This window comes from Pollicipes pollicipes, unplaced genomic scaffold (genome assembly GCF_011947565.3).
Source record: "Pollicipes pollicipes isolate AB1234 unplaced genomic scaffold, Ppol_2.1 Scaffold_4881;HRSCAF=5763_pilon_pilon_pilon, whole genome shotgun sequence".
Classification (NCBI taxonomy): Eukaryota; Metazoa; Arthropoda; class Thecostraca; order Pollicipedomorpha; family Pollicipedidae; genus Pollicipes; species Pollicipes pollicipes.
In genome coordinates this window covers 47,873,473-47,940,546 of record NW_023596576.1, presented here as the reverse complement: position 1 = coordinate 47,940,546, position 67,074 = coordinate 47,873,473, and the positions used below count along the sequence as shown (strand labels likewise).

The 67,074-nt window shown below is 50.5% G+C and overlaps 3 protein-coding genes across 3 annotated transcripts in view; 2 read left to right on the top strand and 1 right to left on the bottom strand.

Moving 5' to 3' along the window:
* Nucleotides 1-3,872, top strand: part of LOC119100499 (TBC1 domain family member 17-like) — a 14,422-nt gene extending 10,550 nt beyond the window's left edge. The window contains 1 exon segment of the mRNA XM_037223589.1: nucleotides 3,867-3,872. Coding sequence (XP_037079484.1) covers nucleotides 3,867-3,872 — 6 coding nt within the window.
* A 5,336-nt stretch (nucleotides 3,873-9,208) lies between these two features.
* On the bottom strand, nucleotides 9,209-35,236 carry LOC119100498 (protein AF-9-like). Its single transcript, XM_037223587.1, has 5 exons — nucleotides 35,186-35,236; nucleotides 27,445-27,491; nucleotides 26,539-26,716; nucleotides 23,907-24,118; nucleotides 9,209-9,268 (listed from the first exon to the last, which is right to left on the bottom strand). The coding sequence occupies exons 2-5, from the start codon at nucleotides 27,475-27,477 to the stop codon at nucleotides 9,209-9,211; spliced, it is 483 nt and encodes a 160-aa protein (XP_037079482.1). The 5' UTR covers nucleotides 27,478-27,491; nucleotides 35,186-35,236.
* A 1,370-nt stretch (nucleotides 35,237-36,606) lies between these two features.
* Nucleotides 36,607-50,081, top strand: LOC119100715 (TBC1 domain family member 17). Its single transcript, XM_037223805.1, has 14 exons — nucleotides 36,607-36,697; nucleotides 39,555-39,700; nucleotides 40,127-40,222; nucleotides 40,586-40,730; nucleotides 41,787-42,003; nucleotides 42,999-43,192; nucleotides 43,545-43,652; nucleotides 44,175-44,323; nucleotides 44,616-44,814; nucleotides 46,484-46,605; nucleotides 46,981-47,070; nucleotides 47,613-47,749; nucleotides 48,153-48,330; nucleotides 48,889-50,081. The coding sequence occupies exons 2-14, from the start codon at nucleotides 39,596-39,598 to the stop codon at nucleotides 49,120-49,122; spliced, it is 1,974 nt and encodes a 657-aa protein (XP_037079700.1). The 5' UTR covers nucleotides 36,607-36,697; nucleotides 39,555-39,595; the 3' UTR covers nucleotides 49,123-50,081.
* The last annotated feature ends 16,993 nt before the right edge of the window (nucleotides 50,082-67,074 follow it).

The window sequence follows — 67,074 nt, the reverse complement described above, 5'->3', positions numbered from 1 at the left end:
GCGATGACAGCGTTCGCGTCAGCGGCACGCAACCGCCATGCTCCTAGTGGCGACCAGCTCGACCAGCTGAAACCCACCCCAGCCATATGGCGGAGTCTATGTGTCCCACATCACCATCGTCAGACACGTTACAACGCTGGCGGCCGGGGACCGGGCCTCCAGTGCAATGCCACATGCTAGCGTTCAGCGGCCTGTCGCGAGCACGTGATGTCGGCGAGGGCCCCTGACGAGCCCTGCAAGCTCTGACTGCACCACACAAGACGGATTCCGTTCGCAAGGGGATAAGCCGACCCACCGACGCATATTGCGTCGGCAAGACGATTTATTTCGGTTTGAATCCAGGAAGAAGAGAGGATAGCACAAAAAGATAGATATTCTGGCACAGTGTAGGTCAAAACGCAAATTTCAGAAAGCAGCCTGCGTTTCGGGGCATGTCATACATCTTAAGCACCGAGCGAAGAGCCACGCATTCAGCACAGCCGTATGATCCTACGAAAGAGCTGGTCGGCCGTCAGCATGACCAGAGTACTTCGATGGGCGATGGCAGACGCCGCGACGACAGGCCGCCAAACTGTGGCTTCAATGTTTACAGGCCGCCACACGGAGACTGTAGTGGCTACAGGTCGCCGTACAGTGGCTGCAGTGGTTACAGGCCGCCGTACAGTGGCTCCAGTGGCTACAGGCCGCCGTACAGTGGCTGCGGTGGCTACGGGCCGTACATTGGTTGCAGTGGCTACAAGCCGCCGTACAGTGGCTGTAGTGGCTACAGGCCGCGGTACAGTGGCTGCAGTGGTTACGGGCCACCGTACAGTGGTTACATGCCGCCGTACAAAGGCTGCTCAGCTGTTGTATCGAGCCGAAAAGGAATATACGCACGCGATTAGACTTAAATTCAGCGATTCGGCAGCTGGAACTCCTGAGCGCAAGTCGGGTGTCACTGATACCCAAACCCAGAACATAACATTTGAAGACGGCAGGAGCCATTCCGCTTTGTTTATGTGGTACCCTGATGTCAAAGACAACTCTAAATGTGAACCACTACCAATGGCACGCACAAAACAACCATTAACATACGGCGGGGGCTTCCGTTCCCTGTCCAAGGATCATACGTAACTGTTCGGTCTACTATTCTGTCCCACGCCCAAAGGCAACTTCTTTTGATTTGATCCTGTCAACTCGCCCAATGGCCTGTGTACGGTTGTGTCAACGATACACGTACGCCGCATCGCTATGACAACACACCATGCGAGTGGCGCCGAAGTGTGGCGCGTACGTGACCGCACAAGGGCACCGGACCGGCCTCCGCTCCGCTGGGACCACAAAGCGTGGCCGGGCGCCGCTGGCCGGGCGGCGCTGGGCTGGCGGCGCTGACTACGCGCCGCTGGCCGGGCGGCGCTGCGGCGCGCTGGGCTGGCGTGACTAGCCGGCCGGCGGCGCTGGCCGGGCGGCGTTGACTAGGCGCCGCTGGCCGGGTGGCGCTGGCCAGGCGGCGTTGACTAGGCGGCTGGCCGGGCGGCGCTGGCCGGGCGGCGCCACACCACATGCGGGACGGCCGCTGACGCCGTGAGCGGAGAGCCGTCTGTTTCCAACGCCCCGGCACACAGACACCCACCCACACACACACACACATAACACCCCATGCTTGCATTAGCACGAAACGTGCACGTCTCTGACGTCAAGCCCCTCCAGATAAAGCCGGAGCTACCCAGATCAGAGCCGAACCACCATGCTGCTCGCTCACTGGCGTCGCCACGACTTACACCATGGCAGGACACCCGGCGACAGGCCGCACCGCCGCCCGCGCCCCGAGCAGGTCACATACCGTCCCCAGCGCACGACACCAGCCCACCTCCCGGCTGTAGCCGCGGGAGCAGGGACGCGGTGGTCAGACCGGCCATCGCCGCCCGGCCGGCCACACCACCGCCGGCGACCGCCGGCCAGCCACGGCAAACCCCGCTCGCCGAACCTCTCTGCGACGCGCGATGCGGACCCGGGACAGCATGGCGACGACGACGGCAACGGCACTGGCGGCAGCGCCCGACAGTCGGCCCCACAGGTGCAGCCGACAGCCGAGCACAGCTGGGATGGCGGCCGCGGCCACTGGCGGCATCTGGGCCGCATTCACGGCCCGACACTTGGGCTTTTCTATTGCTTTCAACGTGCCCTGAATGTGGGGTTAGGTTTAGGTTAAGGCTGAGTATCGTTAGGTCCATGTGATGCCAGGCGTTTAGCTCGCTTCTATCTGGACGAGACGTGAGCCAATGTATCAACTGAATGTTAACCGTTATAACATAGCAAAGCTTTTGTCTGTTTGTCATTCCAACACAACACTCCCCCACATTCTTTATAAATGACAATTTCAGGCCATCATAGGCTGCTGACCCACTTTGATCTTTATTGGTGGCATGCTATCATATTTTTAGACAATTAATGGATTTCTGCAACGCGACCCAAATGCGTTTAGGTCCCACTGACCCCTCTGGTGTGAAGTTTGAGAAGACATGGGCGAATGTTATTTATGAGCACATAAACAATATCGTTTGTCGTGGTCTGGAGGCCCGCAGAAACCCGCCAGTTTGCCAGAAGTATCCGCAAAAACCTACGGTTTTTCTAACTTTGCTTTGCGGGTCTGCGGGCACAAAAAAGACGGCTCAAGCCGAAACCAAGGGAGACTGACCCTGAAGTCATCTGGAAATTAATAACGTCGTAACGGTTGAAACGTTAAAAGCCAAGGATACTAAAATATCAGAGCGCATACTTAACATACCTGGATCGGTCCAGATCATAACCGCAATTTGGTAGCGTGATTGCTTTCGTGAAATGAAAGTTATGGTGAACGGTCTTCAGGCTATTTTACGAAGTCCCCATATCAACGCGCTTCGCTGATATAACTCGCTGGTTTATTCCCGCTTCGGGGATACAATACCTTCAACGCTGCCCGAATCGGATGTCGCAGAACATGCAGCTGCCGTGACGAGGAAACGCCATCGATGAATCTTTGGGCGCCTTTAGCGGCCTCAAAGTGCTACCTCAGCGCTGGATCTCCGTGCGGGAGTAGCCATGAAATTCCCGTCGTAACCCGAACCACAAATTGTTACATTCAAACCCGACGGCGCAGGTAAGGGTGTATGAAACCGGCTGACATCTACCCGGGAGCCACTTGAGTATTTGCTGAGTGACTTTGGGCAGCTGTGACCCGCCCGCGGATCGCCAGCAGCTCCACAGCTTGAGGGCCTGAGACTGGATATCCGCATCGGGCCGCGTCTGTTCCAATCCGTGGTCAGTGGCCGACGATTTTTTTTAGCTCTGAAAACATCCTTTGCATTCCGTCGCCACCGCTGCTCGACTGCGTCGGCGCAACCGCTGGATCGCGACAACCCCGGCAAAATGGCGTCCAGTCCGCTGCTGACGGGCTGTGGCTAGTGGCGGCAAGACGTCTCACCTTCCGCGTCTCCCAGTATCCTTGGAACAAGGCCACAAACAGCCCAGCCCAGGCGAGTAAAACCGGTCTGCCCAAGGGCTCCCGGACACCGAGCCAGGGGGCGGCTGAAACAGAGCATCGCGCAGCTAACTGGACTTCGACACCGAGCGAAGCACCTGGCAACGGCCGAGCCCCAGCGCGGTGACCCTGCCGACCAGCCGTCTCCCACGACCGGGAGAGGCAGACCATGGGCCGAGGCTCGAGCGAACCATACAATGCCGACAAAGCATCTGTGCTTTGTGTAACCAGGTGGCTGACGCCATTTGAAACCCGCCTCTGTAAGCCTTCGCCCACCCTCGTTCACTGGCGTTTTCTTTACGACTAACTGGACGACTGTGCATGTTCTCGGTTGCAGCACGACCTGAGCCTGTGGTCGCCTCCTCAGCCGTGAAATACGAGGCGCCACCGGCACCGCAAGTGTTGCTACCTCCACTGCCGCAGGTTCGTACGTTCCGAGTGTAAAACCTGCTCCGGAGACGGGAGCGGCCCTGCTCACCGGCACACACACACAGACCGGACATGAATAAATAACTGACTCGGCTGACAGCTACCGCAGTCACGTAACGGCGACGTGCGTAGTGGATCATGCAGGACGCAACCATGCAATCGGACGGGGCAGCCAGAATCGGCACAGTTGTACCCAAGAGAGAAGGGATACGGTGCCTGAATCCCAGCTCGTAGTGCCATTGACTTATACACCGTGCAGCAGCTACCCATCGATCGCCCCCTGCCGACGCCCGGCACACGGCGGGCCCTTCTAGAACAGGGTAAGCAGTATGATCCAGACGTCACCGCTGGCCGGCCCAATATACTCAGCCGCCACTCAAGGCGTCGCCAATCTAAGCATGCTGAAATCCGCCAACATTTGGAGCAAACGCAACATCCATCACACGTACCGAAACAGCAGCATACCACCCCTGGTCGTGTTGCTAACGACAAAATGACTCAAATCTACAGCCATGCTGCGCTCACGAAATAAGAAGTCTGAGACTGGCCCCCGATCGACGAACTGTAACCAGTTTCATAAAGAAAATGTCGTAAGTTTTGGTTGTGTAACGAGCGACTTATCCAGCTTTCACTTTGAATCCGGTCGCATAAAGCACGGAGCAACTACGTACTCTTACGCACATAAATTTGACTATTGGCAGGAAAATCTGAAGTAAAGAGTCACTCCGTACTTCACCGAACATCCATCGGGTTTCATAAACGTAGATGACTTGGCCGTGGCGAAGACATTAAATCCGAAACTGAAGTAAATTTTAAGATGCGCTGGTCGTAAAATAAACCGTGATGATCATACAAGACTCGGCGCATGACGACAAGCAGGAGCGGAGGAGCAGGCCGTTTAGACCGACAGATAACGTGCAGTGAGAAATTGTTGAGCAATGAAGTAGTGTCCCCATACTGGGTGAACTTTAAAGAAAGGGTGGACGTGTACGTATGTGAGAGAAATCAATTCAACTGCAGTTCGTACTGTAACGTTGTAGGCGCCACAAACATATGCTAAGAAGTGTGGTGAATAAAGCTGGCAGGCTGGGATGAAAACCTACGTCTTTTCCACAAGTCGCGAGGTTCACGAGGTGTTTTTCTGTCTTGCTATGACGCGAACACACATGATATAAGTGCACAAAACGCGCAACCTTGGGTAAGCGTAAAGTCAGCTATTTCAGGGGGTCTTTGTTGTTGAGGCGCGTATTGCCTCCACGCGAAGTACAGGGAAGCTCACAGTATGAACACAAGAACCAAACAGCTTTGTTTACTTCTGCAAGTAGCGGAACAGCATCGGAAATTATGGCACGTCTGCATTTTAGCTGAAAGTACTTTAGCCGGTCAAAAATGTGCAGTTACTTCTCTTTACAAAACTGGTTACAGGTCGGTCATTCCCCTGATACAAGCTCGGGTCGACAGACGGATCCGGCATGTCGCCGAGGCGGATGTCCGGTGGGTACGCTGGTCGGGCATCTCGCTGAGACGGGGCTCCAGTCGACAGACTGGCTGGACATCCCGTTGAGACGGCGCTCCAAGTGACAGATTCATCGGGCATTCCACGGCAGCGTGGCCGTCCTGACTTCAGGGCATGACAGCCACCTCGACACACACACAGCCTGATCGACCCGCCAGTGCTCCTAGGCGGCTCCCGGGAACCCAGGGGCTGTGCGCGGAGAGATCTCTCTCCTCTCCTTCCCCTCCTCGGGGTCTCGGGAAGTGTCGACTCATTGTCGAATAAGGGCTCTCAAAGGAACTATAGTGCATTCTGTCTGCAAATCACTTCAAAATCCAGCGGCAGCGGCAGCAAGCAAAGCCAATAAAGTGGGCAAGCTGCCGTAAATGCAAACAATAATCACCACACCTCGGCCAAGAACCTAGTGCGCTGATTTTCCTTGCAAGCGGCCAAGATATGATCACTATACTTTCAAGTGGTTTTTAAAGACAGGTTTTGAACGAAAGGAGTTTCATTTTCTTCTTTGCGAGGAAGGACTGCAATACAGAATTTTGCTATTAATTTACTTGAAAGTAGTTGTCTGCTTACTAAACATAACGTTTCATCTTAAGAAACGCATCTGAGGGGTGAAAACGTGCAACTCAATACAATTTCACCGATCTCATATCACAAAACCAAAAGTTTATGACTCCCACTAGACCAGTTCAGAAAGACAGAAAAAGAGGAGCCAGCCGGACCAGACTGACCACACGGAGCCAGACGATTGATTGATTGACCAGACAGAGCCAGACAAAGTCGGACGAAGCCAGGCGGACCAGACTGACCAAACGAAGTCGGGGAGACGGACCGGGAACGAGGCCTCCACATTACCTCCCTCCACATATCCACGGCCGGCCACGCGTCGACCGGCACCAGTTTTTGCTGTACCCACACGACAAAATGGTGTCCAGCATGCGTTCCGCCAGCCTGGACGTGCCGATCAGAGGCTGTTGTCGACTGGGCAGCCCGGCATAACGGCGGCCTCGGCTGTAACATTCCTCCTGCCACGTCACTGGAACGCCACGGGTCTGCAAAACCCAAGCGACCAGGAGCAACCGCAGGCGAAGCGCCCGCCGAGGAGCCCTCGACTGATCGAAGCCATACCAGTGCGGTAGGAGACGCGCAGGACCCAGTGCCGAAGCGCATCGCGCGAGGCTTCACTGGTTCGGCCATGGCTTACACTACTGTTGCCTCAGCCATGAGAGAAAGGCCGGCGCCAATGTTTGTAGTGGCATTATAGCTGCTGCTGTTGCCTTGGTCATGAGAGTAAGGCCGGCACCAACGTTTGTAGTGCCATCACAGCTGCTGCTGTTGCCTCAGTCATGAGAGTAAGGCCGGCACCAACGTTTGTAGTGCCTTTACAGCTGCTGCTGTTGCCTTAGTCATGGGGGCAAGGCCGCCACCAGCGTTTGTAGCGCTATCACAGCCGCTGATGTCTTCGTCATGAGAGTTACGCCAGCACCAGCATTTGTAGAGCCATCACAGCTGCCGTCCATCAGCGAGCGAAGTTGTCGCAAACGCTATAGTAAGTACGGGTTTGTAAAAATCCGCACGCCACACGTCAAATTTTCTTCTCTTTTTTTTGTCGACAGAAGTGGAAGATACATCCACGCTATTTGGGCAAAACGTGACGTACTTCCGGTCGGGCGGCTATCAGGTCGCTGGGGCTCTATGACCGAAATCCAAGTTGCGGCTAAACCACACAGAGCGCCGTGGTATAATCATCAATTGGTGCGGGCATTTTTGTTTTTTTCACACTTCATTTTCACCGCGAAAACACAACAGGACCCTTGACATTATTCAAATCTCAGCTTGATAAATGACGTCAACAGCCTCCAACAGTGGCTTGGTATTCTGTCGATTTGGTATTTGGCAGCACGCTCCACCCGAGGGAGATAGGACGGAAGAGTTTCTTTTGTTGAACCAAGTTCCGAATTTGCTACCACTTCAGTCCAACCTCCACAACGAATCTTCCCCATTCGTCAGCTGGGGATCGACATTATAGCTCCCAGCGAGACAAAACTGCAGCGGCGATAAAGCTCAGCGCATCAGACGTCTAAATGGCCAAGTACGCGGTGCTCTCTAGTCACGACAATGCAAAGACATTGCCAATCACCGACGAATGTCTCAGCAGGAAGGCCCGCAACCGCAACCCAGGAAGGCCAGCAACGGCAGCCGCAACCCACGACAGGTCGGACGTTGGATGAACAACATTGGAAGCCTTGTACTCACCACCGAACGGGAAGTATCGATTTGAGGCAGAGCATGCCGAAATGGTCGGCACCCACGCGGCTGAACCAGGCGTTCGCCGACCCCGTTCGAGGCAGGCATGCCCCCGCCTGGCTGGCGACAGAGGCCCACAGCCGGATACAGGCGGCGGGAGCGTACGAGGAAGGGAACTCACGAGGCGACACAACCCTTCGATGCATTATATGTTTCCTCCAATTGGTTCGCCACGATCCTGCCCAGTCTGCAGATCACCCCACAGACGTGAGACGACGCGCTGCGCTCCCAGTTCAGACTACACAGTCTGTCTGTACCAATGAGCAGGGCCAGCCGCCCGACTGCAGGTCTGTGGCCACGGCGCCACAGCTGAGATGACAGCCGCCGGCGCCATTCGACCCGACCAACCGGCTACCCGGCTACCAGCCCAGTCATGACCGGCAGCTGAAGCGCCTCCCCCCCCCCCCGCCCCTCCTCGCGCACACACACGCACACCCCAGCAGCCCCGCCCGGCGGCTGGCGGGCGGCCATAGTCGCAGTAACTATCACGAGCCGTCAGCCGGTGCACTGGCCGGGGCGAAAGCCGGCGCTTTCGTCACTCCGCGGCCGTGCATCGCGGACAACGGTGGCGGCGGAGCAGGCCACCGTGCACCGTTCGGTTCGACAGCTGAGAAGCTGCGAGCCAGGAGGTGTTCGCCCGGTCCTGGCGCCTCCCGACCTTTCCAACAGCGGCGGAATCGGCCAGCGGGCACCCGTTCGGTCCGGCAACTGAGCAGCTGCGAGCCGGGCGGAGTTCCCCGACCCCGACGCCTTCCGGCCTTCCCACCGCCGGCGCCTGCAGCCGGTGACCCAGTCCTCGCAGAACCGCCCCGGGAGGGCCGTCCCCCACCGGGCGTGACACAGCAGGCCGACCCGCCCGGCGCCGCGGCGGGGCGCGGCCCGGCACCATATGGCGGGACGTGCAGCCCGGCGCGGCGGATACCCGGACAACGCGGCCCGTATCAGCGCTCGGCGCGTCTATCGGTCGCCGCAGCTGCTGGTGCCGCCGCCGCCGCCGCCGGGACGCGGCCGAGAGTGAGAGTGGTCCACTACGCTGCGCTCGGTCATGCGGCTGTGAGTCGGCAACCGGCGGCGGGCATGGACAGTCACTGGTCACAGTGACAGGCCACGCCCCTGTTCACAGGTGACGTCAAATTTCCATAAAAAATTAACCTCAAGTCCCGAGCGATTATCGGCAAACTATAAATAATACAGTAAACGTGGACCACATAGCAACACATACACAGCCACCAACACGTGTACATGGCCCGCCCTCGCCGTAACACACTCACGTTAACAGTGATTACAAACGCAAATTGCAAGAGTCTTAGTCAATCAGTAAGCTCCGCGCTTAACTGGATTTGCTAATCATATCGCTGCGTGACCGGGCGCCCGGCGTTGTAGTTACCCGAGTAGGCAGCAGAAACTGGACAGGTCGGATAATGGAGGCATGGCGCGGGCGCGGCGGCACCTTGGTCATCATATCAGGCAGCCATGGCCGGGCTCCGAGCCAGGACGGGGTCGGCGCCGGCAGCGGCGCGGCCCTGGCGACCGGAGCGTTTCACAGCGGTCGGCGCGGAGCGTGACCAGTCGCGGTCCACGCGCTGCGCTCGGCCCCGGGCCGCGGCCGCCCGGCGCGGCAGGCCGCGCACAGCTGACGGCCGGGCGGCGCCGGCAGCAGTCGGCACAAGGTCGCGCAACACGTGAAAGTGGCCGCGATCTGGCGGCGCGGCCGGTCGTGCGGCGGCGCTCTCACTTTCGCCGGGATCACTCAGCGGGCGCTGACTGGCGGTGCGCGCGCGGCGGCGGCCCCGGCCCAACTGGCGACGCCGGCCGGCCGTCTGACCCGCTGCCGCCTGACCCCGCGGCGCCGCCGCCGCCGCCGCTACGTGCGTGCGACCGGCACGGCCGGCCGCGCGGCGCGTCACGACCCCGTTCGGACGTCACGCCTAGCCGCCGGAAAATGCCAGGCGCGACCGCGTCACTGTCGCGACAGGCAGACAGGCGGCCCTGCAAAGGGCGCGGTGCAGGCCCGTGAGCGGTCCCCTCCCCGCCTTCATCCGCTCCGCCCTATGACCAGGCCAAACACAGGTAGACAGCGTCACCGCAGTAGCGGAGTACTGATCGCAAATATACATCCGAAATAATTGTCATTGCTGTTGCGGGAAACTGCACGGGAGTGTAATCGGTGGCTGCAGAGCCTTCTAGAGAGCGCGGTACTGGGTCCGACCGTTCCAAGTGCAATATTTCACCGCTGTTTAAGTGTGAATCACACAACCGACAGCCAGCATGCTTAAGGGATTACGCTAGTCAAGAAAGTCCTGGAGTTCTATTTCCTATGGTCCAAGCGGTGAATTACGATTCCAAACCGTAAGTTTTGCGATCAAAATAAATGCCAAGCACATGCAGATCAGCCTATGACTGTAACGTTTTGAATTGTACAGCTGCCGTGTAGAACTACCACGAATTGGCAATAGCCTCCCATCGGGCACGCATTAAAGTCAAAGCTTTGCAGAATTATTACGTGAGAAAGGAAGACAACTTTGAGGAAAAGGGGATCACAAATGAATTATGAAGGCATGCCGCAGCTTTCTGCATGTGTCACTTAAAAACTATTTTTTAGTAAGCTTTATTGCTCGATCCTTGGAAGCATCAATCCTTACAGCACTACACACACAACAGAGCTTCAAACACAGCAACAATCACAGAAGCTCCGAGCACCACTTGCACCTTAGCGCCTAGGATCTGCCGCTAAGCACTGTCATCCTATGCAAGTCCACGACAGTGGCTTCTCCAAAAAGTGTCCAATCATCAATGTTTTTTTCTCTCAAAAACTGTCATGCTTGAAGAACAGCCCATCGGCGCGATGTCTTACGAACACATATACGTTCCAATAAAGGCGTGTAGCCGAAATATACATACATGAGTCTGTCCATTCTCTTGGTTATCTTTCGAGGAATGAGGTTATTAATGCCGTCTCATTCAAAACCATGAGTTACTCGTTGACACGCGCCCAGGTGGCCGGTTGAATACACTTCGCTCGGGTAGGAAGCAAAGTGCATTCAACATTTGACCCCCACCCCCCCTGATATCTCGAACACTTAGATAACTAGATGCATCAAATTCAACGGACAGGAATTGAACGTGAATGCTTTTGTGAAAATTTGAGATTCCTTAGTCATGAGCTTAGATCCAATAAAATAAAACAAGGCCAAACACCAGATCAGTGTCCAAAGTGCCCCACGCCTCCTCATGCAACCGCCGTGAACCTAAATACCTATTCTAAGCAAAATGTCAATGGTTTTATTTTAAATCAGTGACCTTGTTTGACCTTTAGAAGGCCGCGGTAACCAAAAAGTTACGAAACTGCTGTCATTTTGCCACTCAAATGCGTGTCATGAATGACGCTAGACGATATATTCCCAAAAGCTAAATGTAAGCCTGGGTCATTTTTTGAGTCGGTGAGCTAATCTGATGTTTAAAAAAGCACATGGCACCTGTCTGTTGCGGTCCCTGTCGTTCACAAATTGGAAATGAGCACCAGAAACTGCCCTCGCAACAGGCAAAAAGGCAAGCTCTCGAGTAAAAAAGCTAGTTTTGATCTCCGACGGTCTGACCTCCATACCTGCCCCAAGGCCACCGGAGCTTGTTGTAATTTTACATTGAGTGAGTGCAATGCCTAAGAACCAGCACACATGTACGGTTTCGTCAAACACCCAGTTTTCGCATCAGACTGGACAATTCCCTAGAAATGGCCCTCGATAAAAGCAACAGTTTCACTTAGACCAGCCAAAGGTCACCGACCCTACAAGATAGATCCAATTTTTTTGGCCAAAAGATCCGCCATTCACTTGACTACAGCTATACAGTGTGGCCGCGGCTACGCCGCGCCGTTCGGAAGTTATTTTGGAAGAAGCTTTTGGAGGGTCCAATTGATTCCATCCGAGCGCGTGTTAAACTCCCCATTATTGAAGATTTCCTGGACAGCTTTGCATGCATTCAATAATGTGAGATTTCACTAAAAACTAAGTTGTTAATTCAATACTCTTGACAAAACTAAGCTCGCGGAACTACAGCGCACACTGGCTGATCATTGGAACTAGTGAATGCAGGCTAGGAATGTCTCGGTGAAAATAATGTCACTCGATATGCAGACTCTATGATCAGCACAACATACGCAATTCACAGAGGTTGCACATTATTTAGCGTAGCAAAAAAAGGAGAGAAAAAATACCTAAGATGCCTACTGCATTTACAGCAAGCGCTCATGCCTCAGCGGGGCATAACTCTTCCCCGATCAACCACTGTACCAAGCACAATACAAAATAGCGCGCATACATTGGGTAGATATGAGAAGAAAACCAAACCAACAAGGTTTTGATTTATCACTGGTTGCCCGACTAGTTCATTTCCCTTGCCTTCGGAAATTCCTGTTAGTGAATCTTCTTGCGTTAGAATCCCTCCTTTGATACCAGGATAACCATGCAAAAGTCCACGACCACATACGCCGCAGCATTTGGAGGCCATGCTCACGAGCTGTATACTCTTATATGCAGCTCTTGAGAATAATGGTAAGATACTCAACCTACGCCGCAACATTTGGAGGCCATGCTCACGAGCTGTGTACTCTTACATATGCAGCTCGTGAGAATGATGGTAAGATACTCAGCCGATGTAAATGCCATTAACTCATCCGGTAACAAACGTTGCCAGAAATACTGGCTGGTCTGCATTCCGGCCACTTTATAACATAAATGCTACGGTGGTCAACGGCGACGTCATAAACACCTGTTTACCTGTAACACCTGTAACAGCGTACGAGATGCTTTCGGGCGAGGTTGTACATGACGTCATGGGATTGTGGATTAACGTGTCAAGAGCATCTGGTGGAGGAAGACGAGATCTACTCACGATGCGGTCCACATGCTTAGCATTCTGGTTTGAGGTGACTCAATGAATAGCTCCACGCTGCTGTAATGGTTCGCGTACTTGAGATACGACCTGTTTCGAAAGTGCTGCACTAGCAGACACTGCTTAAGCAATGTTTGTCCTCGAGAGCTTAGATGACACAGGGGGTTCTCGCTTGCTTTCGTCGCGCGAAGAGGCGGTGCCTTTGGAGCTCGTAGAGACGCCAACAACGACGTGACGTTGACGTGTGTCTTAATTATGCGATGCGGTTCTCGGAACACTTTGCCAATGCAACGCAGTTCCGCGTACTCAGGACATCCGAACATCATTGAATAGATGTCAGTTAACTGTTAACGCTTGCTTCGCAGCGAGAGCAGCCGGCGCCGTTGGCGCCTGTGAAACACCACTCCAGCCACAAACACTGATTTGCACCGTAATGATGAACAACGCTTCTTAATTAGTTTTTTTTCTAAGCTCAAGTGGCTTGCGTCGAATGAGAACTGCGTGTGGGGACGCAATATCCGTCGTTGTTCGAGCCCTGCGGCACATTTTGACAGCTTGGCCTTTGCACAACTTTCGTCTCTTGCACATACTTAAAGTGTCTCCCTTGTTTTTGGCAAATGCCAAAACGTGCCCCTTGCTCGCGCGCTCGCGCCCGCTGTGACCGACACTGGTATCAGGCAAACGTGGGGTCATGTCGTGGATCACAACGAATATTAAACCGGACGCATGAGCAAATTGACAGTACCCCCCCCCCCCCCCCGCGGCTGTCACTGCTGTCCGTCTGGCTACAAAATGCGCGCACACAGACCAAAAGACAGACGGACGGACAGAGCATCATACGATCGTACGTTCAATGCATCGTACGTTCAATGCATCATACAAAATGTTGCAAAACGTGGAGTCAGGTTTTATATAACGAGGCTTGCAACGTGTTGTGCATAGCCTAGTGTGTTTTATATAGTTGCCATTTTATCACTCCACGTAGTCTATAGAATTTCCAAATTCGCCTGCGCACTTCAACTCAAAGCGTGGAATGCAGGTTTCAAAAGGCAATGAAGGCTCCCATATTTTGTTCTGAGTTAGAAGTGCACATCAATACAAATTTGTCTCAGGCTAACGATTAAATGGCATTTTGTAGTGTCTTTCGCCTCACTCACCATCGATTTTGGTGCTAGGTAAGTCCAAACGTGGTTCTGCTCACAATGCTCAGATTGTTGTTTATGAGCGTGACATTTGCTGAGCTCTGCCTACTCTTTGTTGGGATGTGCCAAACCCTACTGCTTTATCTCTCCGCATCTTGTGCGCCATCGGCCACTTGTTTTTAACTTGCACCTGAGTAATAGGATCCCTTGGATGCAGCCCAAAACTTCTATCAAACTTTTATTACTCATGCATTCCCATAACCAGAATAACGTGTAAAAATCTAACAAATGCAGTACAGCAGTGGAAAAGCAATACCTGCGGCAACATACACCACATGAAATTATCACAATTCGAATCACAAAAAGCTGACACTGAAAAATCACTTCGCGTCAAACTCTTCACAATTTCTAGATGGAGAATGCATCGCATAACACAACAAACGTGCCACGCAAACATGGCTAAGGTGCCTCACATGGCGCAGTCACGCAGAGGTACTCCTCAGACATATCCTGGCTCATGTGGGCGCACCTACAACAGCGACCGTCAGCTAGGGGTGAGCTAACGGAGAAACAGCTGCAATGTGAACACCAGCAAGACCAAAACATCGCAACACTCAGCGAGCAGCACACACATGCCATGCCAGGGGGCAAAGACCCACATGGCCGAGGCAAAGCAAGCAGAGCAAACGTCTAAAACGCGGTCGGTGAAGCTGCTTGCCTGTTCACCTCGCCGTCAGGTAAGCCATTCTTAAGCATGTTTTCCGGCCGCCAGCGTCAACATGCCTGCATTGCCGGGAACGGCATATATCGCCAGCTGTCAGCCGCGTTTGCGCCGCCGGCTGTCGCCGCGCGCTGCGCCGAATGCCGCACCACGAGCCTTTTTGGTGAGAGCGCACGACATCTGAGTAGCTGCGTGGACATGTGTGCTTGCTCCCCCTAATCACCACTCTCATCTACGGTAAACAGCCGTATTTGAATAGCAGGGGTCGACAGTATGTTCACCGTGGCATAAAACCTCGCAATCGGTGTTTCTTTCCTGGAAGCCAGATGTAATTCGGTGATAACTAATATTGACAAAAGAGATCCCAGATATTTATACCAGGATGAAAACCACACACTTCATCTACGAATTGTTCTATTTGTTGCCTATCTCACACATATGGCTGACCTCAACTAACCGTTAACACCGCAAACAGGCGCCGCCCGGCGACGCGGCGCGCCGCTTCCAGTCGTTACGCCACGCCTTGGGTGAAAACTGCTTTTGCGAAATAAAGCGTTCGTGACGTTGAAGCATGCTGCAATTTGTTGAAGCAGGCGTAAGACTGCTTGCCGGGTCTGTCAGCACTGAGCCTTGGCCTCGGCACAGGGAGCCCTCATCCGTTACGGCTTGCCATACAATCTGACACCGCCTTTGACCGCACATATACCCACTCCTGCTGTGTATTTGTTTGCCGTTGATATCTGCTGGCGACGTTCTGTGTCCAGACCTTTGCCCTGGGGGTACGCGCTGGTCCGACACCAGCCGCCACCGGCTTTTCGCACGCCTTTGACGTAGTACACACAAAGGTGTCGGGAGGGCGACAGGACAGCAGCGCCCCAGGCGTGGGGCCTGCAGGGCATGCATACTTTACACACACAATCCTTTTAAAATGCGCTGCATTCATGAGCGCTGACAGGATATCACGCTGCCATCCATATCATCAAGCGTGACTGTCCCGCTGGTGGATGAGCACCTCCATTCGAGCGTCACTCCGCCACAGACTCTCCATCCCCAGGTGCCGCCTCAACGGCGCGGCCATCCAGCGTGGCCGTTGACCTTATGTCACCGCCCGCTCGTTCCGAGAAACAAGCCAGCACCCAGTCCTTGGTCGCTTACACACTCGCACAGATTCAAAGTCACATCTAAAAAGAGCGACCACGGAACCAGCGTTCACGCTAAATCACTAACTGATATTTGCCGGGGGGGGGGGGGGGGGGAGCACCACGCCGGGAAATGTTGCAATGACGGCCGTTTTCAGTGTTTTTAGCTTTAAGGCAGTAACAAAACTGGGTGCTCGTCAGACAAATAGACAATACTAAGCATAGGTAGTAGCAGCCACAGCTTTTAATATTCTCGCACATATCGTTCGTGTATCAAAATTCGTTTGCGAGAATGTCTTTTCGTATCACTGCTGAGACCGATACCCCCGACAGGCGACAGCCCGTTGCGTGGACACTTTCACTGCCGCCGAAGGGGTCCTGACTCCGATAACCATGTCCGGTCAGGACCTGATATCATGTCACCGCCCACCGCGCTACGGCCGCCCACGACGAACTGTTTCCAGCCCCGCCAGGAAAAAATTTGGCGGTTCAGGCGCGAAACAAAAAGCACATGGCAACGGATCGTGAGCCCAATTTGCCACTGCTGGTCGCCATGAATGGAGACGGGCGTGCCAACCATTTAAGAGGATGATTGAGACTTTATGGTGCACCGACTACTGCGGTCATTTTACGCCCAGCGCGGCAGCCATTGAAGCACCACCACTGTGAAGAGCGTTGCAAAGGCGTCTTCTACAAATGACGCTAAAAACCTAGGCGGCCATGAGCTAAAAGCCTAGGTGTTGACATTGCCGCTCTTCACGGGTGCCGTGTGACCGGCAGGGAACTGACCTATTTGGAATGGACAGTACACATAGCACGTAGCGATATGGATGTCGAACGAAACCGTTAAAATCCACTGAAAGGGGTTAGCGACTTACTAGCCCAACTATCATACCAAATTCGGCTGAAACTAATATGTAATGTTGGTCTATCGCATTCCATTTCATCCATTTTCTAACACTTACGTCCGCTTACATAAACCAGCTGATGCCGCCGGAAAATTGGGCGACGAATGGGGCAAGTGGCCGCGAGACACAGGTACGTGGCTCCCGTCCTGCCAAACTTGGTGACGACACTCGCGCTCTCCGACGCCGTCAGGTCGGCGTGCACCAGTGCACTCCCCCGCCCCCCCCCCCCCCCCCCGCCCCCTCCCTCCCCACAGTCGCCAGTCACGACCCCCAACAGTCCGGCTCGCTTGTGAGGCCACCTATGTCCGGGCCAGATATGCGCCACGCGACAGGCGGGGCGTGGGACACGACAGATGAGATACACAGAGCGCAGTGAGGCGCTACGAACACGAACGACCCGCATTAGCAGCGTGCGGCAAAAATCAGCTCGGAAGCCGGCCCGTCCTACATTACCGACCGTCAGCAGCAGCGTGTAGAAGGCACAGGCCGCAGCGCTGCCCTGAGCCCGCGGCAGGCATATGCCCCCAGCGTCGAGCGTTGCAGTACTCGTGCTGGGCTCCGTGCGGGAGTGAGCGCTCTGAACTCTGGCTGGTGCCGGGCCGGAGATGCCGCAGATGACGACAGCACTCACTCACATTCGGGGCGGCAAGGAGCGCCACATGACGACTGTCTTTCAGAGTGGCTCGCCAACAAACTGGGATACCCATCCCAAGGTTCAAGCGGGAATATATATATATATATATATATATATGTATATATATATATATATATATACACATATATATATATATATGTATATATATATGTATATATATACACACATATATATATATATGTATATATACATATATATATATATATATATATATATATATGTATATATACACACATATATATATATATATATATATATATATATATATATATATACCTGTACCGACCTGTACGATATATACCGACCTGTACCCGGGATCACCAAAGTTTTGGACTAGATAAGAAGTAGTTAGTTACAATCATGACATGATGCTAAATATATACACAAAACTGCAAGTCGATTGCGGAGGGTCGGGAAGCAGCAAATCAAGTGGAACTGAAAACTACATCAGCATTGCTGTCTGCATTTTAATTTGTCAGCCCACTTCAGTCCGGGCGGCTTTGTCCAATTCATCTTTACAACGACTATATTCTTGGACTCGTCACAATGCCAGTGTACGCCAGCCGTGGCCAGCCGGCCACGCCACGCTTCGCCAACTTTGTTCCCCCTGTTCCGCTCAGTGAACGGGACGATTGTACCCGCAGCCACCGCCTTTGTCTAACCACGTCGTCTTCGTGCCATACGCCTCCTCAGCTCATCAGAAACGCACTGGCGACAGCCCGGCCACGGCCATGAGCTGACCAGGCGCAAGGACTCTGGCTGAGCAACAGCCCCCAGATGTGGAGATAATTGCCCCACTACGACAACACCAAACACCGGGCCATCTAGAGGACGTGACGAAGCCAACAGACAGTACAGTAACCGTGGGACAGACTCTCGCGGGGTCATTTCACTGGCCCAGGCACACGTATCGGTGCCACTCGGCATTGTAAGCGCACCCACCAATGAAGGCTGCCGCGCTCCATACACGCCCGTGACGAGGCCACGTGACGAGGCCACGTGACTGGGCACACACTGCCGAACGCGGCAGCGTGTGCCTAGGGAGCAGCAGTCAGCACACCCGGCCGGCAGCGGCACTGGCCCGCAGCACTGCCGCTACTTTACCGCAGATCGGACAGAATCAAACATTTTTGGTCGACATTGAGCGCGGTGTCATGCGTACAACTGAACGAATAATTTTACAGTCGTTTTGCTTTGTTTCGTTCTGCACAGTTTTCGCAGAAAACGATGCCGTTTAAAAATAATCCATGAAGCCACATGTTCGGCTTCTATTCAAAGTAGCTGTACAGCTGTGCACAGCCGCGACCGGCCTCATGGCCTCATCGCGTTCCCCCGTATCATTGCATAGGACTCACTAGCCGAGCAGAGGGAACGCTGAATGCCGCCGGGCTGCGACGTTTCCACCGAACAGGATTAACCTTGATCGGGTGCACACTCGTCCACGATTCCCTCGACATGACTTAAATGGGTTCCGGCTGTCCCATTTTGGGAGTCAAAAACAATTAGAGGCTCTTTCCAAAAGGTGAGCCCGATCAATCTCTGATTAAAACAATTTTGTACTCTACCAACTCTGAACCATGAAACGAGTCGCAACATGCATCACTTAAACTTGATTGGAACCAAAACACGCCGTTAAAAACAAAGCATGGCTTGCGAAGGTCTACAAAATAACTCTGTCAGTTAGCACTCGTAGATCCTCCAGCCACTAAGGGTTACGTCCAGGACTATCTCAAGTTGTATGGAAGGAACTAATATGCGTGCCCACCAAAGCAGGTACAATAGCTTCGGGCGCCAGGTATTTTAACATTCCCTGGGTGCACCATCCAGTGCAAAGTGCAACCCTCCGAGCTGTACGCAGAAGTTGAGCCATCGCGCAGGCCATGTGACACGCACGGCAGGTATGACGTCACAGTGGCATCCACCTATTCTTTGCCCACCATTTAACTGCCGTCCTGGGTGTATCGACGTACCCACGCCGCCTGGTGTATCTTAAGCTTTTCTGCCAATCATGACCGCACGGTGCTTGTTGGGGCGCCCAGTGACTGCGGTGTGGTAAAAATGAACGATGGGCGAACGAACGCCTCTAAGTGAATAATTCAAACCACTGCAGTAAAACCACCAGAGAAGGCTTCGCTTTTACCTCAACCCACTGTTTCATACAGGCTGAACACTGAATGCCTTGGGTGACATTAATTACTGTTAATGCTATGAATTGGTTGTTGCAGCTGGTACAGAGAACGGTGGTACGTCACATCAATGCCTCAGCATATCCCAAGAGAGACGAAAAGACAACCGTGCATTTCTGCCTTATTTCAACAGCTTCTATTAGTTCTTTCAAATTGCTTCGTCACGCGGCCGGGCTGACTCCTTGAAACGAGACTTTTTGTGGAGCTATGGGGTTCAGAACTTAAAAAATATTGGCCGTCAGTGCAAACAAATGGGAGGTAAACTATTGCAAACGTCACATCACTGGTTGCATAGAAAATTACCAAGAAAAGTCTCTGGTTGCTGGCTTGAATCACTAGGCAGCCTTTTTGTTTGCGTATGGTGCAAACTCAGACTTAAACATTACGTGCGTTTCGTGCCGTTCTCAATTCTTTGTTGCTTCCACCATGATGCTACGACAAGTTTCTGAGGAAAGGGAGGACCTCCCACCTATACCCGTACTCGCACTAGCCCGCTGCATCTTCGAGGGAGTCAGCTCCCGCCAACTGGTAGGGTGCTCACAGTCGTGTCACAGGATTGGTGAAAGGCGCTGTCGTGGCTGCATTGCGCGGCAGCTCGCCTTTCAAAAACTATCAACACGTACACTTTAAATGGCCGGCGACTAATACACTGGCCCCAACATTCGCGTTGGAAAAAGTGGAAATGATATTGCGGTGATAATGACAATTGTAGCATTGAACTGCACTCTCGACCTCGCTTGTTATGCAGCTTGCATCGCACCCTGCACCTGCAGCGATTGCAATACCAATCGGTGCCCCCATCTGAAGACGAGACACAATTAAAACATCGCGCGGAAACAAAAAGAAGGCAATTGGGCGGCCCCACTTCCAGCGCCAGTTTATCTATCGCCTGAAGAAAGGCGCACATCGCGTAAGTATTCCACGCCGGTTCTCCGCCTGTTGCCCAATCCCCGGCCCGTGCCGCCACATCAGCCAGCAGATGGATGTTAAGTGGGGCCACACCGATCCGGCAAATCCCCTCCGCTCGCTGCAGCAATCGGACGGCCTCGTCAGTTCGGCCCATCTGGCGGCTCTGGAATGCAGTCCACCCAGGTTGTTTGGGGCTATTGATGTACAAGGAGTTCCTTCGGCCCATTCGAGGTTATTCGCGAGGTCTCCGAAACTGATACAATTGACTTCAATTCCTTCGTGACGGTCATCGTCCATACGAGTGCTGGAGTGATGTGTCGATCTCCGGCTGCGGAACGAGCCGCGCCGCCACAGCTGGCCCGGGAACGCACCGCGGCCGCTGGCTCTTTCGGCGTCGCCTTGCCCGGCAGACGACGGGCCAGGCAGGAGAAAGGCAGCGCCGGCGCTCGCCCGGCCCGGGCGTCCTTGGCAGCACCGGTGTTGCGCGTAAGCGGCCCGAATGCCGCAGGCGCGGACGGCCAGCACCGACCACAAAGATGGCGCTTCCAGCCACGCATAGGCGGCAGCACCGGTGTAACATTGCGATCGCATCGTATGGGAGAACGATCATCCGTCCAATGACCTTTAGATCATATGTCGGCTGTATTCTGGAGCGCAATCTGCCGCCGCTCACAGTACGAGGTCACCACTGTTCATCGCATGCGACCAGAGATCAATGAACCACGGTCCTGACTCGAACCATGGCCACGGGCAAGCCACGGCTGACGCCAACACCGGTGACGTCGGACACACCCGCCGGAGATCTCCCCGTTCGCCAAGCATCATGTCCGACGCGGGAATCTTGCGTGTTCACGATGCTGCAATATCACACATTGTACCTTGCGTAACAGTCGGAGTGGCTGCCTTCTATTGACCGGTTTCAACAGGAATATTGCGTCAATTACCTTAGCTTTTCTTCCTGCACCTTGCGCCTTTTCGGTTCGTCACCTCAATAGCAGGTGTATCATCAGAAAATCGCGCGACGTGTAAAACAAAACCGAGGTTTCTGGAATTGGGATCAAAGAATCTTGCTCGCCGCAATGTAAGTCATCCCTTAGATCAAGATGTCTTTTGAAATCATATTGAATAGTTGGATAAACCAGACGGCTGCAGTCCATATGCCACCGCTAGTTGTCTACAAGCATGACATACACAAATGATATGTTTGCGCGCTGGGCATTTAAACAAAAAAAAGGAAATTTACCTCCGTTCCTCTTTTATCAAAGCATGCCCAATGAGGCCAGAAGGGAGATGGGAGGAAAAACTGCCAAGGACGCATTCGACAAAGCAAGGCGGAGAAGATGCTCCGTTTATAGCCTGATAACATCTACGCGCGTTCGACACGTGAAAATAAAACACCTGTGTGGTCAGACTATTACAAAAAATGTTCCATATTGGTATGGAATTTCGAAAAAGGAAAGCCATTTTCAAGATATTTTCCTGCAATCTACAGTTATGCCCTTAGTTCTTTCATTTCTGGCCTATGCGCCTACGAATCTGTTCGGTTTTCACACAGCCTAATCTGACATTAACCGGAGAAGTATGACGCCATAGAAACGTTATACCAATTCATACCTCTCAATATCTATACCGTGTCCAATGTCACGCAAACACGACCATTGACATTGTGTCTGACGTACCTTAGCACGAATTGTCGCACCAGCGGCACCGCAACCGAGAATAAAAATGCAAGCAACATGTCATCGCGAAAAATGAAAAAAGAACACCACGAGAAAGGGCCAAAACACGCGCGCATAGCGATGACTGGTTTTTAACCGTGTACATTACCAGATCACCTTGCGGCGAATTGTGGTATTACAAGTGAGTCAGCACGTTCGCTACGGCGGCAGTTCCAACACAACCAGTCTGGCAGCGACTCTGGCGTCATGAAGACGTTACGGGACGCAATCAAACGACGACGCATTGATGAGCATATCATGTCTATATCTAAGACACAATTATGTTATCTAAAGCAGTCTTTTGCACTTAAAGGCATGTTAACAATTAGAAAAAAGTTATTTTCATCATGTCTGAATGCCTGCCTCAGTATCTAACAATGTGAAACAGCCAAGTTAAAGGGATTGTTCTACATTTGTATGGGTTTTAAACTGCAATAGCCACTTTGAAGATCATTCGTTAAAGTGCGAAGCCTGCCTTTCATAAACCTAAAGCCCTCTTGTTTCTGAACCACACACCCACGAAGATGAGCAGGCTACCTTTTTGCCGACTACTTTAAGGCCATTAAGGCATGCATGACATCATAGAAACGCTATTTAAGTCCTGCCACCCCACAGGGGGTGAGGCGTTCAAGACCAGGAAGAAGATTATCGTCGAGCCGTTCACAACTGGCGTCCGTGAGCACGACTTTCAAATAAGGCGGACGTCGAACGGCTCTCAATTAACGTTAAGTAAGCTTCAATCATGGCCACGTTTTGTGCCACGTAATATAAGAAGTTGGGCATGTCTGTTTCACTTGCTAGCTATTACGGAAATCGTTCTTGTAACATCATTATTTCAGACCACCAGAAAGGGCCAAAGCACGAGTACATCACGATATTTGGCTTAGCGAGCACATACGGCACCGAAACTGCCACCTTTCTGCGAATTTGAAGTACCACAAGTGAAGCCATTAAGAAGCCCATCAACGTGGGCTCATTTCATCAACTTGATGCTTGCTAGAATGTCCTCAAATGTGGAACATTCTCTTTTAACAATGCCAGATCAATTTGTTCGGTGTAAGGCTAAGCAGCAGCGTCTACGGCACGACATGGCCATAAAGACGGCTCATCTCCACGTTTGTGGCAGCGGGTGGCAACACTGGCCTCCAATGCCCCACAAACCTCACTTTGATTGGGTTAGCACACCGGCAGCTCCAGCCAGGATACCAACGCACCAAGACACGTGACGCGAAGGGTAATGTGAGTGTCGCGTGTGACGCTCGAATTACAGCTGAGAAACACATGCCATCTGGTATTCCGCACAATTTGAGAACCCGAAAACAATGCGCACCAACTTCCGCACTTCCTCCATAATGTGCGTTTGAATCCCTCACTGTCGTCTGTTAAACGAATAGGCACCCGAATTACAGTTCTCGAGCCCCTCTCGGGAGTGTCGGTGCTCACGCCGCCCAGTGTCAACGGCTGGGGTGACCTCATCAGCGGAGTGTCGGCACTCACCCCGCCACCGCGGATAAATATCTAAAATGTCCCGTGTCGGTAGGATGGCGATACGCAGCCCGCTGCCGCGGATCAACAGTTAGAGTGTTCGTGTTGGCGAAGTTTCGGTACTCACCCCGCCGCCGCGGATCAACAGCTAGAGTGTCCGTGTTGGCGGAGTGTCGGTACTCACCCCGCCGCCGCGGATCAACAGCTAGTGTCCGTGTTGGCGGAGTGTCGGTACCCACCCCGCCGCCGCGAATCAACAGCTAGAGTGTCCGTGTTGGCGGAGTTTCGGCACTCACCCCGCCGCCGCGGATCAACAGCTAGTGTCCGTGTTGGCGGAGTTTCGGTACTCACCCCGCCGGCGCGGATCAACAGCTAGAGTGTCCGTGTTGGCGGAGTGTCGGTACTCACCCCACCGCCGCGGATCAGCAGACGTCGGAAGTCGTCGGACGTGTTCTGGAAGGTGAGTTTCTCCTTGCGCACATTGGTCGTGGGCTGGTCGTTTTGCAGCACCAAGTCGTGATTAAATGTGACGTTCTCCTTGTTCTTGAAATGCACGGTGATCGGCAGCAGGAAGCCAGCGTAGCCTGACTCGCACACCTCGTAAGGCGGCTCGTGCTTCACTGCGGGAAGGAGACGATGGCATCAGCGGTACCCAGACACGCAGGCACGACACACAGACTGGATGAAATCGACGCACTGAAGGGTGACCCGGGGCGACGGCATCAGAAACAGCAGGATGATCCACGTCGAGGCCAACGGAAAGAGCCAAGCGTTAATCACGGTTTGGTAAGAAATAAACGTCACCAGTACAGCTTCTCTTGGAAAAATCAATGAGCAACAAAATCCTCTTAAAATTAATTTATTAAGTGATAGTCGTGTAGGCTCTGACATCAGCCGGCTCTTGACAACACCAGATCAAGAATTTCCCGCACAACGCAAAATTGAAAAAAACTGCCTGAAACTTTGTTCTTGCTCAAACTTAATCGGTTGGACCTGGCAGTGAAATCTGATTCAACAAGGGCGAATGGCAAAACTGATTCGAACTAAACCCATATGCTATATTTGTGTGCAGAATCTGAGAAACTTCCATGTCGCGCAATCCCTGCTCGCTATGCAAGGAAAGGGCCAAAACAATCCAATGAGCAACCATATGGCGATGAAATGCAACACGTGCGTGACATGAAAATAAAAAGTGAACTATTTGTTCGGATTGTTAGCACGTTAATGGCCAGAAAAGGCATTTCATTCAGCTGTACGTCCACAGCTACACCATGCTAAAATATCAACTATGGCGTTTAACGTGAGCAATTGATTACCACGTTGTCGCGCATCCATGTAATGTTGCAAAGACTATCGAAAACGTATGAAAGACAGTATTTGAAACATCCGACAGGATATTGTGATCTGGTAAAGACTGAGCTATCAAGAGCATTGCAAGAATACTACATTCATAACGTTCAAACGCCTTCCAAAACAAAAGAAGTCGCAGCACTCCACATTTTGTACTGAGATACATGGGCATACCAATGTCCCAGGTCTTTCGAGGTTTACACCAAAATTATTGTTTTATATTTGGGGCCAGATGGGCACTGCCATTAAAAAAAAAATCCTCAGCCACAAACGGCACGTACACTTCATTAGTCCAGGCGGCATAGACCACACGTGACGTCAGCCCTACGGAGTGTTTCCAACAAGGTGTTAGCATTACTGATAGATGTTTTTTTCGGGCTATCGTGGTGATCTTGTGTGTTATCATATGCACGGCGTTTCAACCGGCTAGTTATCCGGCTTTTCTCGGGTGCTCATTGGTCTTCCGCGTGACCCCGTTTGAAAGGTGGCGGACAGGAGCCAAAGTTCCAATTCATCCACCTGAACTTTACCCACTAAGCATGACGCCATTACGAAGTAAGGGTGGTGAAGATGCCTGCTTGTCTTCCCTGATCCGGCTGGCCGGTTCAGTGAATGTGCACCACGCATGTGATGTCCCCCGTGCCTGAAGTGACAATTTTGGCATACCCATGGGCACCTACACTCAGGAGTTGGTTGTTTGGATTGATGACGGATGGCCTGTTGGACCTGACGTTGGGCGTAGAAGCGGGTCAAATACGTGCCTACGATAGGTGCACACATTCTGGTGTGTGAAAGAAGAGCAGAAACCCTTAAGTGGGGCGCTGCAACTTCATAACAGTAACTATGGTGAACACAATCCCCGGCCAAACCTTTCCTGACGCGCTGCAGGGTCCATGTTAAAATTCTGCAGAACCGCGAGGGCATACATTCCGCAGGCCCACGGCTCCGATGTCCCGTGTTTACGGCGATAGATATCAAATGGATGTTGGCTAAACTTGTTTTCAGTTCACAGCATGCACCGGACACCACCCGTGCAGAGCCAACTACCGGAAGGCACGCGTGCCGAACGTGATCTACTGCTTAAATATGCATGGCAGTAAATGGACGTCGAGCTTTTGACGTCTGTTCAGACACGTTAAAACAGGCCAGAAAGTGGCTCACAGCTATTTTCCAGAACTATGAGGGACGCCTCCTTCAGGAAATGGCATCCATAAACCAACTTGGCAGCCCTTTGAATATATATACACCACACATTATATATATATATATATATATATATATATATATATATATATATATATACATATGTATATGGGTATTTTCATGCATTATTCCCTCTGTGTTCTTCAAAACATGTGCCACTGCTGCCCAGCATGCACTGGGAAGGGTCAAACTGATCACCAGTCTGCTGTCTTATGGGCTGACAGTATGTAAGAGAGACAATGCACAGGATCATCAAGTTTAGTGTGTCAGGCGCAACATGTACGTGTACTGGCGCCACTGAGTTAATACCTTTTCTAAATAAAAGGAACCCCAATAACTATACATGCCCACTGAGTCAGTTGCACAAACAGCCAGTTCAGCCCGTTCACTTAAACTTAATTGGCGATAATAGATAAGCCTTGCTAGGCTCTGGCGCGCTTGCACGCCCAGCCAGCGCGCGTCATGCACGGACAGCGGCGCGTCGTACCTCGCTTCGGTTTGGGAAAGCTCTCGTGCAGCTGGAAGACGACTTTGTCGATGAAGGCCTCCACCGGGTTCTGGTCGGGTCCGCGCACGAACACGGCCCAGTCGTGTGTGTAGCCCTCGGCGGTGGGCTCGTCGCGGATGACGGCCCGGTGACCCAGCTCCAGCATCACCTGCACCGCCTGCCGTCGCAGGTCATCGCCGGTCAGCTCGCGGCGGGGCGTGTTGCGCCAACCCTGCCACGACCCGCACCGGCCACCAGCGCCCGGCGCCCGGCCCAGGCCCGAGCGCGGCCAGAGATGAGGCGTGGCCGACTCATGGCACTGTGGTTGAGTTTGTTGATGACTACCTTTAGGTGCCAAATAATGCTAACAAACATCGGCACAAGCGCCAGTATCTCGCGCGCCGACTATGGTTGCTGACAGTGTCATGCTCAGACAGTTGTCTGGCTACTGAAGAAAAGATAACACAATCCAGCTTAGCCACATTCTGAAAGCATCAAGCAGGCCCTAGTAGGTTCTGAGCACATTCTCATTGCATGATGCAACATGTAGTCATCATAAAATGATACTTCCACTGCCCATACATATATGGGCTTTGGACGATGCAAGTTGTCAGGAAATATATACCAACAAAGTGTCCATTACAGATTACAGAACACATGACATGTGGTGTTATTAGACAGCACCACAGAACATGAACTCATGCCTTTGTCCAGCATGAACTTTTAAATTTCACAAATGATTCATGGAGAGCTACCTCTCAACAAGAACAACAGCTTAAAAGGAACATACATAGACACTTCTTTACTCCACTACAGAACATAAAATCAAATCCTTGATCATAATACCACATGTACTGATAGAACAAGAAAAAATGCTTGGAACATGCTGATGATGCCTCCACATACCGAGTATGCCATGGCTTCCCTGTGTCTGCTCATTGGCTCCAGTCCATCTGCAAAGCACAAACAGCCCAACATCAGCTCACTTCCAGTGATCACTGCCCAGTAGACTGGAGCTTTAGTTTGAGATTGAGGAACAAAATACACATTTCAAAGCACCTAGTGAGATGGAGGATATTCAAAGTCCATATCCTGTATTGATGCATGAACATCTGAATCTTCAACCTGGGTGCAGGGTTTAGCAATATTCTAGTAATAGCTAGAAACAATGAGGAGACAGATTCTGCTATTGACTTTCACTGTTGGTGACCTCCAACAAACAAGAAACTATCATACACATTAGCTTAAGTGCAATCACATTGTGCAGCATGTGATGCAGGCTGTTATTGATATGACAAGGTATCAAATCAAGATACTTCAACCAGGCAAGAAACATTTTTTCAAGACTTCATACCTTGAAAGGCATTTATAGGATGCATGCACCCCAAATCAATAGGTGGTTTAGGCATCTTGCACATGCTAACAACCACTGAACAGCCCTGTGCATGTGTTAGACAGAATTTTGCATGGAGGCATTGTTTCAACCCAGTAAAACAATGTGGCCCCAGAAGAGTGTGGTTTCCACCAAAATTGTTTTTCCAGTCGCATGCATAACAGAAAATTGTCAGCATCTGAGCTTACAAATACTTCTGTGAATATTTGAAGAATAAGTTGGTATCAATTCATGAGTCTTTGACAATGCAGTCTTCTTGTCCAAGAGCAAAAGATGCCTTCAAAGTTAATATGCACCATAGCAGATGTTTGAGACAAAACAAACATTCAAATGCATGCCAGAAAATGATCATTTCTCATTAAACAAACAAAAACCATGGCATAATAATGTAACAGACCCAAATGCCTGTTGCTTCATGGTTATGCTAAGTCAACTTAATGAAATGGACAAATCTGAAGGGCTAAACTTCATTTTATGACATGACTCGACATGAGTGAAACCAAATCTCTGAGACTGGCTAAATCTGGATATGGGGGGGGGGGGTCAAAGCCAGAGTCTGGGGAACAACCTCAATAACAAATGGTATGCTGGATGACAAAACATGACAGATTGTATTTACAAACAAACTTAGATGAACAAAAACAGTATTTGAAAAATGGGGATGTATTGCTGCAATCTTTCACTTATTTCACCCACCTAGCTCAATATACAATATACAAGGATATATGACATTTAATGATGTGTTTGTTGTGGCAGTTGTGTAATTTGTATGTTCATTTTGAAAAAGGCATTGAATAATTCAGTAGAATTTGTACCAAAATAGGATGCAATGGGAAAGAGCTACCACATAATTAAATCTAAATCCTAGCAGCACTTAAGCCAAGGAGTGGCAGCTGGCAAGAGTACATGAACGTGCATGTTGCTTGATACCCTGAGTTTGAAAAGTTGCTTTGTCAGATAAGAGAAATATCTTAAGGCAATCATTTGCACACAGTCTTATGAACCATACAATTTAATACCACCAAAATTCAGAGCAGTCCTATCCAATCCCAGACTGTCTATGGTTGCACCCATGCATGTTGCTATCCATTAATGCCTCATATTCTCACCATTTAAGCTTTGTATGTTTGCTCTATTTTAAGCCATTCATTGTCAATTAAAATCATTTTACCACCACTGGAGAGAGACACAAGAGTAGCCACCAAGCATTGAAGAATCTATACATTAAATCTGCAAAACATGCACTTACTTCACTGCAGCCTTTTGCACTCTGCACTACTGGACAGCACACTGGCAGCAACTGATTGCTAATTCTTGCCAGAATTTTACACTCCCTGGGCTTACCTTGTTTGACAACTTATACTAAATGGAAAATCCCACCATGGGGACAGCCTCAAACACTGACATACAGGGCCAGTTAAGTTTGTTTTTTACCTTTATAGGGTAAAGTCTTGACCATAATAAGACAATGACACAGAATAAATGGGTGATTTAAAAACACAATATCATCTAGTCAGAGAAAAGTGGGTAAATCTAGACAAATGTGTCTTAGAATGTAAACTACAAACTATTTGACAAAAACAGACCACACACTTGTACTACCAATCCCACACGGCTTTCTTCATTTGAGAAAATAAAGCTGGATCTGTTACCATCGCCTCAAGCGGTTAGACTATAACTACCAATGCAAATTGCGTTCATGGCATATGAATAAGTACAACGATGTCCTCCAAACGGCCCTGAAGTGGTTTCAAGGTGCAAGACAACTGTACTTAAAAAGCAGCACATTCAAAAACAACACAACAGACAAATCGGAAGTTCCTGGGTAATTTTTTACTTGGGTACCTGTATGGCCGACGGAGGGAAGAGCTACGCTAGCTGCAGGGTTTCGAGTATTGTCGTGTGGGGCAAAAGCTGTGAGGCATCAGCTAACATTGTGACGTCACTGAAAATGGTTTTGCATCGATCGGGATCGGGGTTCTTTCGGGCCGACTGAAGGCCATAAGGCTTTTGCTTGTGATATGATGTCACTGGTATTCGGCTGGGTATGTGACGTCACTGGTCGTGAGTGTGTAAGGCTCTTTTGGGTCCACTGAATGCCGTAATGCATCAGCTGACCATGTGTCGTCACTGGTATTCGATTGGACATCAGGCGCGGCCGACCTCGTTCCATCTTTACTTTTCGTACCTGTCTGCTGCAAGCATTTGCGTGCCGCATAAAGGTTTGACCGAATTACCCCAATGTGTGACATCCCTAACCATCACTTCATACGAGTGCACTTAGGCCCCACGACCACGGTGTGTCGTGGTCCGCGAAGTATCACCGGATAGCGTGACGTCACTGGTATTCGAATAAATACTGGGCGCAACAGGCCGTGCTTCATTTTTACCTTTGTACTTGTCTACTGCAAGCATTGGCGTGCTGGATGAAAGCTGCCGAACCACCTGAGTGTGTGACATCACTGGCCATGAGTTCCAACGGTGCTTTTCGGCCAACTGAAGACCGCAAGGTGTCAGCTAGCGACGTCACTGCTATACGACTGTAAGACGTCAATGGCTGTGGGTTTCCACGGGACCTATAGGACCGACGAAATGCCGTTAGGTATCAGCTGGCGATATGACGTCACTGGTATTTGGCTGAACATCAGGCAACAGGTCATGCCCCATTTATACCTTTCGTACATGTCTGCTGCAAGTATTGGCGGATTTTTTGTGCGGCCAACTAAAGACCATAAAGCATCAGCTAACGATGTGACGTCGCTGGCACTCGACTGTGCGTGTCGCTGGTCATGAGGTTTTACGGCCTCTTTTGGGCCGACGAAAGGTCATACGGCAATGACTGAAGATGTGACGTCACTGGTATTCGAATGAACTTCGGGCGCGACAGACCATGTTCCACCTTTATCTTTGGTACCTGTCCATTGCAGGCATTGCCGTGGAAGGCTCTGCCAAATTACCTGAGTGTGTACGTCACTGACCATTAATTTGCACACTCTTTTGAGCCTACTATAGGCCACAAGGCATCAGCTGACGATATGATGTCACTGGGTTTCGACTAGACATCATGCGCAACAGGCCATGCTCCATCTAAGCCATGTTTCGTCTGTACCTTTCGCACCTATCTACTGCAAGTATTCGCGCGACACAGGGGCTCCGCCGAATTACCTGAGCGTGTGGTGTAACTAGTTATGAGTTAACGCGGGTTTACTCTGGCTGAATGAAGGACATCAAGCATCAGCTGACGATATGACGTCACTGGTATTCGACTAAACTCCAGGCGCGACAGGCCATGTTCCATCTTTACCTTTCGTACCTGTCTCTTGGAAGTATGGGCGTGCTGAATGAAGGCTCTGTCGGGTCTCCTGAGTAAGTAACGTCACTGGTCAAGAGCTTTTTACGGGACCTTTTGTACCCCCAAACGGTAAAATGCATCAGCTGATGATATGACGTCACTGGTGTCCGACTTAACATCAGGCGCGACAGGCCATGTTCTATCTTTACCTTTCGTACCCGTCTATTACAAGTATTGACGTGCTGAATGAAGGCTCTGTCGAGTCTCCTGGGTGTGTAACGTTACTGGTCATGAGTTTTTTCTGGCTCCTTGGAACCCTCTATAGGGAAAATGCATCAGTTGACGACATGATGTCAATGGTGTTCGACTTAACATGAGGCGTAACAGGTCATGTTCCATCTATGCCTTTCGTACCTGTTAAGTATTGGTGCGTTAAATGATGGCTCTGCCGAGTCACCTGAGTGTGCGACGTCACTGGTCATGAATTTTTACCGACTATTTTTGGCTGAGCGAAAGCCATAAGGCATCAGCTAACGAAATGACGTCACTGGTAATCCACTGAGTGTGTGACGTCACTGGTCATGGGCTTTTACGGGCCTTTTTTGGCCGAGTTCAGGTCATTAGGCATCAGATAACGTTATGGCGTCACTTGTATTCGAATTAACATCAGTTGCAATAAGCCATGTTTCATCTTTACCTTTTGCACCTGCCTACTGCAAGTATTCGTGCGCTACAAAAAGGCTCTGTCGATTCGCCTGAGCGTGTGGTGTAACTGGCCATGAGTTTGTGCAGGTTTACTCGGGCTGACTGACGGACATCAAGCATCAGCTGACGATATGACGTCACTGGTAATCGACTAAACTCCAGACGAATGATCTGAGTGGGTGACGTCGCTGGTCATGAGTTCATACGGATTCACTTGGGCCGCCCAAGGCCACAAAGCAACACCTGCCGTGAAGCATCACAGGATGATATGTCGTCACTGTTATTCGACTTAACATCAGGTCCAACATGCCACGTACTTTCTTTACCTTTTGTGCTTGTTTATTAAAGGTATTGACGTGCTGAATGAAGGCTCCGTCGAATCTCCTGAGTGTGTGACGTCACTGGTCACGAGTTTTTTACGGGCTCCTTTGAACCCATTTTAGGTTATAATGCATCAGCTGACGACATGACGTTACTGGTGCTCGACTAAACATCAGGGGCAACAGGTCATGCTCCACATTTGCCTTTCGCACCTGGCTGCTGCAAATATTCGCGTGCTATATGAAGGCTCCGCCGAATCACCTGAGTATGTGACGTCACTGATCATCAGTTGGTAGGAGGTCACTTGGCCACCTACGGCTACGGAGTTCCGCAGCAGAGGTGGGAGATGCACCATAGTTAAGCACACTAATTTTATTGTGCGCACCATTAAGTAACAACTTCAAACGCAACGGGCTGTTTCAACGACTAAAACTTTGAACAAACGTAAACACAAAACAAAGGTGATCCCAGCCCACAAACCGACGTATATGCAAAGCTATTCCGCCCGACATCACAGGATGCGCCCCTGAGCAGCTACGGTCCGGAATGTCCTGATGGCTAAATAATAATCAAGGGCGCCGCCTAGCGGCCATAAGTCTGGGCCACAGCCCGAATATCAGTGACGTCATATGGTCAGGTGATGCTTGATGTCCTTCAGTCAGCCCGAGTAAGCCCGCGTAAACTCATGACCAGCTACACCACATGCTCAGGTGATTCGGCAGAGCCTTTATGTAGCGCGCGAATACTTGCAGTATAGAGGTGCGAAAGGCAAAGATGGAACATGGCCTGTTGCGCCTGAGATTAAGTCAAATACCAGTGATGTCATATCGTCAACTGATGTCTTGAGCCCTATAGGTACAAAAAAGCAGCCCGTAAAGAACTCATGACCAGTGACACTACACACTCAGGGGATTTCACAGAGCTTTCCTTAAGCATGTCAGTGCTTACAATAGACAGGTACGAAAGGTAAAGACGAACATGGCCTGTCGCGCCTGGTGTTAAGTTGAATACCAGTGACGTCACATCGCCAGATGATGCTTGATGTCCTTCAGTCAGCCCGAGTAAACCCGCGTAAACTCATAGCCAGTCACACCAAACGCTCAGGTGATTGGGCAGAGCCTTTATGTGGCGCGCGAATACTTGCAGTAGATAGGTGCGGAAGGTAAAGATGAAACTTGACATATTGTATCTGATGCTTAATTGAATACCAATGACGTCATATCGTTACCTGATGCCTAATGGCCTTAAGTCGGCCCAAAAAGGCCCGAGAAAACTCATGACCAATGGCGTCACACACCTAGTGGATTACCAGTGACGACATATCGTTAGATGATGCCTTATGGCTTTCACTCGGCCAGCAATAGCCTGTAAAAACTCATGACGACGCACTCAGGTGATTCGGCGGAGCTAATATTAGGCTCGCCAATACTTTAACAGGTGCAAAAGGCAAAGATGGAACATGACATGTTGTGCCTGATGTTAAGTCGAACACCAGTGACATCATATCGTCAGCTGAAGCATTATACCATATAGGGGGTTGAAAAGAGCCCGTAAGAACTCTTAACCAATGACGTGATATAACACGCGAATGCTTGCAGTAGGCAGGTACGAAAGGTAAAGATGGAACATGGCCTGTTGCGCTTGATGTTGAGTCGAATACCAGTGACGTCATATCATCCCGCGATACTTCACAGGATATGATGCTTTGTTGCATTGAGCTGCCCAAGTGAACCTGTATAAACTCATGACCAGTGACGTCACGCACTCAGATGGTTCGGCATCACCTTGATATAGCACGCAAATGCTTGCAGTAAACAGGTACGAAAGGCAAAGATAGAGCATGGCCTGTTGCGCATGACATCTAGACGAAAACCGGTGACGTCATATGGTCAGCTGATGTGGTGTGGCTTACGGTGGGTTCAAAGCAGTCTGTGTAAATTAATGGTTAGTGACGTTACACACTCAGGTGATTCGGCAGAGCCTTCCTTCAGCATTCAAATGCTTGCAATGGACAGGTACCAAAGGTAAAGATGAAGCATGGCCTGTCCCGCCTGAATTTTATTCGGATACCAGTGACGTCACATCTTCAGTTAATGTCGTATGACCTTTCGTCGGCCCAAAAGAGGCCTTAAATCTGATCACAAGTGACATCACACACAGTCGAATACCAGTGACGTCACATCATTAGGTTATGCTCTACGGCCCTCAGTTGGCCCCCAAAGATCCATAAAAATGCATGACCAGTGACGTCACACACTCACGTGATTTGGTAGCTTTTATTCATCACGCCTGTACTTGCAATAGACAGGTACGAAGGTAAAAATGAAGCATGACCAGTTGCGACCAATATTTAGTCGAATATCAGTGACGTCACGATACCCGGTGATATTTCACGGAACATGATACACCGCGGCCGTGGGGCCTAAGTGCACTCGTATCAAGTGATGAGTAGTGACGTCACACATTCAGGTGATTCGGTCAAGCTTTTATTCGGCACGCAAATGCGTGCAGCAGACAGGTACGAAAGGTAAAGATGGAGTAAGGCCTGTTGCGCCTGATGTTTCATTGAATACCAGCGACGACATATCGTCAGGTGATGCTTTACGGCATTCATTGCACCCAAAAGATCCCTAAAGCCTCACAACCAGTGACGTCACATATCCAGTCGAATACCAGTGACATCATATCGCTAGCAAATGCCTTGTAGCCTTCAGTCGGCCCAAAAGAACCCCGATCGATGCAAACCCATTTTCAGTGACGTCACTACGTCGGCTGATACCTAACAGCATTTCTCCATCACGGCAGTACAGGAACCCTGCGGCCAGCGTAGCTCTCTCCCCACCGTCGGCAATACAGGTACCCAAGTAAAAAAAAGCCAGTTCCTGTTCACAAAAACCATGACAATAACATCATAAGCCCACGACATATAATAATACCGAAATGAGTCGATGACCCTCAGCTCCCCAACACCATTTGCGCTCTCTCGATACGTAAATTGTTTGTGAATTTGGCGCAGCTGTTCATAGAGGTCTCAAGTCCAAGGGAGCATGACAGCTGATAATGATGTCACGGACGACACGGCACCGAAACTGACGCCATAAAAGTATTCTATGATGTAATCAAACAATGATGTATTAAGTAGCGTATCCACTAGGTAGCAAAATTATGCTATTTAGAACAGACATTTAACCTTGAAGCATACCAGTAATGACAAGTGACCTCCCATCACATCTGAGTCTTGACAGAATGCTTTCATGTGCGCAAAGTTAATTGTCAAGCTTCGAGTGATTAGATGTTTTGTCCAGACACCTGAGTGGAACATGACGTTTTCAGAAATCTCCCCGTTCCTTCATTACCACGTTTGCCTTATAATCTATGAAAGCCCACTCCCTTTCGTTACCCCCTCTATCCGCAACATGGGCGCAGCCAGAGCTTTCGTGAGTCGGAGCACAAGGTTGGCAAAGGGCTAACTGATAATAAAAGGGCCCCATCCCGAATATCGCTGGACATGGCCCATTTGCTCATGACCGCATTACACATGTGCACACATACAACAAAAACATTTTTACCTTCCATATCCAGAATAAAGGCCAGGTGTCATGGCGAGATCAATGTTGTCTTAAACCTATAGCAAGCAAACTGAAAAACCATGCGGTAGCAATGTTCCTGTGGACTCTTTTTAAGCCGATAGAACTCAGAAGCATTAGCGGAATCTGTATCGGTAATGTACAAAGATATCAAGGACTCCGCGAATATCCATTGAAGATCATTATGGCTCAATAATTTGCATTAACATGGCCGAGCTATATTAGTCCAAATATCTTCAATCTTCAGACAGAATTGTTGAGTCATGCAAACTGTGTGACGCAGCTGTGAGCATGCGCGCTCACAAATCCTAGCGGCAAAAGCCTCGACGCTAGGCGTTGCAGTCCCCTTAGGCCGCGCAGGGTTTGCCCCGCTGCCTACACTAAGCTCTGGCCAACAGGTGGACGACAGCGATGACGCATTTGAAAGAAGTACCCTTCAACGCTTTTGGACATAAAATCATCCACTTAGAGGTATTGTGGGCGTGTATTTCATCTGCGCGGCTTTTAGATTGATGATAACGTATTGGTCTTTACATCGCCGGGGCCGGGCCCCTCAACGGGACCTCCGGGCGGCCTTTCGGGGTCTTAATCATACGTTGAATCCCCTACACCCACCCTGCCTGCACCACTGATCCACAACAAAATTTTCAAACGACTCGTGGACACTCGCGAGTAATTTGGTTCATGACGTCATCAATAGCTGTTATATGAAACGGATTTCTACTTCTGTGCTGTTTGCGCCACTGGCCCACTGCGCTACATTGGCCAAAATTATGATCGCCACTGAACCCATTACCCCGCAATGAACTATGAGCATTAAGGGGAACACGGAGAACCATTAGGGACGCTGGGGTGACTGAGGTAAGAATTGCCGGATGATTTTGGTTCGGAAGTGGATTTGTGTCATTAGCACACTATTTGAAAACGGGAAACTTGAATGCCTACGTTGGTTGATTTCGGAAAAAATCTGTGTGGTGGGGTTTTCGTCCTTGCCGAATCTTCAAGTAATTCATGCAATGAGTTATGTAAATAGACTGACCGTTTAAAATGACTAGATCACAACATGAAACCGGTTGCGGATTGAGTATTGTTGATGTAGCAAGTATATTGTGAGGAGCTGTGGAGTGTAGAGTGATGGCTGGGAGGCTGCAAATGTATACAGTATCATGTGTGCTACCTGTCCGTACCTTACCAAGTACATGATCTGGTAGGCCATGTTGCATGTCAGCTTGATCCTGTTGAGATCCTGACTTGTTAAGCAGCATCAAACCTGATCTATAATGATGTGTGTTAAGGGTGTGCAGTGTGCATATTGTCTGTATTTCAACATGCCCACTATGTCAGAGGGAGCTACACTCTGGGGAAAATCATTTTAGCCATTGAAAACTTGTGTTGAAGACATTCCTTCTGACCCCCATCTCCAACTGAGGCCTGCTAAGATTTCAGGCACAGACCCTCACAGGTTGTTTTGATGAGTAGAATGTGCATGTCATCAATCAATTGAAGTGCGAGATCTGGTCAACAGCAATCATGTATCCCAGGCACCTGTGATGGTGTTGGGATGACAGAGGATACAGAGCCTCTTGGTAAGACCTTTTGCTGATGTTTTGTTTGAGATTTGCTGCCTGCCTCTAGACACATTTCATCAGCTTTTGGTTGGCAGAGCTAAATGCCCCCTTCCCCAATATTGTTTGGATACACAGGGTAAGGCTGCACCAGCATTTTAAACAGATGAGGTTGGGTCATCTGATCAAGCAGCTTAAAGGACCAGCAGGTGGTCATTAGAATCTGGGATGGCTTGAATGTTAGACATGATTTCCTCTCCCTGCTTGTGGAACAATAGGTCCCTTTCTAAGAGCGACCCAGTTTCTTTTTGTCACAGCCTAATCCAACAGAATGCATCTCTTGCAACATAAACCAACTTCCTGTTTCCCCCACCAAGCTTTAGTGACTTGCACTTGCCATTCTTCACCAGCAGTGGCTTTCAGTGGCCAGGGCACCAACCAGACAGTCAGGGTATCAAGGTCTTGCTTCAATCCCATCAAAGCCTCACAGCTGGATGTGCCATTGTGCCATGAATCTTAGCTTAGTGTGAGATCTGTGAGGAGGTAAATGAAACCCTGTGTAACTTCAGGTAGATAATTAATTAACAGCTCAAACAGCAGGGAACCTATTATATATATATATATATATATATATATATATATAATTATAACATCATAACAGCTTGAACAGCAACAGGGAACAGAGCCATGTGGCATGTCTCTGGTGACTAGTGTCAAGGTGGACTTGCACCTTAACTGACACATCCTGGCACCTGTTAGTTGGGAGAACCTCAATCCATTTAATAAGTCTGTCCCTAATCTTAGAGTCACATGATAGACTCCGAGCTGGAATTATGCTGTACAGTGTCAATTAGATCACCAACTTTCATCATGTTCCTCCAACCTCCAATGGCTGTCAACAGATGAGTGGTACACAATCATTTGGGCCTGAAATCATGTTGGGCATTGTGTAATTGGTGAGTGGGGAGCAAGTGTCACATTAGAGGATCACAGGCAGTCATCTCAAGTACCTTGCATTCTTTTCAGCCAAGAAATAAAGCCTGCACAGAGTCTGTCTAGAGGCAATGTTTGTTTGTGCGGGTTGTGATGTGTAATGAAATGAAGGGGTATGACTAGGTGAAGGGTGTGGGTGGAGGAGGTGTTATGGTTATTTTACATTAGGTTAACTTTACATAGCTTAAGTATAGGCTTATTTGCAAAAAAATAATCCCTGTGCAGGATACATATGTGACAATAATGAGCATACATGACATTGATGCACAGAAACTTTTTATTCTAAATGGCTTGCATGAGCGACTTTTGGGCACACAATACCTACTTGGCATAGCTTGTGATATTTATACTGAATCTGTCACCCATGTCATGCAGAGCAGCTCAGCTGATGATTTGCCTCTGCCCTATTTTACCAGAGTGGAACAAGGAGGTTTTACGCTGCACAATGCTGTGCATGGCTGCCCCCAGGCCTGGATTGACCGTGGTTGGACAGTTGCCAGCTGACCTTTCCATTTCTGTTGGGTCAAACTTTGCACTTGCTTGTACTCATTGGAGCTGTATTGCAGGCACGGCATCTTTTGACTAGGCCATGGGACCTGGAGTACATGTGTGCCAAACTCAAGTCAAGCTAAACTGAGCTGAATTTCCAAGTTTGAAAAATATTGAGCTTTCTGTTTGCGTGACATCACTTCATCCACATCATAATTCCATGAAACATTGGTCCCCATGAGCTGAAACTTATGCAGACTGTGCACAAAGCTTGGGGGTCTCATATTCAGGATGTGTTTGCACTGATAGTTTTGCCAGGGTTTCACTACTGCCAGACATGTTTGGTGTGATGTGTATTTTCCTTAGTCTGGGGTATAGATAAGAGTTTGGTAGTGACTGGCTGATGCCAAGGAAGCAGTCATTGCTTGGAAAGCAATATACCTTATCTACTCATGTTTATGCAAGCTCAAAACTTGTTGCAGTTTCTAATGTTCCATTATGTTTTCTGATACAAATATGTTTTGAAATTGGTCCAGATGTTGCCTAAACCTTTCATTTAATGGATTTCTGGGGTCCCAGCCACCATCAGGTGAGAGCAGATTTAGCCATTTTTCACTGCTTATCCCCAACTCATGTACTATGCTCTTTTTGAGCTGCTGTTGCCTTTTCAGTGTAAACAGACAAGTATAAGGTATTTGGATGTGGAAGAAAAATGCTCTCATCTTCATCCTCACCTGAGCTGGAAGGAAGACATTCCCCTGAGATGGGAGAAGAAGCCATCAAGGCTAACAAGGATGAAGAGAAGAAAAAAGAGCAGGTGAAATCTGTGGTTGTTTCCAACTATATTATGGTTTGATCAGCCAATCAGACAAACATTTGTGATTTTCATCAAAATAAAGTTTAGAATTCCCCTAATGAGCTATTTCATGTAAAAGTATGCCAGAATAGTGCATCATGATGGCTTCCTGATGATGGTTCATGATGGTGGTGATGTTGATTCATGTTCATGTTCATCGTAGATCGGCGGTTACAGCTGCGGTTCATTACAGCTGCAACTTGCCATGCTGGTAGCCCCAGCTTAGTCCGCCGGCATGCTCGTTTGATGTGCATGACCCAGAATCGTGTCTGGATTTCAATTAAAACCTGATTCACTACGAATCACACCACTCACGGTAAATGTAGGTATTGTATGATGGTGTTACCGAGTGCAATGCGTTCACCATCGCCCGATTGTGTGTTTTAGGGAACAGTGATTTTTTCTATACCGGATGTGGCGCTGGTCGGGTCGCAGCCAAACTCCGATAGGATTGTTCCTGGTTCCCTGACCATCGTTGACAAGGTTAGACACCCGCAAAACTGTTTTCCTTGCGTGTATTTGTTTAACAATGACAGTGCAAGTGCGCGCATGGCTATAGCACACAACTCTTTTTTTGAACGGTTGGTGAAGACACCACCGATCTGGGAGGTCTACCTTTCAAAACTTCGTGCTGCTTATCTTGTTTTAATGGGCCGTGAACAAACCCAGAGTGCGTGCCATCTCTGTGCTGACGTCAGTCCGGGCCCGGCTCATGTGAGCTGTTCAGTCCGATCTGCAGCCAGCGCGTGTCGCGCCGGCGCGCCAGATGTCAGAACGGTCGCTCTCCTGGCGTGGTGGCCGATGTCGCCCTGGGACGGGGCTATGAGTTCCCCGCGTGGTTGGCAGGGCCACGGCACGTACATGGTGTGGAGGCGAACGGACGCCGCCAGTCCGGAGCGGACCGACGACCGCACCACCAGCCCGGCTCGCACCGACTGGGCGCTGCTGGAGCCGGCCGTCGGCTTCCACCGACACAACAGCCGCACGGAAGGTACGTGCGGCCGCCACACAGTCGCCTGCCCCGGCCGCCGGACGTCACGCGGTGAGGCGTTGACGTGCGTCTCCCGGCTCCGCCGTGCAGCGGCGCACGTACATCTGTGATAAATGCGCTGTGCAGGCAGTTATCGCCCGGCCTAAGCCCAGTCTCTGTCCAGCCTCAGCCTCAACCTCAGCCTCAGCCTCAGCCTCAGCCTCAGCCTCAGCCTCAGCCTCAGCCTCAACCTCAACCTCAGCCTCAGCCTCAGCCTCAGCCTCAGCCTCAGCCTCAGCCTCAGCCTCAGCCTCAGCCTCAGCCTCGGCTTCGGCTTCAGTCTCAGCCTCAGCCTCAGCCTCAGCCTCAGCCTCAGCCTCAGCCTCAGCCTCAGCCTCAGCCTCAGCCTCAGCCTCAGCCTCAGCCTTGGCTTCAGCCACAGCTGCAGCCTTAGCCTCAGCCTCAGCCCCAGCCTCAGCCTCAGCCTCAGCCTCAGCCTCAGCCTCAGCCTCAGCCTCAGCCTCAGCCTCAGCCTCAGCCTCAGCCGCAGCCTCAGCCTCAGCCTCAGCCTCAGCCTCAGCCTCAGCCTCAGCCTCAGCCTCAGCCTCAGCCCCAGCCTCAGCCACAGCCTCAGCCTCAGCCTCAGCCTCAGCCTCAGCCTCAGCCTCACCGCAGCCGTAGCCCAGCCGGTCGATTGCTTTGCTCCGCGCACAGTCGCAGCGCCCGAATGGCGGCTCATTGGGCTGCCCGCTGTTAAGTTCCGTCGCCGAGCTGTGCAGGAGCCTGTGGTGCATGCATCCCATTGCCGCCATCCGGCAATGAGTCCATTTTGTTCGAGTGCGTCATTGTGTGTGTGGGTGGGTCGGTGGGTGGGGCACACATCACAAAAATGGTGCTGCGAGGGTTTCGTTTTGCAGCCGAGATTTGGGAATTCCGCCATAGTACCTCGGCTGCTGAGTGCGTTATACAGCTCTGATGATCCGGAGACGCTGCTGGTGCCATCATGACGGCTGCCGGGGGCGCGGGTGCTGTGTCGGCGGCGACGGTGTTTGTTGACCTGTGACCTGTCGCCCACAGATGCGGTGTGCCTGGGGCGGGCCGAGCCGGCCCAGTTCCGGCCGCACCCGATCGAAATCGACCTCTCGGAGATCCGCTCTTTGCGCGTCACCGAGCAGGGCACGCGCTGCGTGATCGTGCAGAGCGATGGCAGCACGACCAGTCCTCTGCGGTTCCCGTCCCGAGCCGAGACGGACGCGTTCCTGGACACCGTGTACGGCGTCACACCCATTCAGAGGTGAGCGTCGCCGTGCCAGCTGCTCCGCGCCGGTGGGAGCCACCGGGGGGGCTCTGTTGGGATGGAAACCGGTCAATGGTGCGGATTCACCCCCGATGGTTTAGCTTTGAGGGATATTCGCCGCCTCTAGTCATCAACGGTATGCAGGGTCGTCTTATGGCTCAGGTGTCCCAATGAACTGCCAATTCGGCCTCCTTTTGGGAGAACATGTCTTGTTTTGTTTTGCAGCTCTTATCTCGCATCATTGTGATTGTGGCCATGCTCATCATTTGTCAAGGTAAAAGTAACTGGGTGTCGGTAATGTAGTGGTTAATACGTTCGCGTTAACCGCTGCACGTCTGGGAAACCAGAGGTACGGGGTTCGATTCCCCGCGGTGCCCGCCCTTCCGGCCAAGGTGAGAGGCAGGCGACGTCATATAGCCTCAGCAGCTGAGTGCGTCGTAAAGCCCCAAGGACACACACACCCAATGACACACGAGGTGAAAGTAACTAATATTTGTTATCGGTTTGCATGGTTTGGCCGCATGAAATGTCTTTGGTGACGTGGCGAGGTGTATGTCAACAGTAGGAAACATTTATGAGGTAACCTTTTCGATGGATAATGAAGATCCGTGCTATCCTGTGGTTTGTCGAAAGCCTGCAACTGTTTTGATAGCTTATTTTGATAATTGTTTGATAATTGTGTTTGCCAGGTTGTTTTGATAATTAGTGTCTATGGGGTATTTTGGTACTTTTGGAACACGTAAGCATTAGCAGCACGGCACGACTGATTTCAACCTGCGATGGGTCGCTGAATATCATCATCCAGTTCTGAGATCTGGTCTCTCATGTGTTAGAGTAAAACCATTAACTCGTGCCGTGAAATGCATGTTAGAATGGTGCATACAGGCGCCGGCTTTGTCACACCTCAACGCCGTCCGTGCGGCCAAGAATGGCGCACACAGGCACCGGCTTTGTCACGTCTCGGAGCTGATGGGCGTCGTCCGTGCGGCCAGGTCATGTCGGGACAGTTCTCTGTACCTGGCCGTGGACCGGCCGCCGGCGGCGCGCGCCGGCCCGTCGTCGCTGTACGAGCTGGCGCTGCCGGTGGAACGCTCATTCGGCTCTGTCCTCAAGTTCGTGCGCGACTTCCAGCAGGACCCGCGCACTGCCGCTCTCTCGGGCTTCGGCAAGCTGGCCGACACCTTCCGTGAGTGGGGGCTGCGCAGTGGGCTCGGACCGTGCCGCTGCCGCTGATCAGTGTCCGGCGCGGCCGGTCAGTGCCGGCCAGTCGGGCAGGCGGAGACGTTACAACGGCTTTTTGACGGCATGGATGAAATTTGGCTGCACTGTCTCGGTGTGTGCCCCTGTGGAACGTGATGGTCTTGACATCCCACGCGGGGATCGACGTTTGAGAGGGGGACACCAGAGGAGCCCAAGCGTTGAAGGCGTCGTTTAGCCCTCCTCCTCAAGAATGGTGTTATGATAGTTTGCTAAGTGTGATGGTGTGTTGTGTGGCGGTTGTGGCCGGAACTGAGTGCTGCGCCCCGCCGTGTGTCCAGTGAACCTGGGTCTGGAGGACCAGAGGCCTGCAGAGGACATCGCCGACCTGCTGAAGCAGCACAGCAGCGAGTTTGAGCCGCCGCGGCTGCAGAGTACGCAGCAGGAGGGTGCGTGCCATCTGCCGCGGGGTGACGCCGGCGCCTCGCTTGGTGCAGTTACAGTGCCAGTACTCGTCAGCGAATGTTATATTGGAGTGGCCCAAAAAATAAGTCAAAATATATTAAGAAACTGAAGGCATAAAGTGTTTCATCCAATGAGGAAATATCACGGGCAAATTTGTATTAGGCTGCGACGTTATGTGGTGTTATGTGGTGGTGGTGGTGATTTGGTGTTTAAGGGCGCGTCGGCATCGGGCCATTTTGCGCCCACTGGTGTTATGTGGGCGTGATATGGTGCCATAGACAATGGCGGTCGGTTTTCATGCACCAGGCAACGAGGTTCGAAGAACTTGACAAAGTGCCAGTGACGTTAGCCGGTAAGGTGGAACAAGTCAAACAGCACGCGTGTTGCCGTAGGGGACTCACTATAACGTGTTTTGGTCCAGATGTTGTACGGTTAAAGTTTCCGTTCGGTTCGGATGCGTGCCAGGCCCGTAACTCCACCTGACAAACACGAGGCCTGCGCCGCAGGATTCGAGGTGGTCACTGAGATCCATTTGGGCGAGCGACGGCCGGTCTCCAGAGAGCGCCCCCTCTCTCACCAAGAGTGGGATGGCTTCCACGACGCCGAGGGACGCATTGTGGACGCTGACCAGCTGCGTGAGCGCGTATTTCGCGGGGTAAGATGCCGTTTACCGTTCTCGATTACACCAGTCGTGAGTAGGGCCTAATAGCCGCACTACATCGTCCAGATAGGGTTGCTCTCTGGAACTGCCTTATATGACCACACCTGGCAACTTCATCACACCGGGCAACTTCCTCTCCTTGTGATCCGTATCCTGATCTGTATCCTGATCTGTGACCGGTGTCGGCTGCCTTTCTGCACGCATAACTGTGTTGGTGGAGCCTGCGCGGCTCGCCGTCCGGTGTTCTGTGCGCGCGTGCCTTGAGCTGGCCGGGTGGGGCCGGCAGGGCGTGGAGCCATCACTGCGCCCAGCGGTCTGGCCGTTCCTGCTGGACTACGACCGGGCCGGGATGACGACTGCAGAGCGGCAGCAGCACCGCGAGAAGCGCAAGGACGACTACTTCCGCATGAAGCTGCAGTGGGCCTCCATGTCAGAGGAGCAGCTGGCTCAGTTCGCCGGCCTCCGGGACCGGCGCGCGCTTGTCGGTGCGTGGTCGGCCGGCGCGCCGCGCCCAACCCGCAGAGTCCGCTCCGCTGCCGTGGAGGGATTGGCCGTCCGTCCCCCCCCCCCGCCGTGGAGGGATTGGCCGTCCGCTCCCCCCCGCCGTGGAGGGATTGGCCGTCCGCCTCCTCCTGCCGAGGAGGAGTTGGCCGTCCGCCCTCCCCGCCACGCACACCACGTACGCTACGTCTGGGATGAGCGCGCACATGCACGATGGAGCGAGGCCGCGTGGAAATGCCGCCCGACATGTTGCTGCCGCGCTGCCCGCTCATCGGCGATTTGTTCGTCTTGTTCAATATCTTGTACTTCGCTGCCGTGCGTGCCAGACTTGAGTGCAAGCACTGCAGACTGTGTTGCCCCTGTCCGCCATCGTGCCGCGGTGCGGTAGTCGCCACGGAGGTAAGGGGGGGGAGGGGGGGGGGGGGCAGGCGTGAATTTTCCCGCCTCGATCGGAGGCTTGCTTTTCAGAAATCATTTAAGCGCAGCTGAACCTTTCGCGTGATTTTCCGAACTTTTCACCAAGTGTTTGGGAGTAGATATTCTCAAACGGACAGATCGTCTCGCTGTAATGGCATTGGCGCCTTTCCGTTTGCAGGGAGGGGATGGCGCGACAGAGCGCTACACGTCAATAATATGATATTGCACTTGAAAAATAAGTAACCGTTAAGTAACCATTTCGCTATACCCATCTCAAAGCTTCAACGGTATGTTGAATCGTCTTGTCTGGCGCGCATGTCAGGGAAGTTTGATATGTTGAACAAGGTGATATTGAAGGTTTTGTTACAAGATTGTTTCGGGCTCTCTCTCTCTCTCTCTCTCTCTCTCTCTCTCTCTCTCTCTCTCTCTCTCTCTCTCTCTCTCTCTCTCTCTCTCTCTCTCTCTCTCTCTCTCTCTCTCTCTCTCTCTCTCTCTCTCTCTCTCTCTCTCTCTCTCTCTCTCTCTCTCTCTCTCTCTCTCTCTCTCTCTCTCTCGCTCTCGCTCTCGCTCTCGCTCTCGCTCTCGCTCTCGCTCTCGCTCTCGCTCTCGCTCTCGCTCTCGCTCTCGCTCTCGCTCTCGCTCTCGCTCTCGCTCTCGCTCTCGCTCTCGCTCTCGCTCTCGCTCTCGCTCTCTCTCGCCCTCGGCTGCGCTTTGATCTGAGCGGCTGCGCTTCTTGGCTCTTTTATTTTCTGACATTTGCTCTGCATTTATTTCTTGACCTCGCCTCCCCCTCCCACGAACACTAGTGTTGTGATTATGCCCATGTTAAATAGCTGGAGACGGGTCACTGCATACCATTTAGCTGTAACTTCAAAACTCAACTGGTTAGTACCCACCCATTATATATGCTTGGGCATATACGACGCAGACAAATCACCATGGTATTGAATTGACGCTATGTAATTCTTCAACTAAGCCATATTCGAATCAACGTAAAATGAACATACAGCAATATATAAATTCCGTAAAGTCAGTCGCAGAGAATGTCGCCACGCGCTGTGCCCCCCTCCCCCACCCCCTGTTTTAATCAGTCAAAAACGGCGTAGCATGCACTGGCTCCGACCGTCTGTAATGCCAATCTTGTCGAGTGGGTTTTCTTGGGCAGTATAACCGTATCCGTCGTGGCGAGCTTGTTTGTGGTGAAGATGACCCCTGGCGTAACCTGACATGCCTCAGAGAAGGACGTCACGCGCACGGACCGCTCCGAGCCGTTCTTCGCCGGCGGCGCCAACGTCCAGCTGCTGCACGACATTCTCGTCACCTACTGCATGTACAATTTCGACCTGGGCTATGTACAGGTGCGTCAGCCGGATCGGTCAGAGGTGGGCGGCAGGCCGGCCACCCGCCGGCCGGGCTGGACGCGCCCGGCCGCTGATATGTGCTGCCTGTGCTGGCTATCAGTTCTGCTAGTCGTCGTCGTCGTCAGTCGAGGATACCTGGCAGGCGAACAGCGCCATCTGGTGTCAGCCATGGTTGCCAGCTTTCGGCGACCCGTGGTCATCATTTTGGCATGTGTTTGCGTGCCGCGCCATGTCGTGGCGTGTCACGTCATGCCGTGTCGTGTCGTGCCGTGCCGTGCCGTACCGTGCCGTGTGGGACGATGCACGTCCGGCCCGGCGTGACCGCTGCCCGCCCCTGCTGACCTGACCCGGCCGTGACCGCCGCTGTTGCAGGGCATGTCTGACCTGCTCAGCCCGATCTTGTTCGTGGTCAGGGACGAGGTGGACGCCTTCTGGTGCTTTGTCGGCTTCATGGATCACGTGGTAGGGTGGGCTGCCGGGAGAAGGCTTGGCGTGATGCAGTTTCGGTCGACGATGGTTTTGCCCAGAATTCCGTATCTTTTCGGGTTGCCAACATGCCTGGACCTAACTGTATTACGACATATCTATTTATGGTCATGCAGGCGCTGATGCAGTCCGAACATGCCTTGGTATTTTTAGCACTATGACTCAGTTGCGGCCTGCAGAGGCGTACGAGATCAAGAGAACATGCAAGGCGCGCCTCGTTATGTGGTTTCTGAGGTCACGTTCTGTAGCGTGGTAAACTCTTATCTTATTGGAGCATGGTTACTCATCTCTTACATTGGTACACAAATGTGATGACCTTTTCGTTGAGTAGTCGTGTTTCGCGGGGCCGAACAGAACCAGACTGGGTTGACCTGTTGCTGGCGGTTAGTTGTGGTTGTCGGTCCGCCGCCGGACTAGCAGGCGCGGCGCCACGGTGGAAAGCCACGCTGACGTCTCGTCAGCGTCACGACCGCGCTGAAGAGGACCCCGATTCCCCACACCCTCACGTCTGCCTCCAGAGCAGCAATTTCGAGCTGACCCAGAAGGGCATGGAGCGTCAGTTCTCGGACCTGCGCGCGCTGCTGCAGGTGTACGACCCGGACTTCTGGACATACCTCGACCAGAACGAATCCAGCCGCATGTCATTCACGTTCCGGTGCGTGGTGCCTCGCTGTCATAGTGTGACACACCGCCACACCTGCCGCGCCGTGCCGCTCCAGTCTCGCTGTGGCGCCGCGTCATATTTCACGCCGCAGTCGCCCTGCGCCGTCCTGCAGTTGGTCCAGAGCCAGAGCGCCACCCTTCCCTGTTTTAATGTGCTGCCCCACCACGTTGCCACCCCGTCACACCGTGCCACCCCGCCACACTGTGCCACCCTATCTCACTGTGCTGTTCCCCCTGTTAATGTCGCCCTGTCACACCATGTAACCGCACCACACCGCCGCCCCACAGTATTGTGCCATCCCATTCCACCGTGCGGTCCCTCGTCACATGTCGCCGTGCCGGGTCTCACCATACCGTGCCAGTGTCGGTGACGTCGCCACCTGTCGGCGCGGCAGGTGGCTGCTGGTGTGGTTCAAGCGTGAGATGGAGTGGGCCGACGTGCAGCGACTCTGGGAAGTGCTGTGGACGCGGCGACCCTGTCCCAACTTCGTCCTGCTGCTGGCGCTAGCTGTGCTCGTCCAGCAGCGCTCCATCATCATGGAGTCCAGCCTGGGATTCTCGGCCATTGTCAAGGTGAGGCGTCGGCCAGCGACAGGCCTGCTGGCATCGGTGTAACATCGTCAGCAATCTGCCACCACCCAGCTGTGGCCCCAGGGGTCCTGCGGCTAACTGATGGCACATGTGGAGGATACCACCAAGTTGATTGTGGCGCAGTTGCCGGAACGGGTATCCTTCGAAGAGGTCAGAGTTGACCGAGTTCATCGAATGGTGGTGTGAACATTGCGGTACGCGTCGTGTTGGACCGTCCATCCATGACTGAGTTCTACCCTGGCACTCTGATTGGTCTGATGTTCTGGTCTCCTTCTATTCCGAGACGTCAGTTGTGAAATGGGTTACGTCATCCACAAGAAAGGCTGTCTGCCTCTTCTTTAATGAATCCCCGATTCCACGCCGCTTCTCATTGGTAACTTATTGATTTGTCGGCGCTGTGTACGTTTGGCCAGGATGTTGGCGGCCTGACCGCAGGGTTCCATTGGCCAGGATCGGATGTATTTTAGGGTACGACAGAAGCAGCAACTGTGACAGTTGTTTGGCTGTGCTAATGCTGGTCGTGTTTGTTTACTGCGGCAGCACGTCAACGACTTGGCAATGCATATTGACCTGGAGGCCAGCTTGAAGCTGGCGGAGGTCATATACCACCAGTTTCGGGAAGGAACGCGAGTGCCCACCGCCGTGCGAGCCATCATCGGCCTGGCGCCAGGGGAGGCCGCTACCAGCGCTGCCGACTCGCTCTCCAGCCAGCGCAACAGCACGAGCGACGACGAGCGTGCCTACGAGAAGGCGCTGGCCTCAAATTTCACGTGAAGCATGCACATGGAGTGCGTTGCCGGCTGTGGCGCGAATAGTTCTGTTCAACAACAGCTGCTGCTGCTATTGGCCGACCGGCCTCACACGTGCTGGCTGCGGCGGCCTTGACAGCAGTGGGGTACACGCCAAGATGTAATGAAAACGTGCTGACGCAATTTGAGGGATGGCTGAACTTGTTCAGCTGCCAGCTTCCAAGCTAAGCGGATGGAGCGCGCGGCGTGTAAAACGCTTTTGGCAGTTGGCGGACTGAGGAGCCTCAAATTGGCTTTGCAATGTAAAATATGAAACAGCACTTGCCTGTGCCACCACACTGAACACGAATGTCCCCAGCAGTATGTTGCATCATATAACTGCCGCTCGCTACATGTGTAGCCCTTCTGCATGCTGTGCATATATGCGTTGTCGCGGAAACTTTGTACATTTGGTTGTGATTGTCACATTACCATACAATGGGCATTTCGTTCCACATAAGATGAGTGTGAATCCAATTAACCAGATGCCACTTAAGTTGTATAGACCTAGTATGAGGCGTTTGGTATCGAAGTGATAATGAAACGACATCCGATTGTATGACAATACCTTAGGGGGTACAAGGGCGTCCTGATGGACCACTCCACGCCGCACATATTTCGTGTTATTATTACACTGCCATATTTGTTTAGCGGCCGTTTCTGAGATGAGTGAGCACGACCGATTGTCTCGTGCCTGCCGCTGCCCTCGTGACCGGGGGTCGCTCCAAGTGTAGCGGTATCTGGTGTGTCGGCGCGTGCGGATGGCTGGTGCTGGTGACTTTACAAGTGAACAGTTAGCTCCACCAGCAGCGTGTATGTCCCAAAGATGCCAGTAGATTGCCCCATAAGGAGACACCTTTGACACATCCTGTCACTTGATGTGTAAGCCGACTGTAGCGATTATATTTTCGTACATCATGAGCAATACATGGGTTTCATGCTGTATTGCGTAAGTTGCGATTGCACTTCGGCGGCTGGTGCAGCCCATGAGACATCGACGAGCCTCTCGCCGGACCGGCTGATACGTATTGAAACGTCCAGAGCTCATGACTCCATGAGTCAAAATGTCCAGAATTGCAGTGTCCGGCGTTCACAACATCCAGAAACCGTCCGATATCCCTGGACGGAGGAGAATCCGAAAGTCCAGGCTCGCAGCGTCCAGAGTTCAAAACATCCCGCGTCCGTAAAGTCCAGCGTGGGTGAGATCCACGGGTTGGGATGCTGTCCCACTTCCTCGCAACCCTTCCCGTAATGGTTCGGATATTGCCCAATAGAGGGCTACCGGGCTGATTTCGCCCGCCCCAGCCGACGAGTGACGTCATGCGGTACAGTGCTGCCCAGTTAAACTACTGTGCATGGATATAGACAGCGTTTTGTTTGAGTGCACAAACTGCCACGTCAGCACGGCCTTGGCAGCAGGCGCATTAAAAAATTCAAAACTGATGCCTGGCTCTTGGCATCGGAAATAGCTGGTTGTTCGGCAGTAGCTGCGCGGTAATCGTGGCAAGCACTTGTCGGGGGTGCCCGCTGCTTGGTGTGGGCTATGGATAAAATTCTCCGCGGTAGTTTGTTCCGTTACTTACTGTATGTGTGGGTGATGTTTCTCATTTTGCGAAGGTATTGATGACTGATGTGTAAGGCTGACTGGTTTGATGTCTACTCCAGGTAGGCACGCATATAGATCTCCAGATCCTGGCAAGCTAACCTATATTGTTGGTGATCTTATTTGGCTGATTTCCCTCCCTCCTCCAATTTGCAAATTCTTTCGCACGCTTCTGCAAACGGGACTTATTCTGAATTCTACATGCCTTTACTCTCAAAAAGAGGGGGTGGGGACTGTCTCATCAGCCGAATTCGGATACTACTCCCTGGTGAGACACGTTCAATGGCCCAGCCCACAAACAATTCGTCTCTTTAATTATGTACGTTTTAAACGGGCGCGATCTACCAAAACAAGTTGGTTGGCTGAACAATGAAAAAAACAACGAAGAGTACCGTGATAAGATGCTAACAAATTGGTTTATCTCCGAATTTGGCTCACTTTCTCACAAATCTGCAGGCTGCATCCCAAGTTACGGCGGGGGATGAAACCCCTGCAACTGAATAGGGAACCGCACTCCTGGTTGCAAGTAAACAGGAAGTAAAGAAGCAAGCGTTGACTGCGAATGTATTCAACTGCCTGCCAAACGTCACGCAAAACACCACATACTTGCCGCGCTTAAAGGCGATGTTGATTCACCATCTGAACAGCGGGGCCCAGTATGTCTCACTGAGCTGGTTTGCGATAGATAAGCGGAATGAATTGGGGAAATTGCGGGCTTGTATTTACCATCCACTTCATCAACCTTGACACGCTTTCTTCCTTTTACGCTTCAGAACCTCCTAAGTATAGAATTCGGGGTCCAGCAACACCAGTCTGGAGTTTATCGAGACGGGTGCAGTTCGCGCTGCAGAGGGGCGATGGTGGCATGGTGGTTAGTGGTTAGGGTGCTCATCTCTGGATTTTGCTATCCTGGGATGGAGTCCTGGCCACACCACTACCTCATCCCACGTGCCTAATGCCTAATAAATACGTGATAGAAGTGTTCCGCCTCGAAATAGCCATAGCAGCCGGTGAGACGTAAAGCCCCAATCGGCATTATAGCCCGTCCCGACAAACAAACCGCCGCCCGCCACATTTGTTGACAATAACTCCGCTCAATCACGGTATATATGTGGGAATATTAATGTGCAATCGGTTGGACGCGGAGCTCGGACACACAGGCCAGACCAGAGGCTGCCCAGCTCGACGGTCCGGCCGGCAGTCACGCCCACGGCGGGCCGGCGGACGTGACAGCCCGGCCGCCAAAAAAAGAATGCATTGACGCGCGCGCCGTCCCTCGCCCGAGAACGGAACCCCGCCACACGCACACGAGGCCTGTCCGTGGGGTAGCCCGTCCGCGGTCGAAACACTGCCAGCTCACTGGGGTACGTCGTCATCTTTGCGTCAGAGCCCGAGGCCCCTGGCTCGGTTTCACTCGGTTCGCCACAATACACATCCTGGCTGACCGGACATCCGGACATGTCGGACATCCCGGATGTATCAAGCTCGTGCTGGACCGGAGTTGCCTCCCCCCCCCCCCCCTCCTCCATTTTGATGGGTGCCTTAATGGAAGAGCCTCGTGTCAGTCAAGTCATCGTCCTCGTGTCAGTCACCGGACAGGGTTCCTCTGTCCGTTTTCTCTAGGGCCCAAATGCATGGAGCTAAGATCCCTGTGTCATTTATTAAACCCGCTACGCTTAGGACCTTTTTGGGTTGGGAAGCTGCCCGCGTTGATCCAGGGTCAACCATCCCGGCCAGAGGGCCTTCGGCGTCAGAGAAGGGACCAATACATCATGTGTATCAATAGTAGCCGATAGGCAATCAGAAAGGGACGGAAAGGCACTTCGGCCCCAATCGGGAAATACATGGGGTGTCAAGTTTTGGTTAAGGACTCGATTGGGGTTTGGCTGTTGAAGGAAGGGGGGGGGGGAGAAGGAGAATGGCGAGGTGTCCAGGAACCTCTAAGAGGAGCTCTTTTCGGAACCGTGAAGTCAAAAAAAGACCGTACTGAATGAGAAGAGCAAAATATTTTGCCAAATAAGAGTTCAGACAACAGCGTAGCAGCATCTGGCAGCCCGGGAAGTCCCTTCTGGTAAATTTGGTGGAGCTCCTCTGGCCGGTCAGTCAGGACTTCCTGTTTGCCAGGGGTACACTGGTATTTAAAGACCCTTACAATTTCTTAGACCTCTGTTACCTTTCAGACTATGCATACCAAGTAAACCGGGAAACCACTTGGATACCCTGCCCGCTCAGCGGTCGCATTGACCGCTTAGGTACCTCCAGCAGCGCACACAAGAGATGTACAGGGGCACGTGCCCCCCCCCCCCCTCCCCGCCCTAGGGCTATAGGGACAGACGAGATTAAAAACTCGATTCGTGGCTTCGAAGGGCTCGGCGGAGACCATATTAGGAATCCCTGCCGTGCAGCCCGGGCCCTCAATGCCTGTCAGAGGGCCTTTGCGCCGGTCGCGGGCATTCGGAGTGGATGAGGGCCTCTACGTCGATCAGGCACAACAAAAACCGAACAGTCCTAAGCAGGGACAAGACCGGGCCCGTGACTCGCATTGGTCAGGGCCACCGAAACAATGGAGTGTGGGTGCTATGGAGTTCACCGTCATTTGGGTCCGCGTTTGACCTTGAAGTGTGACCTTGGGAAGTCAGGACGTTTTGGCGGACGCTTCCCCTTTCTGTGATGAATGTTCCGATTTATGTAAAACAAAAATCGGTCGGTAATTTTGGGGTCATATGGAGTTTTCCGTCCTTTGAGCCCGCGTTTGACCTTAAAAGGTGACTTTGATAGGTCAGGACATTTTGACGCACACTAGTTCTTTGTATGGTGAATGTTCTTACGATTGTAAGTTAAAAATCACTCGGTAATTTTGAGTGATATGGAGCTCCCTGTCATTTGAGCCCGTTTTTGACCTTGAAGAGTGACCTTGAGAGGTCAGGACTTTTGGACGGACACTAGTTCTTTCTGTGGTGAATGTTTTGCTCTTTGTGAGTTAAAAATCGGCCGGTAAATTTTGGTGATATGGAGTTCCCCGTCATTTGAGTCCGTGTTTGACCTTGACGTGATTCCTACAGGGGTCAGGACTTTTTGCCGGACACTAGCTCTTTTCGTGGTGAATGTTTTGCTCTTTGTCAGTTAAAAATCGGCCGGTATTTTTGGGGTGATATAAAGCTCTCCTTCGTTTGAGCCTGCGTTTATCCTTGAAAGGTGACCTTAAGAGGTCAGAACTTTTTGGCGGACACTAGTTCTTTTTGTTGTGAATGTTCTCTTGTGTGTTAGTTAAAATCGATCGGTAATATTTGGGTGCTATGGAGTTCCCCGTCATTTGGGTCCGCGTTTGACTTTAAAAGCTGACCTTGAGAGGTCAGAAGTTTTTGACAGCACTAATTATTTCTGTGGTGAACGCTCTGATATTTGTTGGTTAAAAATCGGGCGGTATTTTTGTGTCATATAGCGTTCCCCGTTTATTTAGACCGCGTTTGACTTTGAAGGGTGACCTTGAGAGGTCAGAACTTTTTTGACGGACACCAGTTATTTCTATGGTGAATGTCTTGCTCCTTTTAAGTTAAAAATCAGCAAGTAAATTTTGGGTGATATAGAGTTCCCCGTCATTTGAGTCCGCGTTTGACCTTCATTTTTTTGTGATATGGAGTTCCCGGTCATTTGAGCCCGAGTTTGACTTTGAAGGGTGACCTTGAGAGGTCAGGATTTTTTGATGGACGCTAGGTCTTTTTTGATGACTGTTCTGATGTTTGTTAGTTAAAAATCGGTCAGAAATTTTTGGGTGATATAGTGTTCCCGCCTTTTGGGACCGCGTTTGACCTTGAAGGGTGACCTTCAGGGGTCAAGACTTTTTGACCGACGCTAGCTCTTTTTGTGATGAATGTTCTGATGTTTGTTAGCTAAAAATCGACCAGTCATTTTTTGGTGGTATGGAGATCCCCGTCCTTTGAGCCTGCGTTTGACCTTGAATGGCTACCTTAAAGGTCAGAAGTTTTTGACGGACGCTATTCCTTTCTGTGGTGAATGTTCTGATGTTTGTTAGTTAAAAATCGGTTGGTAATTTTTGCGGAATATGGAATTCCTCGTTGTTTTAGCCCGCGTTTGACCTTGAAGGGTGACCTTGAGAGGTCAGGACTTTATGAAGGGCATTAGTTCTTTCTGTGGTGAATGTTTTTGCTCCTTGTAAGTTAAAAATCGGCCCGTAATTTTTGGGTCATATAAAGTTCCATGTCATTTGAGCCCCCGTTTGACGTTGAAAGGTGACCTGAAGAGGTCAGGATGCTTCTGACGGACACTAGTTCTTTCTGTGGTAAATGTTCTGATGTTCCTTAGTTAAAAATCGGTCGGTAATTTTTGGGTGATATGGAGTTCCCCGTCCTTTCAGCCCGCATTTGGCCTTGAAAGGTGACTTTGAGAGGTCAGGACATTTTGACGGAGGCTACCTCCTTTTGTTATGAATGTTCTAATGTTCGTCACGTAAAAATCGCCCGGTAAATTTTGGGTGATATAGAGTTCCCCGTGCTTTAAGGCCACGTTTGACCTTGAAAGGTGACCTTGAGAAATGAGGAGTTTTTCATGACCACTAGTTTTTCTGTCGTGAATATTCTGGTGTTTGTTAGTTAAAAACCGGTCAGTAATTTTTGGGTTAAATGAAGTTCCCCGTCATGTGGGCCCACGTTTGACCCTGAAAGATGACCTTCAGAGTTAAGGAATTTTTGACAGACGCTAGCTCTTACTGTGATAAATGTTCTATGTTGGTTAGTAAAAAATTGGTTGGTAATTTTTGCGTGATATGGAGTTCCCCGTCATTTGAGCCCGCGCGTGGCCTTGAAGAATGACCTTCATAGGTCAAAAGCTTTTGACGGACGCTAGCTCTTTCTGTGATGAATGTTCTGATGTTTGTTAGTTAAAAATCGGCCGGTAAGTTTTGGATGGTATGGAGCTCCCCGTCTTTTGGGCCCGCGTTTGACCTTGAAGAGTGACCTTGAGAGGTCAGGACATTCAGACGGACGCTAGTTCTCTCTGTGTTGAATATGCTGACGTTTGCAAGTTAAAATCGGCCGTTAATTTTTGATGATATCGAGTTCCTCGTTCTTTGACTCCGTTTTTGGCCCTTAGGGTCACATGATATTAGAAAACAAGGGTCATTTTTGGTGTTGTCATGCCTCAATTGACCTTTAAACTATTTTTCGGGTGAAATTGGGGCTTATTGCTGTAAAAAGCGCTGACTAAATCGCTAACTTCACGGACAATATTGTTGCGTTGGGTATCGGCAACAATTTTTCGTGAACGATGTTCCTCATATTGTCAATAACTGAAGCCATAGTGGGCAAAACAGGTAAAACAATGTTTGGTTTCCTCCATATTTGCTTGCTCCTAGCTTCATCTCGCGATGACCCCGTCCTCAAAGGCCAACTCCTTTGCAACAAGTTGTGATCTGTACGTGGGCTGGCGCCGCAAGGCTCCGATGCCCACGAAACTCTCCCTGTCCGAACGACTACAACATCTTCATTGGCGTGCCAGACTATTTGCACGCGCTTGGCGACAGGCATGTTGGCGCGAATGAAAATGGCGCGAACGATAAGATGATCGGCCATGGCAACCGATTGCTGTTACTGCGTAGGACGGACTGCAGTGAACGCATAAGACCGAGAGAAATTGGACAAAGGTACGGGTGTGTGATTTGGATATGATCAGAACAGTTCTAAATATGTTAAGCCCCTTTCATCGTTTCGCCAAGTCTTTCGTAATGGATGTAGGAGCACACAGTGCGTTGGAGGCATGCCCAGTATGTGGGGCATGCTACAAATGCTCTTAGAACTGGATATGCAATAGTGTAGGCGTTAGACGACAAACAGCCGATCGCATGTAGCAATACCAAGACATATGTCAGAGCGTCGTGTTATTGTTGGTATTTAACGGATGCATGGCTAGTAGGCGGAATGGTGGCGGCAGGTTTTGACATCCATTAAAAGGATATATAAAGCGAAGTGTATCTAGCTGGCCACCTGGGCGCGTGTTAATGAACTCGTCCACGCGGGCCCAGCTAGCATTTTAAGCCAGCCGGGCCCCAGACGGTTAGACTGGGTGGACACCAAAAGGATGCACAATACGGCCCCAGATGGCCCTTGCAACATTTTCTGATGATCTGTGACCTGGCTACAGCCGTCTGGTCTGCGTGCGGTCTAGCTGAGCACCAGGTGGACACACGTTGACCAAATATTAGGAAATCGGCGTGGCCTGAGCAGGCGCTGGGCTCCAACTGAAACCCTGCATGACCCTATCTGGAAGAATCGCTGCATACCAGCCGAGTATACGCACATGTATCCCAGCTGGGTATAGAAACTACTACCAGTTAAGTCCGTGACAGGGATGGGCCCTGAAAGAAACCTTGTGCAGTAGAGCGGGATACATGGAGTGCGCAGTGCATTCCACGTATTGGAATGGTTGACCCAGCATTTTTAGCATTGGGTTAGATCAAATTGAGAGAGACCACGCGAAACAGGGAACAAAGAAGCACAGCGTCAACGTATTTAAATACGTGTGCCTAAGAGTGACAAGCAATGCATGAAATAATATGCTTAATTATATCACTTTTGGTACTTTTGAGGGACATTCTCGTCAACGGCGGGCCTTTGGATGGAATGGATATTGCTTGCCGCCGTACCGATCAATGCTGTTTCAAGGACAGTTTAAATTTCTGGGAGCAGATGTCTGTTTCGGGGTGGCTATGTTTGATTAATTGAGTGTGGTAAGTGTCTGCTCAGACATACGTAACTGGAAATTACCGGACCGGAAAATACGTGCGTATCGTATTCACCAAAAGGGAATGATGGAGCTAAACGGGCACTTTCGAAATTGAAGTAATACACCATAGTGCACGAAATACGCCATGAGACGCGCAACCACTGCCGTTGTTGTTTGACTTCCGCCGCCGTTGCAAAACACCGACATTAAGCCGGGTGTAATGCCAGCACAGGGACCGTCCCTGATCAGTGTCACAAGACTGGCTGACTGGTGAACCGGCGCCTCGTCACCAGACACATCACCCCAGAGACAGCCTCGGCCGTGTGAGGGGCGGCACATGGCGTGGTTCTGCCCGCAGACCGTTTATGGATGACATCCAGCAATGTGGCGCTGCAACAGGGGTGCTTACTGTTGGTAACACCGAAAGCCGACTTTTGCACCACCTTTAGAGTGACATTTACAGTCTGTTTTGATAGACCTGACGATAAACCATGTGTTGCGCTCCTGTTCATCCCGATTTACATATTTCAGATTCGGTACCAGATTAGATCCCTGTCTAGTGATGCCAGTAGGAAAAGGGCTTATCTTCCTTTTCCATGTCAACTTTGCCATATGCTATCTACTTAGGCTTGCAAATGCTTGGAGGCCTTTCAAAGCATAACCCTTGAATCTGAACAATAAATTGACGACAACATCCCACAGTTCTTCAGAGTTGTGGACAAGCGTTGGTGCTGGAACCAGTTCTGTTCATCGCTTTTTCAAGAATGTGCCAGAAGTGCGAGTCGCGCTCAAAATGTTCGCGGATGATTTACGATGTACTGCCGTGTTCCGAGACCCCAAGACAGTTTTCCTATTCAGGTTGACCTTGTTTGCCTGGTCAAACGGCCGGAGGAGTACGATTGCTCCCATTCAACGCATCTGGGTGTAAAGTAATGCACATGAGCACTTGCATCTCGCGACTGACCTGTTTCCTCAACGGCGCCGAAATCGTAGCCGTGATCGCCGAAAAGCATCACGGAACGTTCGTGGAGACTCATGCAGGATGATGCTCCACGCACTGGCGGCAGACACAGTCTCTAATGCCGGCCAGATGCTGGCAGTCGTGAGACTGGCATTCGCCAACATTGACGTTTTTACGCTGCCCATGTGGTCAGGACACGCTGTTCCCGTTTAGGCGCAACTATTCGAGGGCATGACATCATCGCCTGAGGTCCGTTCGGCATGCTGGATCAGGAGCGGCTGGAAGGGATTCGATGATGACTATGCGTCTTGCTCGAAAAGTAAGACACTGACCATATTCTGAGACGCTTGGACCCCTCTACCTGCCTTCGCTGAACTACCAACACGGGAACTACCAAGGGGAGACATGATTGCAGTGTTCCAGATGTTTCAGGGAGGTATGTCTTTGCTGGTGGGTAAGCTCCTGACAAGACACAACTCGGAAGTGACAAGACAACGCCAATGTAAGTTGAGAAGCCCTCAAGCCAGAGCCTTCGTCCTTTGGAACTCATTCAGCTCCTGGGTCGTAAATGATTAGGATTGAGTAGGTTGGTTAAGTAGGTTGAGTATTTCAAAACTAGACTCAATTCACGCGGGACTGGCACCATGTATGACAGCCCACACTGACCACATCGTTAACATGAGGCTGTTCGGTTAACTGGACGAGATCTCGATAAGACCGGAATCCACAGGTCAAGTGGCGTTTTAATTCCTGATCATCACCATTGCGTAATGTAGGTAATTTGATAAGCTATAGCTTAGGGATTGTTGGGGCAACTGGTAACGTACACCCGATGTTTGTTATCCACGGCTCAAATGGGCTTTGTAAATTTACCTGGTCTGCCTGCATGATGCCAACGAATGTCCTAACCGGCATGCCGTCAGCCTGCCCGGATATTTGTACGGCCCAATACACTTTGATTTGGTTCCCCAGCTTTTTTCCCCACAGAAAAGCCGCGCACGAAGACACACGCAATGCTCCCACCACCGCCCATACGAATGCCATTGTGGTGCGGCCGCTGGCGAATGCTGGGCCGGAATTTGATTACGACTGGGCAACCGGCCCAAACCCAGGCAGATCCCATTCACATTCTGCATCGGCATTCGTGGAAAGACGCCCTAAGGGCTCAGCTGGGCACAAGCTTGGTTCTACCTAGGCAGTACCGCAGCTTAATGCATCTTATGCAAGGAACTAGGTCCTGCCAGGCCCCAGACCGGGCTGTGCTCTAAACTGCCCAGCCGGGGCCCCGATAAATTTGTGGCTAGGGGAGAGGGGCAGCCATATTCTTGGCAAGGTGGGGGAGGGAGAGGAGGAGGAACCCAGGGTTGACATAAGGCTCCCTCCCAACAGTTCACCGGATATGGCCCACCCGATTTTGAGGGTCACGATTTTGCTTCGTTTTATTTTAGTATGCACCTTCTTTTACCGAAACCCAAGCTAGAACGCACCAAAAGATGCAATTATGTTCGCATTTTGAAGTGAGTAAACTGAGGGAACCAGGCGTTAAATGACTGCATAAAAGTGAATCGCCGGCGCTATTCATTTTCCAATGGCACAGTGGACTTTATCTAAGTCGATGACACTCGGCAGCTGCGTCAGAATTATTATGGGTTACGCAGAGTTCTGTGGATGTACATCACAGTGAACATATGTTATAGACCCATGAACTTGAGTCTATTGAAATGGCCAACTTCTGTTAGTCTGGGAGTGTTTAACCTTCGTTCAGAATCAAGCAGCGGAAAAATTGCACGACATTTTTGACCATGCGCTCGCAAGCGTTCGGACAAAAACCCCGACGTCCGGCGTGCAGGCTCTACTGGCCGTTCGGCGTCGGCCCACTGCTAACATTAGACGGCTGCCAGCGGGTGGGCGAGAACAATAATGTTTCTAGAGAAATACCTTACTATAAGGATATTTAGGATATTATAAACTATATAGGATATTTATTCACGCGCTCAGAAGGTAGTCTGAGAGTATGCTTCACCTGAGCAATTTTTAAATATTTATAACAGGAACCGATTAGCAATCAAAGCATCACGAGCTGACGCCACACATGACAGTGAAACCAGACGATTAAAAGTAGAATCTCTATTTTCGTGTTACTTTGGTTATTAATTTGCTCAGAGAACAATATCAAAATCAGCTGGATGGAGGTTGATAAATTTTAGGGCTTTTTACAGCGTGAACGGCTAATAATTTGGTCGCACTTTTTGGGTGCAAATATTCCATTGGTTTGTTTTTGATTTCCGATAAGGCGTCGTAGCATAATAATTCGACTCGCTGCAGTCTGTAAGACATGAAACATTGATCAATAGCGCCAATGCACTCAGAATATAGCACAAAAGCAGGCCAGAGTCAACAAGACATACTAAACATGCAATCAAAAACGTGCAGCATGCAGGGAAGGCACAACATACTCAAGTAAACAGGCCATACTTAAACAATAAACCTGATTTAACATGACATCGAAAATGGAATATCAAATATCGTTTGTGCCTTTTACCTGTGAAACAAATAGAAGAACCCTTTTACAAAACTGAGATAACTTTTAGCTATTATTTCCAATTCCATGTCCGTGAAGTTAGCGATTTATTCAGCGATTTTTCTCAGCGATGAGTTCCGAATTGCCTGCAAAATGACTTAAATGTCAATTGTGGCATGAGAACACCAAAAATAACCCTTGTTTTGCCAAATCATATGACCTTCAAGGCCAAAGGCTGGGTCGAAGAACGAGGAACTCGATGTGACCCAAAAGTTATCGGCCGATTTTCAACTTACGAATGTCAGAATATTCAACACAGAAAGAACTAACGTGCGTCCAAAATTACTGACTTCTCAAGGTAACCCTTCAATGTCAAACATGGGCTCAAAGGACGGGAAACTTTATATCAACCAAAAATTATCGGTTGATTTTTAACTTCCAAGGATCAGAACATTTACAACGGAAAAGGCTAGCGTCCGTCAAAAATTCCTGACCTCTCAAGGTCACCCTTCAAGGTGAAGCGGGGGCCCAACCGACCGGAAACTTAATATCACCCAAAAATTGCCGTCTGGTTTAAACTTAAAGGCATCAAAATAATCACCGGAGAAAGAGCCCGCGTCCGAAAAAGTCCTCACCGCTGAAGGTCATCCTTCAAGGTCAAACGCGGGCCCAAAGGACGGGAAACTCTATGTCACTCAAAAATTACCGGCTGATTTTAAACTCAACGACATAAAAATAATCACCGGAGAAAGAGCTAGCGACTGTCAAAAAGTTTTGACCTCTCAAGGTCACCCTTCAAGGTTGAACGCGGGCTCGAAGGACGGGGAATTCCGCATCACCCAACAATTATTGGGTTATTTTAAACATACAAACATCAGAATATTTCAAGGTGAAGACTTTTTGACGGCGCTAGTTCTTTCTCTCGTGAATGTTTTGATCTTTGCAAGTTAAAAATCGGCCGATAATTTATGGCTGATTTGGAGTTTCCCGTCCTTTGAGCTAGCCTTCGACCTTTAAGGGTGATATTGAGAGGTCGGGAGACATTGACGGAGTATTTCAAGGTGAAGACTTTTTGACGGACACTAGTTCTTTCCGTGGTGAGTGTTTTGATCCTTGTAAGGTATAAATGGGCCGGTAATTTGTGGGTGATATGGAGTTCCCCGTCCTTTGGGCCCACGTTTCGCCCTAAGGAGTGACCTTGAGAGGTCACGACTTTTTGACGGACGCTAGTTCTTTTGGTGGTGAGTATTCCTATGTTTACAAGCTTCAAATCAGTCGGTAATTTTTGGGTGATTAGTGAGTTCCCCGTCCTTTGAGCCAGTGTTTGACGTTGAGGGATGACCTTGGGAGGTGAGGATTTTTTGACGGATGCTAGTTCTTTCTGTGGAAAATATTCTGATGTTTGTAAGTTTAAAATAGGCCGGTAACTTTTGGGTGATATAAAGTACCCTGCCCTTCCAGCCCGCGTTTATTTTTGAAGGGTGACCTTGACATGTCAAAACTTTTTTTGACAGACGCTAGCTCTTTCTGTTGTAATTATTTTGATGTTTGTAAGTTAAAAATCGTCCTGTTATTTTTGGGTGATTTGAAGTTCCCCGTCCCTTGAGCCCGCGTTTGACCTTGAAGGGTGACCTTGAAAAGTCAAGACTTTTTGACGGACGCTAACTCTTTGTGTGGTAAATGTCTTGATCTTTGGAAGATAAAAACCAGCCGGTAATTTTGGGGTGATATGAAGTTCCCCGTCTTTGGGCCCGCATTTGACCTTCAAGGGTGAACTTGAGAGGTCAGGACTTTTGAACGGACGCTAGTTCTTTCTGTGTTGAATATTCTGACATTTGCAAGTTAAAAATCGGCCGGTAAATTTTGGGTGATATCGATTACCCATTGTTTTGACCCAGCTTTTGACTTTGAAAGTTATATGATATTGCAAAATAAGGGTCATGTTTGGTGTTCTCATGCCACAATTGGCATTGAAATCGTTTTTCAGGGAAATCGGAACTCGTTGCTGGAAAAAATCGCTGAATAAATCGCTAACTCACGAATATTTATTCCAATTCCTGTTTGTATTTAGCCTGGAGAAGGTTGCCAGGCCAAGCTCAGCGTTAGGGGCCAGAGTAGACGATAGGGGAGGGGCAGTGGCGCACACAAAAATTACAAATCAACTCCCGCGGCCCCTGCGTCCGGGCATGTTCGGTCCCGTGCGGGCAGTCCCTATGGACACGGTCGGTCGGCAGACGGTCTCTAATTTTTTTGTAATCTCTGAAAACTATCCAGAATGCTAGAACATTTTTCGGAATGACACTCAGCACTGCCAACACGGAAAATTCTCCCAGATAATTTCACGTACCGAGGGAGAATTCCGGAAAATTCTCCGAGCATGGCCAAGGCGCAGACCCACTTTTGGCTTTGCATAGCTCTGATCGTTGGCTTATCATGGCGCATGAGAGGCAAATCTGGGGACGACACCTGGACTGGCCAAATTCAACTGGAAAATGTTGGTGGATGATTATCAGAGGGATAATTATTTATTGCACAATTTCCTTCGGCCGGACGCGCCCTAGGAAGGCCGCGAGTTTTTGGTTTTGTGACGTCACTTTGTAAGCAGCTGAGTGCGTTGGGAAACTTAAGGATCACAGTATGAGCTAACACCGTGTTGGGATTGATGCAAGGTCGCAAGATGAGGCAGCGAGGTAAAATGTCATTTATGGTCATGATGTTGCACGTAGAACTAAATGAAGGTGATAGAAGGAGCCACTGATATCCCTTCTATCCACGGCTAGCGCATTGTGTGGGTTTCGTACCATATTTAGTTGGTTCAGACGAAGACGTAGCTTCCCTATTCAGTTGTGGGTTTCGACCCTCTAATTTTGAAAAGAAAGTTGGTCAGATTCGCACAGCAACCCATTTGTTGTCATATTGTGGGCGTTTTTACCACTTTGCTTGGCGCAACCATGTCTCAACTTATTTTTTGAAACTCCACCCCTGATTTAGAGTTTTTGGAAATGTGTGGCCTGTACTGTCAAATGCCTAATGTCATTGTGCTTTCAACAAAACAAACTTGTTTCAGGTAGTGACTGAAGTATTGGGGCATTCAGGTGCATCAACTTTGCACTCATGTTGGATCTATTGCTTGGCTTTGGTGCATATAAGCATAGCCTTATTGCAGGTGTGCATCAAATTAGCAAATTTTATTTCAACTGAATGAAATAAGATTTTGACATCCATTACTAATAGTGGCACATAGACACTCAGGGCCACCAGGTCACCTTAATTAGTTGGATTTTGACAGCCTAGAAGGTGGCCTCTAGCACACCTCTGAGTGGCCAATTGAAAACCCTTTGTTTAGGTGGGGGTCAATTTGATCTCCACAAGATCTCAGAAACTAAGGGAGGTTAAGACACCAAATTCTCAGGGCATGTTGGCCTACATGTGAACTCACTTGTGTGAAAATGTGAGATTCCTTGGCCATGGCCTTAGGTGAAATAAGGTCAAGCAATGCTATACTCCAGATAAGTGTTTTCACCCATTGTGGACCTGGATACCTGTTCTAAGTCAAAAGTCACAGTTGCTCATATAAGGCCAGTGACCTTTTTTGACATTTCAAAGGTCATGGTAACCAAAATTGTACAAGACTGCTTTAATTTTTGCATTTCGATAAGTGTCAAGGATCATGCAAGGTGGTATGTTGTTAAAAACTAAATGTTGACCTGGGTCATATGAGGTCAGTTACCTATTCTGACCTTAAAGAAGTCTGGAAGATATATGTGATTTCCATTATCAACAAATACCAAATGGAAGCCAGAAGCTACCACATACAGCAAGCTCTGGAATAACAAAGGGTTGGTTTTGACCTCTGCCTGATCTTTATAGTTAACCCTAAGTCAGTGACATTTGCTAGTTCAACTGTTTTGTTGCCTAAGAAACTCTCAGGGATGTATGGGTTCATCTAACACTGTTGTTGCATTAGATTAAATGATTCCCTAGAAATTGTCTGTGCTGAGTCCACAGTTTGATGGACCTGCTGTAGGTCAGTGAAGTTGCAAGGCTCAGCAAAGTGTTTTGTACCAAACAATCTGCTTTTCCAATATTTACAGCTATGCAAAATTTGATGCAGTTACACAACACAGCTTGGAAATAATTTCAGAAAACCTTCAGAGAGGTCAAATTGATCCCCCACCCAAGCACATGTCAATCTGTGACTATGTGGAGGTGTTACTCCTCCAATTTGCAGCAGTAACTTCTGGATTGTCAGCCTGCTGCCTAGTTCCCATATTCTACACTAAATAGCTGGTTGATCAGTATAAGGAACCTCTGCATCAACTTGTGAAGTATTGGCAAAGAAAAGAAATAATGTTGTGTCAAGGGAGAGAACATTCAAGCTAACCTCTTCTAATGGTAAATTATGTGATGTGTCTCAACCAGTCTCCACAATGACCTATAGCCAGTGTATGTAATTGCCTGCAGATGAAGCTATCTGGAACAAGCTCTACAGTCCATAGACACATGGCTTCTGACAGGCCATGAGCTCCCTGCTGAGCAGTCGGCGTCGCAGGAAGCATCGCTATCGGGTGCGCACAGCAAATCTGCGCGAGGAGCAGCCAGATTGGGAGGAGGAGCCAGACCCTCGGAACTTTGTCCTGCCACTGGAGGTAGAGATCAACAAGTCACTGTGGTGCCACAAAAAGGTGTTGCTGGTGGTCACCATACCACCTTACTCTGAGGTCAGAAGTTTGTGGGCTCAGCTGAGCTATACAGAGAATATGGTTGGTGTAGTAGGAGCTGATTATCTCTGCTCTGTTTGGAACCTCAGCACTTCGTGGTTTTGGCAAGCAGACAGAATGCTCTGCAGCTTAAGTAGATAAGCGTAGAATAACCAACCAAAACACCTGGTAGGGTGATATATCAGCTGTACGAGATAGGGAGACCAGACCAGCACCTCATCCCTGCTGCCTCCAACCACCAACATGGGCACCATATGACCATTGTACAGTCAGCACACCCCAACTCCAAATCTTCATCATCCAACCACCAATGGCAGATTTGGACCGCAAATCATGTGTCAAATTGTGGTGGTGAGCACTCTCGCAGGGAGTGTATCGTACATCGCTGCCTGCATTCCTCAGGCATCTCCCGATGAGGTCCACGACGTCGAAAATCAACGCCAGTTCCTGGCGGTGCTGGCCTCTCTCCAAGAGCAGGAGGATCTTGGCCTTCACATCAATGATAAGTGAGACCAGGCTGCCTGTTCCCTTGTGAGACTGTCTGCCTTTGTTACCATATTGTTCCTTGGTAGCTGCATGTTTAGAGTGACCCTCCGTGCTTAATGCCTTTTCGTGGTCCTTAGATTGCTATTACTTGATGTGTATGGGATCATTTACGCCCTCCCGGATATGTTTTGCTCTTCAACATGCCGAAGCTGTACTTGCTGGCCATTGTCGGTTCATGGGCCGCACAGCTTTCCAGTAAGGCCAAGATTTTGAAAAACGTCATCCTGAATATCATCCTGACGCGACGAAGTACTGGTTTTGGTGCTTTATCAGAAAAAGTAACTGGTAGCAGCACATTTTTAAGGGAGTGTTACGCACATCGACACGCCATTTTCATGGAGCAGGGATTCTAGCCCAGCTCTCATGTGGGAGTTGAAGGTGCCATCCACTCAACCATCACATATTGTGACTGGCAAACAAATACATTGGCCATATGTGAACGTAATTCACTGAACTCCAACAATGCTAACCAACCATTATCCTGAGAGTGGTTTTTACTTGGGTGGAAAGTGACCGTCATTCAGAAAGTGATGGGGAAAAGTGAATGCCTAAGTCGTATTTAATGTAACGAACCATACTTTTACCCCCTTTCCCAGTTTTATACAAGATGTTAAACCTTTTTTTACCCACCTACACGTACAGTTGGGTAACTACAGGTTATTTACCTTCTCCTCTGTTTCAGGTCACATCCCAATTGCCCTTTTGTTCTCCTGGTCAAGTGCAAGCAGGACTTAAATCCCGACCTCCTGGTGCTCGCGGCCTTATGATTATATAATGCTTTGCGGAATGCTGATAGCTGTTGTTACCAATGGTTATGTCAGTGAATGAATTTCTACCCAACATTTGAA

What these genes read in the sequence shown, in the direction of transcription:
- LOC119100498 (XM_037223587.1), bottom strand. Translation starts at nt 27,477, where the DNA reads ATGAGCAGACACAGGGAAGCCATGGCATACTCG. An exon ending in GGGAAGCCATGGCATACTCG is followed by an intron (nt 26,717 to 27,444) that starts GTATGTGGAGGC and finishes CTGCGACGGCAG; the next exon opens with GCGGTGCAGGTGATGCTGGA. An exon ending in CTTTCCCAAACCGAAGCGAG is followed by an intron (nt 24,119 to 26,538) that starts GTACGACGCGCC and finishes TCCTTCCCGCAG; the next exon opens with TGAAGCACGAGCCGCCTTAC.
- LOC119100715 (XM_037223805.1), top strand. Translation starts at nt 39,596, where the DNA reads ATGCTCTCATCTTCATCCTCACCTGAGCTGGAAGGAAGACATTCCCCT. An exon ending in GTGAGCGCGTATTTCGCGGG is followed by an intron (nt 44,324 to 44,615) that starts GTAAGATGCCGT and finishes TGGGGCCGGCAG; the next exon opens with GGCGTGGAGCCATCACTGCG. An exon ending in TCGACCTGGGCTATGTACAG is followed by an intron (nt 46,606 to 46,980) that starts GTGCGTCAGCCG and finishes CCGCTGTTGCAG; the next exon opens with GGCATGTCTGACCTGCTCAG.